The sequence below is a fragment of the Lactuca virosa genome, chromosome 1 (assembly GCF_052849685.1).
Source record: "Lactuca virosa cultivar CGN04683 chromosome 1, Lactuca_virosa_CGN04683_v6, whole genome shotgun sequence".
Lineage (NCBI taxonomy): Eukaryota > Viridiplantae > Streptophyta > Magnoliopsida > Asterales > Asteraceae > Lactuca > Lactuca virosa.
In genome coordinates, this window is record NC_136426.1 from 209,566,845 (window position 1) to 209,638,933 (window position 72,089).

A 72,089-nucleotide genomic window follows, 5' to 3' on the forward strand; every position below is an offset into this window, starting at 1 on the left:
GAGTCGAGCTTCGCTACCAATCTCATTTTGGGGGTATGCCTTAGAGACTGCCGCCCATATCCTTAATCTAGTTCCCACAAAGAAAGTTGCCAAAACTCCTCATGAGATGTGGACTGGTAAAGTACCCAAACTAGACCACATTAAGATTTGGGGTTGCGAGGCTTTCATGAGACGCGAGACTCATGATAAGCTCGAACCTCGAAGTGAGAGGTGTATTTTCATCGGCTACCCACAGAAATCCTTTGGTTACCTCTTCTACAGACCTAGTGAGAATGTGGTCTTTGTAGCTAGGAGGGCTTTCTTTCGAGAGAGAGAGAGAGAGAGTTCATAAGCCAAGGAGACAGTGGGAGGCAAGTTGACCTTGAAGAAATTCAAGAGTCAAGTGGTGAAGGAACTTCAAACCCTAGCACTCAACTTGAGGAGGAAACTTCTGTTGAGCCAATTGACAAGTCTGTACCTCTGAGGCGTTCCACAAGGGTTAGGAATGCACCTGAGCATTACTATGGATTCCATATTACTGCAGAAGGTGATACACTTATCAGTGATGAGACACTGATAGGTCTGGATGAACCTAACAGTTACGCGGAAGCCATGGCAGGCCCTGAGTCAGCCAAGTGGAAAGAGGCAATGGACAGCGAGATACAGTCCATGTATGACAATCAAGTTTGGAACTTGGTTGAGAATGTACCAGGTCGTAAGCCTGTAGGGTGCAAATGGATCTTCAAGAAGAAGACCGACATGGATGGTAATGTACACACTTATAAGGCATGACTGGTTGCAAAGGGTTTCTCACAAACTCTGGGAGTTGATTATGATGATACCTTTTCTCCAGTGGCCAAGATTAAGTCTATTAGGGTTCTGTTAGCCATAGCCGCATTTCATGACTATGAAATATGGCAAATGGATGTCAAAACCGCTTTCCTTAATGGAGAGTTGGCTGAGGATGTTTACATGAGTCAGCCAGAGGGTTTTGTCAACACAGAGTACCCTAATAGAGTGTGTAAGCTTGAGAAATCCATTTATGGGTTAAAGCAAGCACCTCGCAGATGGAATCTTTGCTTTGATGAGAAAGTCAAGGAATTTGGCTTTTCTAGGAGTGAAGATGAATCTTGTGTATATGTCAAGGCTAGTGGGAGTATAGTTAGCTTTTTGGTATTGTATGTGGATGACATACTACTCATAGGAAATGACATCCCAACTCTGCAGGAAGTTAAGTCCTGGCTTGGGAAGTGTTTCTCTATGAAGGACCTAGGAGAAGCTGCCTATATTCTAGGGATAAGGATCTTGAGAGACCGGAGTAAAACACTAATTGGACTTAGTCAGAGTACTTACTTGGATAAGGTGTTGAAGAGATTCGGCATGCAAGACTCCAAGAAAGGAGAGTTACCCATCCAGAGTAACGCCAGATTGAGTAAGACACAAAGCCCTAGTACTGAGGCTGAGATAGCAGAAATTAGTCGAATACCTTATGCTTCGGCTGTAGGATCGATCATGTATGCTATGACGTGTACTCGACCTGATGTAGCCTTTTCTTTGAGCATGGTTAGCAGGTATCAGGGGAACCCTGGCAAGGCACACTGGACTGCGGTAAAGAATATCCTCAAGTACCTACGGAGGACTAAGGACTGGGTCCTTACCCTCGGTGGGAGTGAAGACTTGAGAGTTGTATGGTATAGTGATGCTAGCTTTCAGACTGATAGGGATAATTTCCGCTCTCAGTTAGGCTGGGTCTTTACCTTAAATGGAGGAGCAATTTCTTGGAAGAGTTCCAAGCAAGAGACAGTGGCTGATTCAACTTGCGAATCAGAGTATATAGCAGCTAGCGAGGCAGCAAAGGAGGCGATATGGCTGAAGAACTTCATTGGAGACCTTGGAGTTGTACCAGCTATTAAAGAGCCAATGGAAATTTTCTGTGATAGTGAAAGTGCAGTTGCCTTAGCCAAGGAACCAAGGGATCACGGGAGATCCAGACACATCGACAGAAAATACCATTTCATCAGACATCGAATAGAAGAAGGACTCCTCGTGGCAAAGAGGGTATCATCGGATGAGAATCCAGCAGATCCCCTCACGAAGGGACTGACTCGGGTTAAGCATCTCCAGCATGCTCGGAGCATAGGGCTGAAGGATGATATTAGATTTAGTAGTTAGATAACCTTGAAATTTGTAAAGTGTAATTGACATTAAATGATGAATAAAAGGTGTTTTATTTATGAGTAAAGTGTTGCTATCTCTTGTCGATGGTTTACTATATTTCTTTTGCATGTTTTGACTTCCAGAATAATTATGTTTGGTATATCATATTATTCGAACCTCCAGAGTCGGTCATATGTCAGAAGTAGGTATGAATCAAGACTGTCATGATTGGTTGCAGAGGTCTAAGTTGTTGGACATGGCTACAACACTCATGAGTGCTCATAAGTTCTGAGCATTGGACTCAACCCACGCTCACTGGAATCACTTCCTGGAATTTATCTCGAGTGATCGTGAGACGGTAATATCATATAAGTCTTCAAACCTAGAGATATGATTTGTTACTTATGAGTTGGTTATGCATTGATTGTACGTTAACGCATTGGTAAATCGATGTTATAAAACGTGCTTTTGTGTATAATTCAATGAGTGGTAGAACAAACATATGAGTCGAAGTTTATCTGTTCCTTCTTGGATTAGAAGCTGATATCTGGGCCCCTCGATGATTTTGTTTTGACCTATGTACCGGGCCCGGTCAGAACTAAGTTGATGTGTTCAATTAAGTTCTTTGTCAAACAAATCGGAAATCGGGAAACAAACTGCTAGACAATAAGTAAGACATTGTTCCATGTATTTGTCCGGCTGATATCTAGAACAGAGGATTATATGATCACTTATCTTAAATGGCGTATCATCATCTTCTCAGTTCCGAGAGACCTTGAAAGAGCTACGATTGCCGATCGGTTCCTGAAGTATTGCAGTTATAGTTATTAGACTTATCCAAGTGGGAGACTGTTGGATAAGGTGTCTAAGTCCATAACTATTTCTGGTATTTACTTGACCCGACCCGGCATGGTCCATTTGGGTTGCATGGCACCATGCAATTGGATAAACTAAAATGAGAGAAATAACACTTATGGTTTATTAATATATTATAAGTTCTAATATATTAATAATATTATTTAATTAGTTTGATCAAGAATTAATTTAGAATTAATTAAGTGATCAAAAGATAACTAATTAAATATATGGGTAGATTATGTAAATCTTCCATATCTTATATAGTGGGCTAAGAGGCTCCATGGATTATCAAGTTGGGTTCCACCCATAGGATGCTCCATGGATGCTCCATGGGAGTTACAAACCCATGGGTCATGGAAATGAAGAGTCATGACACATTAGGGTTTACATGGTGTAACCCTAGATGTGTCAACACTATATAAGAAACTCATTCTCCACCAAAATAGGCTACACTAAGAAACAAGAGGGCTAGAGCCGATTTTGCAAGTGTAAGATTCTCTCAAAGTTTACTCCTTTGCATTTGGTGTTGTGTGAAGCATTTGAGGCATCACACTTGGGGTGCTAGGCTCACAAGGTTTCAAGGATCATAATCAACAACAAGGTAAGTTATTCTATCTTTCATTTAAGTTAAAAATGTTCCCCATGTATGCTAGATAGGAATATAACCTTGGAATTCAACTTTGCATGATTATTAGACAAACATAGATCCAAGGTTATTAGGGTTGCATGTACACTTAGGAAGTGTTAGAATGCTCAAAACCCATCACAGTGAAGGTCGAGGCACCGAAAGCTCGCGAAAGAGCTTTCCAGTTGACAGCGGAGGAGGTCCGCGCAGCGCCCGACGTCGTGGCTGGTACGTATTCTTTCATTTATTTATGCTGAATTATGATGCGATGCTTATTTTATGATATGCGTAGGTACTTTTCTTGTGAATTATGTACATGCTTTGGTGTTATTTGACTCGGGTGCGAGTCGGTCATTTGTGTATTTAGCGTTTAGTCAGCACATCACTATCCGGCGAAAGGCGTTGAGTCAACCTCTACGAGTTTCTATAGCTGACGAGCAAGCGGTGTATGCTACGGATGTGATTCGAGGATGTGTACTCGAGACCTTCGGTGTTGAGTTCCCGATAGATCTGGTCCCGATTGCGATTGGGGACGTGTGTGTCATAGTGGACATGGATTGGTTGAGCCGATTTGGGGCTGTTATAGACTGCGAGCGACAGTTGGTGACGATACGAGACCCTAGTGGGGGAGTACTTACGGTGTACGGCGAGGGTACCCGATGTGCGTCAGCATTCTGTTCGGATGCCAGAGCGAGACAGAGTTTACAGCAGGGCTGCAGCGGGTTCGTAGCCTATGTGATGGATACACAAGTGGCCGCTGGGAGGCCAAGTTTGATTGATGAGGTTCCGATAGTGCGCGAGTTCCCGAATGTTTTTCCCGAGGAGTTGTTGGGTGTGCCTCCCGAGAGGCAGGTAGAGTTCCGCATCGATTTGGTTCCGAGGGCAGCGCCTATCGCCAAGGCGCCTTATCGCCTTGCGCCGCCAGAGATGTAGGAGTTGTCCTCGCAGCTTCAGGAGCTGCTGGGGAAGGGGTTTATTAGACCGAGTAGCTCACCATGGGGAGCGCCGATCCTTTTTGTTAAGAAAAAGGATGGTTCACACCGGATGTGCATTGATTACCGGGAGTTGAACAAGTTGACGGTCAAGAACCGTTATCCATTACCGAGGATCGACGACCTGTTCGATCAGTTGCAGGGGGTGTCTTGGTTCTCCAAGATTGACTTGAGGTCTGGGTATCATCAGATGAGAGTGCGAGATGAAGATATCCAGAAGACGGCATTCAGAACTCGTTACGGGCATTACGAGTTCGTGGTGATGCCTTTTGGGCTCACCAATGCACCGGCAGCATTCATGGATCTCATGAACATGGTGTGCAGGCTGATGTTGGATCGATCGGTGATCATGTTCATCGACGATATCTTGGTAAATTCGAGATCTAGAGAGCAACACGAGGAGCATCTGAGAGAGATCCTCGGGGTATTGAGGTCGGAGAGGCTTTATGCCAAATTTTCCAAGTGTGAGTTCTGGTTACGGGAGGTCCAGTTCTTGGGGAATCTCGTTAACCAGAATGGGATTTTGGTCGATCTGGCCAATATTGAGGTGGTTATGAGGTGGGAGGTGCCGAGATCACCCACTGAGATCAGGAGTTTTCTAGGATTGGCCGGCTACTATCGGAGATTTATCAAAGATTTCTCCAAGATCGTCGTGCCTCTCACCAGGTTGACCAGGAAGGGTGTTGCTTTTTCGTGGGGTCCGGAGCAGCAGACCTCGTTTGAGACACTTCGCCAGAGACTATGCGAGGCTCCGGTGTTAGCCCTCCTGGAAGGGATGGAGGATTTTGTGGTGTATTACGACGCATCGATATCGGGGTTGGGTGCAGTACTTATGCAGAGGGGTCATGTGATAGCATATGCATCGAGGCAGCTAAAGCCTCATGAGACGAGGTATCCCACCCACGATCTGGAGTTGGGGGCAGTGGTGTTCGCCCTCAAGATCTGGCATCACTATTTGTATGGGGTTCGGTGTACCATATACACTGACCACAAGAGCTTGAAGTATTTGATGGATCAGCCCAACCTGAATATGCGCCAGAGCAGATGGTTAGACGTGGTAAAGGATTATGATTGTGAGATCATGTACCACCCGGGAAAAGCTAATGTTGTAGCTGATGCCCTGAGCCGTAGGGCGGAGAGTGCCCCGATTCAAGACATTTGTATGCGGTTGACAGTGATGACTCTGGTGTTGGACACCATTCAGGAGGCCCAGGAAGAGGCCGTGATACCGGAGAACCGCAAGAGAGAGAGGGTGATCGGGCAGGTACCTGAGTTCGTTACCGATAGCCGCGGGCTTATGACCTTTCAGGGTCGGATTTGGGTGCCGTATGCAGGCGGGGCACGTTCCACTTTGATGGAGGAGGCGCACCGATCGAGGTTCTCGATCCATCCTGGGGCCACTAAGATGTATTTGGATCTGAAGAGAGATTATTGGTGGCCCTGTATGAAGAGGGATGTTGCATGGTTTGTTAAGAGGTGCTTGACCTGTCGCAGGGTTAAGGCTTAGCACCAACATCCGCACGGCAAGTTGCAGGCACTTAAGGTTCCCCAGTGGAAGTGGGAACAGATCTCCAAGGATTTCATGACCAAATTGCCGAGGACCGCGAGGGGCGTCGATGCGATTTAGGTGATCGTCGACCGGCTGACGAAGAGTGCTCACTTCCTTGCTATCAGTGAGAGCTCTTCTGCAGAGAGGCTGGCAGAGTTGTATGTGAGGGAGGTAGTATCACGACATGGAGTACCGATCTCAATTGTGTCGGATCGAGATGTACGTTTCACTTCCAGGTTCTGGAAGAAGTTCCACGAGGAGTTGGGCACGAGGCTGCATTTCAGTACTGCTTACCACCCACAGACGGACGGACAGAGTGAGCGGACGATTCAGACGCTCGAGAACATGCTTCGGGCATGTGTGTTGGACTTCGGAGGAAGTTGGGACACGTACTTACCGTTGGCTGAGTTTTCCTATAACAATAGCCACCATTCGAGTATTGGTATGCCTCCCTTCGAGTTGTTGTATGGGAGGAGGTGTCGGACTACCATTTGTTGGGGAGTCGTAGGGCAGCGCGTGATGGGAAGCACTGAGATAGTGCTTCAGACGACCGAGCAAATAAAGCAGGTCAGACAGAGGTTGTTGTCGGCTCAGAGTCGCCAGAAGAGTTATGCGGACAGACGACGATCCGAGCTTGAGTTCCAGGTGGGAGATTTCGTACTCCTGAAGGTGTCTCCTTGGAAAGGAGTGATTCGATTCAGGAAGAGGGGCAAGTTGGGGCCCCGGTACATTGGGCTGTTTAGGGTGACCGCGAGGGTGGGCAGGGTAGTGTATCGGTTGGAGCTACCTGCAGAATTGAGCCAGATTCATGATACCTTCCATGTGTCTCAGTTGAGGGAGTGTATAGCCGACGAGTCGGCGGTGGTACCGCTGGAGGATATTCAGGTGGATGCGAGCCTGAATTATGCTGAGATACCAATCGCGATCCGGGATCAGAAGATCAAGGTTCTGAGGAACAAGAAGGTGCCCCTGGTTCAGGTCCAGTGGCAACATCGGAGGGGGTCCGAGCTAACTTGGGAGCCGAAGTTGGAGATCCGGAAGTAGCAACCCGAATTGTTTGCCGACTGAGACTTCGGGGACGAAGTCTAATTCTAGTGGGGGAGAATTGTAACATCCGAATTCCCAGGTATTCTATGTTGTTAGTTATCTTTGGGTTAGAGAGAGGGACTCGACGAGTTGGCGCTCAGACTCGTCGAGTAGGATCGTGATCTGTTGACTAAATTAATGAACGGACTCGATGAGTCGGAAGGGGTGGACTCGACGAGTCCATGCTGTGAGTTGAAACCCTAAATCCCCGGACTTGTACCCTATTTAAAGGACCTTATGGCCCTTAGTTGCGGCTACTTTTGTCCTAGAGAGCACCATAGCATCTGTGAGCCTTGAGAGAGTGAGAGAAGAGCCATTGTTCACCATTTCTTGTGTGTTTTAGCAAGAAGGAAGGAGGTAGAACAAGCTAAGCGGGTTGAGGAGCTTGGATCCACTCTTATTTGATCAGAGGAAGCTATTAGAGGTAACAATCTGTGCCATTCTCGTGTTTATGATAATTCTAGTGGAATCTAGGGTTTCTTTATGTCTCTTTTAGTTTGAATCTGGAGTATGTGAGGTCCCAAGGCGAAATGGTTCATAGATCTGGACCTTAAGAGGTCCAGAGAGTCCTTACCACTCTGCTTTATGCCATACCTTTTGAGTTATGAGCCTTGGAGGCCATTTTAGAGGTCATTTCACCAAAAGAAGCTTTGGGTGTGTTGCATGTGTACCAAGATTCGACCTTTACGTGATTATCATGCTTGGGAAGGTCAGATCTATTGAGTAGAAAAACAGATCTGACCTTAAAAGGTCATTTGTGTATGAACATGGAAGCAACTCGCCGAGTTCATAAATGGACTCGACGAGTCGAGCCGGGGTTGCCCCACGATTCGTGACAGGTGGAACCCGTCGAGTGGAAAGATGACTCAACGAGCCAAGAGAGGCTAGAAGGATCCAGAGGATCCGCATGGACTCACCGAGTCGCCCATGTGCACTCGATGAGTCGGGTCAAAGTTTGACCATTGACTTTCGTTGACCTTAGGGTTTTGGTCAAGAGTGATTCGAGAGAGTTCAGGGAGGGGTAGAATGACCTTCTACCCAATCTTTAGAGATGAGACTATGAGAGGATATTGATCGGGAATGTTATTTGAATGATAGAAGGAGGCTAGGTCGGGACGTTGAGCACGAGAGTTATCCGACTTCATTGAGGTGAGTCTTCTCACTATATTGTACTTGGAAGGGTTCCTATGTGTGACCGGAAGGTCTTATATGCTATGAGATTTATGTACTATATGCTGATATGTGATGTGTATGTGTTATGTATGTTATGTATGATAAGGACCGGAAGGTCATGATGATATGGACCGGAAGGTCAGGAGGTTACAGACCGAAAGGTCTACCGGGATTCGGGATGGAAGTCCCCTGAGACACTTGGACCGGAAGGTCCCAGAGAGTTATGGCCTGGAAAGGCGTATGTGTTTGTATGTGGTATTTTGGGGAACTCACTAAGCATTTATGCTTACAGTTGTTGTGTTATGTGTTTCAGGTACTAGTGAGGATCGCGAGAAGGCGCCGGCATGATCCGTACACACTCATGGAGATTATGTTTTGAGATTCTGGGATTTGTTTATTATGATGACATTGGATACAGTTTGTTTTGATATTGTTTTGGATGATTAAAAATATGATTTAAAAATGAAAAATTGTTTTGAAAATTCACGTTGTTACAATCACACAATATAAGTTGCATGATTCCAAGTTTTTATCCAACTGAAACTTGGGTGATGAGAATCTTTCCTTATTTGGCAAATTCTCGACACTACCGCAAACAAAAGAATCAAATCTATTTTCCAATATTGCTATCAATGGAAACATATAAACAACAATTTTCACAAATGCCATTGTAAGGAAATTTAAAATAAAATAAAATCAAGATTTTTCTATTTTTATTGCAAATTGCGGAAAAACTTATCCTTACAATGCAAATACATATGAAAACTATGTTGTTATCTATTCCTAAGCAATCTATCATAACTCTTAAGCAGCAGCTCAAAATTCCGATCATCGAACCATGCGATCGAAATCCATTTCTTCATGATCATAATCAACTTACTCTTTCTTTAAGCTTCCTTTCTTTTCTTTGATTCTACAAAACATCAAAATGTAATTACATTACATCATGTATTAAGAATCTCCCAAAAAGGAACTTAATAGAGTTAGATAATGGACTTACCTGAAGTAGAGTCAAACTTTTTGACTTCACCATCTCTTAGATCTATCAGGTAGTCAAGGCATCTTTGCTTCCAATGTACATTTAATTGGCAATTTGAAACAAATGGTTTCTTTCACATTGACACATGAGACAATCCCAGAGTTGGCCTTTATCTTAAGTTCAAACTTTTTTGAATTTAGTCAATTTCTCTCCCTAGGAGAAGAAATCATTTCTGGAATGTCACTATTGTCCATGGAAACTTGGGAAGTAGATCTTGCAATCAAATTTTCTTTACCAGTGCTCCAAATAGGTAAGATCCATAAGGGTCATGTCGTGATCTGTCATCAGGGAGTGACTGAAGAACCGAGTCAACAACCAGCTTCCTCGAGACTTCGACATCCAACTCTCCCAGCCTATCAATATGTGACTTGATCTCTAAGACCCAAGCACATATAGACTTTACTTGCCAATAGGGATTGAGTGACCTTGAGCTTTTCAAGTCTTTGAACTTGTGGGTTAGGAAGAATAATTGTACTAATTGGAGGAGGTGGAGGAAGTGAAGTATGACTTCCAGTCCCATTAATGCACAACAAAGGGATTAATCTTTCACCTTGATTGTCATGTGGGATATCATCTTCATTAAGAAAGCATGTTCCTAAAGATTTAGGAAGACTATAGTTGTCTGAAATAGACATCTATAAGGGAGAAATTCAAGTTAGTTGATTTAAATCCTTAATATAACACCCAAATGAAATATTAAGGCTATGACCCAACACAATATTTTATAACTTGGAAGAGGAATGTCGTAATCCAAGCTACAAAATATTTAAAGGTAGGTAAATGACAATTTACCAATTTCCACCATGAAAAACGAAATTGAACATTAAGTCTTAATTGGATTGAAACTCCTAGATCCTTTGAGAATCATTGAAGTATTCAATGGCATGTTTAAATCTCAATTGTGCCCTTCAAGTTTGTGACTGGGATGCCGAGGATCAAACAAGGTGTGAATAACCATGCAAATTAACTTGGTACACTTAATGTTACAACCATCTAATCAATGTGCCGGTTAACCACACATGCTCCATTGATCTATGATTAACATCATGCTACCCTTTGCCACGCATTGTCAGTCCCAGATTAGTGTGTCGGTTAACCACACACGCTCCACTAACGACTTAACAAGGTGCAAAGTGCAATTTCATGGGTTTACACCATTTCACATTTTCCTAAGTAACTAATATTGGGAATTTATAAGTGTTTAGTTACTTAGTATTTATAATTATACTTTTAATAAAGGAAGAATTAGAGTCCTATCCTACCCGTTAGGCTAACGACCCTCCACCAGTCAAGGAAGCGGTGGGTGAGAGTGGACACCCATTAAACTGCCATTTTATAGGCAGTAACCTTATACCCCCCCTCCTCCCTTATAGATTGGCTTCGTCAATGGGGCCTACTAACGGTAAAACTGTCTTTAATCTTATAAATATAAATATATATATATATAAATATATATATATATATATATATATATATATATATATATATATATATTAAACCAATAATATTATAATAGTATAAGGGTTGAATTTTAAACTTTTAAAATTTTAGGGCTTGGAACTAAAGTATTCAAAAGTGAGACTTTACAAATTCCAAAACTTGAGGGCAAGTTTTGAACAATTCAAGAACTTTTGGAATCCATAACATATGAGTTTAGTGTAGGCTTTAATGAAAAAACTCTTGAAAATCCATAACTTGAGGACAAGTTATGGAGTTCATAAAAACATTTATGGAAAAAGTCTCTTCAAAAATCATAACATATGAGCTTAATGAAATCTTTTAAAAGAAAACTTTTCATTTTCCATAACTTGAGGACAAGTTGTGGAGTACATTAAAGGCCATAAAGATCATGAAATAAACTAACAAATATTTCAAGAAATTTCTATGATCTAGATTAAACTCATATGAACAAGACAATTCAAATCAAACAAATTTCATGTAATTAGCCTAACCATTAAACTAATACAAAACATGAAACTTTGATAATTATCTTTTGAATTGGATAAGCATGATCATTTCCACATCAAAAATAGGTTTATAAGTTGAAAACAGTTAAGGGTAATGATCATAGGCCAATTCCAACCAAGAAACTCGAAAATATGTTGTCAGGGGCAACAACTCGTCGAGTGCATGAACCAACTCGGCGAGTTGGATGATTTTATGTTTGGACTCGGCGAGTCTGTCAGTGGACTCAGCGAGTCCACTGTCCAGACAGTAGAAAAATCGATTTTTTAAGCATTTTGCATCAAGTATAATTGAAAACAAGCCTAGTCTCTGAAACCACTGTTAGGTTTTGAGCATTCTAACACTCCTATGGTGTACATGCAACCCTATATACCTTGGATCTATGTTTTTTCTATTATACATGCAAATAATTGATTTTCCAAGGTATCATCCTAACAAGCATAATATGAAGTATATACAATATAAAAATCTAGTAGAATGACATACTTTGTGTTGTAGCTTGATTCCTTGGACCTTAAAGAGCTTAGTGCCCCAAGTGTGACACCTCAAATGGTTCACACAACACCACCAACAATTGGAAGAAACTTGAGAGAATAATAATTGCTCCATAAAATCGGCTAGCCCTCTTGTGTATAACCTTAGTGTCGATTTCTTGAGCTATGGGGACTCTTATATAGTGTGGCTTAATTAGGGTTACACCATGCAAACCCTAATGTGCATGTATTTCCATATTCTTTATGCTCAATGGGTTTTAACCTCCATGGAGTATCCATGGGTCACCACATGGGTTTAGCCCAACATAAAGAAGTATGGATCATAAGCCCACTTTATAAGAATGAACGATTTACACAATCAATCCCCATATACTTAATTAGTCTCTTTTGATCACAAAATTAATTCCAAATTAATTTTTGATGAATACTAATTAAATAATATGATTTCATATTAATATATTAGAACATATAATATGTTAATAAATCATAAATATCCTCTTCTCGCAAGTCCATCCTTACAAATTGTTCGGGTGCCATGCAACTCAAATGGACCATGCTTAATCAGGTCAAGTACATACCAATTATAGTTATGGGCTTAGATACCTAATCCAACACTTGGACCAAAATATGGAGACTTAGGGTCCTGGCTAGGGTTTGGGATAATGGAGGCTGTAAATGAGGCCAGCTTATGGGGGTTAAAGTATTTAAATAAGGTGCAAAGTCCCGATTTTAGGGTTTCCCAAACGCAGTCCAACTCGTCGATTTGGTTTTCCAAAAACACGCGGCCTTGCTTTCCAACACGACGAGTTCTACCCCATGGACTCGATGAGTTGGCTTTCTAATTGAATGCTTTTCTTTCCTTAATCGGCCTTCTAGATTTTGAGTGTTACAGTTTTGGTCAAAAATCGACTAAGCGTATATAAACCAAAGTGTATGAGAGGTTGTGGTGTTGTAAGCGAAGTGATTAACGAAATTAGAACAAGATTACACAGGTGGTTTACAAGAAAATCCCTTGGTCCTTCGTAGGATCTCCGACACAAAACCTTGGGGGTGATAATGAGCGCTGCCTTGATGATTTTATTGATTGAAATGATTGATTATATAGAAAATGTAAAGAGTATATGTACAAATGTTATTGTTCTGCTAAGTCTCGTGTGTAGTGTAATGAATACAAGTGATTTATATAGTCATAGGCTAATAACTAGAACTCCTAAAATTCCGAGATCCTCCGAGATCAACTTATAGCTGTTTGTTGACTTGGTCCTCCGGGTCTTTTGCATGGTTGTGACAACTATTCGTTGAGAGTGTGACTTTGACTATTATTTCTGCATAGGTGAGAAAGAAAAAAGAATTTATGGCCATTATAAATAAAAAAATTATTAATTAGGATCCTGGAATATATTCGGGGTCCTGAGGTTCGAGGATCCTGATCTTTTGAGGATCCTGAGCCTTTGAGGATCGTTAGACTTGAGGATCTCAAAGTAGTTACGAGATCTTAACCCTAACATGGACTATATTGGAGTGGTGTGTTTCGAGATCAACCGATATGGAACCCATGGAATTTAGACATGTTTTTTTGGGCTTTTTCTCCTTCTATCAAGGGGTTTGCACATTGTCGACTGGTGATTAGCATTGATGGCACACAAATTAGTTTTGTACTAAAAACATTATTGGTTTTGTACCTAAAAAATTTTAAATTTTAACTACGAATTGGTTTTAATTTAAAATGTTGTTTATTGATATATATTAAAAAAATTATTTGTTGGTTTTTATAAGAAGTTAAAACTATACTTATTTGGTAAATACAAGCAAAATGTTACAAAAAAGTCAGATAAAAGAATTATAGTAAAAAACAGTAAAAAGAGTAGAAAAAATTTAAAGGCTAAAGTAAAAAAAATAAAAAAAAAATAATAATAATAAAAAAAAAGGTTAAAACTATAGTTATTTTGTAAATACTTTTAAAACCATTCTTATATGGTAAATATTTTTCTTTAAAAAAACATCTCAAAAACTCTTTTAATCAATGATATGTTAAAACATTTCTTCGTTCGAGACAAAAACTAAAACTTTTTGTTTAGACAAAAGTCATAAGTGATAAAGTCTAGTGTTGAAATGTTTTGATTTTTATTTTTGAATAAAAGAATTCTCATCGATTAATATTTTGTTCAAATTAACGGAATATTTAATTTTTATTAAATAAAATTTTAAAATTGGTCTCATGGTTTGTCAAAAACTATGAATACAATTCAAAAAGTTTTCGATTTGCATTAAAGGTTTAAAATAAAAAATTTATTGTGTTTTTATTTTGCCCTTTTAGTTACTTTTTTATATTTTCTTATTTTTAAAAGAACCTCTCTCTCTCTCTCTCTCTCTCTCTCCTCTCTCTCTCTCTCTCTCTCTCTCTCTCTCTCTCTCTCTCTCTCTCTCTCTCTCTCTCTCTCTCTCTCTCTCTCTCTCTCTCTCTCTCTCTCTCTCTCTCTCTCTCTCTCTCTGTGTGTGTGTGTTGTGATTTCATATGCCATTATAATGAGTTTGCAACTAATATAAGCAAAATCACATTTGAGCTTAATCACAGGCAATTTTGATGGTTAAATTTGAAATTATCTTAACTTTTGGCTATGAATTGCAAAGTATTTAACATTTTGGGTTGTTGTGTAATTTTTTAAATAGCAAACATTAAAATGATGATAAGAGGATTAATGTTAATTCCTTGAACAATACTAACTTTAATGGAAAACATTAATATGTTGATGTTATTTCAAGATTTTACGGTTTATGTAGTATAGGCTCATGTAATGTTGATGTTATTTCAAGATTTTACGGTTTATGTACTTTAGGCTCATGTGCCGAAACATAGGCCATTGTAATGAGTTCGCAGCTCATATAAGCAAAAATCACCAATGTTTTAGAAATCGGTTTTGTAGTTGAACCGGTATGGTAACCGGTTTCCGGTTCAACCGATTTAACCGATTCGACCATCGGTTCAACCGGTTTCTATAATTTTCATCTTTTTTCATATTTTTCTACACACACATAGACATCCACAATGTTTAAACATTTAAAATACACATGAATATAAGTTGAAAATCAATCCAACTACATTAAAAACACATAACCGTAAGTTTTACATCAATTCAAGTACATCAAAAATAAAATAAAGTATAATAAAGAAACAAAATATACTTTTAGATGAATACAAATGCATTAAAAAACTTTATAACATTTACTATGTGTTTTTATTCAAAGAAATTTAAATAAATATGAAAAAAAAATGATATATACATTAAAGTCCAAATAATTTCTTTGACAAGAAAGTCTTAAATTTTATTTTTTTAACAGTAAAGTCCTAATTACCGGTAATTTTTGACATATTTACCCCTTTTTCCGGTTAACCGGTAATTAGGACTTTATTGTCAAAAAAAAATTAGTTTAGAACTTTTTGTCAAATCGTAAATTAGGACTTTATTGTCAAAAAAATAAAGTTTAAGACTTTTTTTGTCAAATTCTTGAAAATATTTGGACTTTATTGTATAAACGAAAAAAATACAAATCGACAGTATATATTTCACTTGATAATAACATTTAAAATTTTAACTAGCCATTCACAACAACACTATATATTTCACAAAGCTTTTACCAAAAAATGTGATCAAACAACCCTCTAAATAGAAAACCAAACAACAATCCGAATCAGAAAATATAGAACTAGTTATTCAAAAAAAAAAAAAAAACCACTATGAAATTCGATAACATTTAACTCAAATATATGAACTGGTGACATAATTTTGCAATGTGCCTTGCACAACTAGCATCGGAGTGAGTCAAATCATTTTCAGACTTGGCTGCTAAAGATACGGTTGAATTACTTATGGCTTTAGCTAGAGACTTTCTAGGTGGATTAGGCTGTGGGAAACACTTGTTTATCCATGTATGTTTCTTTTCTCTTTCTTTTTTGACTCTATTGAACCCATCTGCAAGATAATAACACATACACTGAAATTAAATAACATTCAACTCAAATGAAACCAAAAAGGTATCAAATGTAACCAAAAGTTATCTTGCTGTGAAGCCACAAAGATGTACAGTAAACTAGAACTCCACTCCAAATGATCAGTTCACATTGATGTTTGGATTTGAAGACTGGATATATAATAGACAATTTGATAACAAAAGACTGATACAATATTGTGCAAGAAACTATAAAAATTAGAACATTGATATTGTACAGGGACGATCACAAAATAGAATCATATATGATTAAGCAATTATAAATCACTTCATGATTATGTAGGAAACGATTCCAAATCAGTTCACAGTTCCAAATTCGTGCTTTTGCAAACTAGATAAGAGATGCATTGATACAAGTTGCAATTGTACTGGGAACGATCAGAAAATTGAATCCATGATTAACCAAATCAAAATCATTTCATGATTTTAGAAGAAACGATTGTAAATTAGTTCACAATTCCAACTTAGTGCTTTTGCATATAAGATAAGAGACACACTAATACAGGGAAACGATTAAAATTAGAAACAAAATCGCAATTGTAACAAAAATTAGCGTGTACCTATGAAGCAAGCGTGAATCAGTTGATGAACGACGGCGGTGGAGTAAGCCGGAGGCTGCGGAGACGGTGAAGCAAGCCCAAGGCGGCGACATGGGTTATACGTAGGGAAGGGTTTTAGAGTAGAAGGGTAAAAAAATGTAAAATATTGAAAGGGTATAATTGTCCATTCGCATAAATTTGTTGTGTATCACAAAATCTTGTAAAAGGCTGAAATTCTAAAAATTTGGAAATTGATGATGGTCATGCGTAACTGAAGCTCTAACATATTATTGGGAGTTCTCATGTCCAAATTGCAAGAGTTAAATACTTGTGATTTTATGAATGACGATTATGAATTTCATGAAAATCAAGTCAACTACATTATTTTATGGTCAAGCATCTCAAGATGGGGATGAGCTTAGGTGCAAAGTTAAACATATATTCTTCAGGAAGCAATATATACGATTTCAGTATATGAATGTGAAAGTGAAATCACTAAAAAACCTATGAAACCTATTTATTTCAAAATTAAAAATACATTATTTAAGATTATAAAAAGATTACCATGAGCTCCAATCTCTGGCAAGTTTTCAGAAAATTATAAGCCCGAATCTTCATGATCATGTGCAATATTTAGAAGGAGAAAAGATAAATGGACTCTACAACAAAAATATAGACAAAAAATTCTTATGTTAAGTAGAAATACCTTGTGGTAGGTTACTAAAGCTTGAAGCAATCTATGTCATTTAACATTTAACAAAACATATCTAATCGATTACATTAAGGTTAATAAAAATGTGAGATTTATCATCATTAACGTTAAACACATTCATCTCACAGCTATTGTGCATTTAACTAGTCTTGCAATATGCCAATATCATCCTCAATTGCTTGCTCCAGAATTCATCAGTTCTTGTTTTTTCATTATGTTTGTCCTCGATTTATGTCAAAAACTATAACAATCGGACCTACCAAGCAAAAGTAGTGTTTCCATGAATGAATTCACAGTGGAGAATTTCCTTTTCCCAAAAATCTCAAGATCATTGAAGTGTTGTGAGTTGGGATCATATACCACAATTTCACTTTCTTCATAGCCATACATACTTGTCCATTTCCATTATAGGTGTGCCATTCTTCCTGAATCCTAGTGGCCAAATTAACGTATGTCGTGCAATAACAGTGAATAGCTTTGTAAACGATTTTTGAGCACCATTCTCCATCATCCATACACCACAATGCTGTTTCTCGTTGTTAAAAAAACTATCTTCAAGCACAACAAGAGAATCCCTTATCTTAGAAATGGAAAGCTTAACAGGAGGGTGGCGAGCTAAACTATCTGGGAGATCTATCACTTCAAAAATATCATTAGTCAAATCAAATGACATAATCAGATTAGACCTCCATTGTATCCAACTATCTCTTTCCATCTGATGCGAACCACACCAATACATAAACCTATCAACAACTACGCCATACCATCTAACTCTGACTGATTTTCTCCACACATAGCTGGATGGACTTCTCCATTCCCCTGAGCTTAACGTATAAACCATAACTCCCCTAGGGTTGCTAATTTCGCTCTTTTTTTCATCCATTGGACCTAGTAGTGGAATCATGACAATTTTGGGATCATTAGTAACAGGACAAACCCCAAAACCAAAAGTTGTTTGATCATGCACATGATATGTCACAGGCACAGCAATAGCAATTGATTTTCTGATTGAAGGATTCCAAAGTACAACCATCCGCTTTTCAAAGTTAGAATGAGATCTCTCTGGAGCATAATAATATCCATCCAAGCACAACAAACCATTACAGCTACCAACTAAGCATGGCCTTTTAAGTAGTTTAACGGAGAGGGGAAGAGTCGGACCAAACCTCTGTTGGGGGAAAGTGTCATCGTCGACAATAGAAACATATCGCGCCTCCTCTCCTACCACATACTTTATAAGCAGTTGTTGACACTGATCTTTGCGAACGGTGTGCGCAGCAATAAAATAAGCGCTCTCGATTAAACACCTCCATGCTTTGCAGACAGATCTAAACTGAATCAACGATTTCACAGGAAGCATTTTGAGGATTTCCTCTTGAACATGGAAAGGAATTTGGCTGGACATCTTGATATTGGGTGCCGATGGGTTATGACATATGAATATTTAGGGTTTTTATAAAACGAGGATTGGGTACGTCTTTATAAGATTTTCTAAATCAAATTTGATATTAACGTCCGGGTTATTTATCTATAGAACAAACTACACGAATGGTCCTTTAGGTTTTGGTTTTTTTCCTAAAGTAGTCCCCACGGTACTTTTTTTTCCTTCAAATAGTACCTACGGACGATAAGTTGCACCCGTTTGGTCCCCGAGTTGGGTGTCCGTCCATTCCAACGTTAAGCTGCCCCCATGTGACTTGCAAATGAGGGTATTTATGTCATTTTACCGTAAAGGACCTTTTCTGAACATTTAACTAAATAGTTTTAACCATTAAGGTGGCGGGGTTTAGTTTCAGACATTGAGTTTGACACTCTATCTCTTTCCTCAAGAAAACCTTTTGATCATCCGCTCTTCTTCAATCATGAGTTCTTATAGTCGTCCGGCAACATAGTTCAATTAATTCAAGTGTGTGTCGAGGAAAAAGGTGCTCACATTGTGGTCGTTACGTCCACGCTACACCCAACCACCTGAGCTACGTAAAGAATACGGTAAGCACAAACCTTGTAATGCCAGGTTTGACGAAATGTTGTACACATGTAATTTTGCTTTCCTCCATCAGTAACATTTTGTTCTTGAATTTTCACCTCAGGTTCTATTTCAAGCTTTTGCACATTCAAGATAAATCATGGGGGTTTGTTCACAAATACGGTATCTGGAAGGTCGTACATAGATGGGCTTGTGGATCACTTTGATTTTGTGGACAAGGATGTGTTTTCAGTCAATGATGGAGGTATAATGTTTTACCATTTCATGATCCCATAGACAGACTTGGATATTGGATTGTTACCCATTGGCACCAATCAGGATGTCATTCAGTTGGCTAGGTATGTGCATAATCATAAGAAAATTAATTTGTACATTGAGCATGGGAATACTAGAGTAGTGTTGGATAAGGTGTCTAAGTCCATAACTATTTCTGGTATGTACTTGACCCGGTTTGGCATGGTCCATTTGGGTTGCATGGCATAATGCACTTGGGTAGACTAAAATGAGAGAAAAAGGCACTTATGGTTTATTAATATATTATAAGTTCTAATATATTAATAATATTATTTAATTAGTATTGATCAAGAATTAATTTGGAATTAATTAAGTGATCAAAAGGAGACTAATTAAATATATGGGTTGATTGTGTAAATCATCCATTCTTGTATAGTGGGCTAATTATCCATGGTTTATCAAGTTGGGCTAAAACCCATAAGATGCTCCATGGATACTCCATGGTATTTTTTAACCCATGGATCCAAGAAATGAAGAGCCATGTCATTTAGGGTTTACATGGTGTAAACTTATGACACACTATAAAAGGAATATGATAGCAACCAAAATTGGCCACTAAGCAAGAACAAGAGGGCATAGCCGATTTTAGAAGTGTTCTATTTCTCTCAAGGTTATTCCAAGTGTATTTGGTGTTGTTTAAGACATTTGAGGCATCACACTTGGGGTGCTAGGCTCATAAGGTTTTTAAGAAATCCAAGCAACTAAAAGGTATGTCTTTCTTACTAACTTTTATGTTTAAAAGTTCCCCGTGTATGCTAGATAGGTTATGAACCTTGGAAATCAATTTTTCATGTATCATAGCAAAACATAGATGCAAGGTTTCTAGGGTTGCATGTACACCATAGGAGTGTTAGAATGCTTAAAACCCTTCAATGGTATCAGAACCTAGGCTTGTTTTCTTGATATTTGATGCAAACTTGCTGAAAAACTCGAAAAATTTGTTGTCTGGACAGTGGACTCGCCGAGTCCATGGGGGGACTCGACGAGTCCAAGGCAAAATTCATCCTACTCGTCGAGTAGGTGCTTGCACTCGACGAGTAGGAGGCTCTGACTGCAGTTTTTCGACTTTTGCTGCTAGAAATGGACTAGAAACATTACCCTAAACTGTTTTGGTGTTTTAAAATTTGTTTTAGATGGTGTAATGGTTATGCTAATCCATTTACATGTTCTTATGAGTTATTGTTAGATCATAGGAATTATTTGCTAAATTGTTTAATGATTAATTCTTGATCAATTATGTGTTTTAATGGAATCCATAATTTGTCCTCAAGTTATGGATTACCAAAAGTCACTCTTTTAAAGTCCATTAAAGAAACACATAGGTTACATAAAATGAAAAGTCACTCATTTTATTAAACCATTAACTCATAAGTTATGAAATGAAATGTTTTGTAAAGTTACAAAACTTGCCCTCAAGTTTTGGAACTTGTAAAGTCACTTTAAAAACTTTAGTTCCAACCCCTAGAATTTTAAAAGTTAAAATCCAACCCTTATACTTTATAATATTATAAGTTAATTATATATATATATATATATATATATATATATATATATATATATATGTATAAGAACAAGTAGTTTTACCGTTAGTAGGCCTCATTCACTAAGCCGGTCTATAAGGGGGGTAATAGGTTGTTGCCTATAAAATGACAGCTTAATGGGTGTCCACTCTCACCCACCGCTTCCTTGATCGGTGGAGGGTCGTTAGCCGAATGGGTAGGACAATGACTTTAAATCCTCATTAAAAGTATGATGATTATAAAGTAACTAAATGTTTCTATAAATTCTCAATCTTAGTTACTTTAGGAAAATGTGAATATGGTGCTAACTCATGAAAATTACACTTTGCACTTTGTCTAAGTCGTTAGTGGAGCGCGTGTGGTTAACCGGCACATTAACTTGGATTTAACAAAGTAGGCAAAGGGTGGCGTAAGGTTTATCATAGATCGGTGGAGCGCGTGTGGTTAACCGGCACATCGGTTAGGTGATTAACATTACGAGTACCAAGTAAATTTGCATGGTTATTCACACCTTGTTTTGTGATCCTCGGCATCCCAGTCACAAAACTTGAAGGGCACATTCGAGATTGAAACATGCCATTGAAAAAGTTCAATGAATCTCAAAAGAATCTAGGAGTTTCAAAACCAATTAAAAACCTAATAATTTATTTCGTTTTTCATGGTGGAAATTGGTTAATCGTCATTCACCTACCTTCAAATATGTTACAGCTTAGATTACGGCATCCCTCTTCTAAGTTATAATATATTGTGTTGGGTCCTAGCCTTAATATTACATTTGGGTGTTTTATTAAGGACTCTCTTTATATCTAATCAAAACTTGTCTTTCTTCTTTTTCAGATGTCTTCCAATAATGCTGCTTCTGGCTCAAACCCTACTAGCTCCTTCTCTCTCATGAACCTTTGTGGGAGAGTCATCTTCGATGGTTCCAACTTTATGGATTGGATCCGGAATATCAGGATGGTCACTCGCTACGAGGACAAGGAATATGTCCTCGATAAGGAGCTGAAGGAAATCGATGAATCCACTGCTACTCCCCAGGAGATCGCTGACTTTAGGACTCATGAGAAAGATGCCACCAAAGTGGCATGTATCATGATGGCTACTATAACAGCTAAACTCCAAAAGTCCTATGAGGACTGCTACCCTTTTGAGATGAACCAGGACTTGTTGGAAAGATATCATCAGAGTGATCGTCAAGAACGGTATGTAATAATCTCCTCCATGATAACAACCCGGATGAAGGATGGTGAACCCATCCCGGGCCACATGCAGAAAATGCAAAGGTGTGTGGACCGTTTGCTGAAATTCAATGTGAACTTCCCCAAGGAGTTGGCAATTGACATCATTTTGCACTCCTTACCCTCGTGTTATGATCAATTCCGCATGACATACCACATGAACAAGGAGGAAGTTACCCTCAGCAAGCTTCAAGGACTTCTGAAGACCGCCAAAAGTGGTCTTAAAGGTAAGTCAGTTGTTACCACTCCTACTCCTACTCCAAACTCCGCCCTTGTCTTGGCAATCGGGAAAGGTAAAGGAAAGAAGAGGAAGACCCCTTCGAAGGGTACCAAGGGAACGTCTCTTGATGGCTCCTCTTCAAGTGCAACCAAGAAAGGTTTCGTCACTCCTTCTTCTGACCTAAAAGAGGCTAAATGCTTCTATTGCCATGAAAAGTCACACTGGAAGCGGAACTGCCCAAAGTATCTGCAAGATGTGAAGGATGGGAAAGTAAAACCCAACCATGCAAGTATTTACACTATATTGTCTAATAACTCACCTTATTCTAACTCTTGGGTCCTTGATACAGGTTGTGGTATTCACATATGTTCTTATTTGCAGGGACTAAGAAGAAGTGAGAATGTGGAGCATGGGAAGATAAACTTGATCATGGGGAATAGGAAAGCTTCACCTGTCACCAAGATTGGAGTTTATTCTTTGTTGCTAAGTAGTGGTTTTACATTAGATTTGAATAAATGTTGTTACTCGCCTGAAATGGCAAGAAATATTATTTCCTTTCATGGTTTGTACAAACAAGGTTTTACCTTTTCGTTTGATAATGAATTTGGTGGTATTAATGCTTTCTTTAATAATGTTCTTTATTTTAAAGCATTACCTTGTAATGGTGTGTATGAAACTGTGTCGGTTGTAGATAACCTAGGAAATAATGTGTTGTGTATTGATTCTTCTAATAACTTGGATAAAGCATCATTATGGCATTGTCGTCTTGGACATGTAAGCAAGAAACGCATAGGCCAACTCCAAAAGGATGGAGTCTTAGAGTCATTTGATCTAAAGTCAGATGATAGTTGTGAATCGTGCTTACTTGGAAAAATGACAAAATCACCCTTCATTGGTTCTTATGCTAGGGGTGAGGGTTTGTTGGATCTCATACATACTGATGTGTGTGGACCCTTCAAGACTGCCACAAGGGATGCTAATCGTTATTGTGTGACTTTCACTGATGATTATAGTAGATATGGTTATGTCTACTTCATCAGAGACTTTTGAAAGGTTTAAAGAGTTTAAACAGGAAGTCAAGAATCAATTGGGTAGGAACATTAAGATGTTTTCGATCCGATCGTGGTGGTGAGTATCTTAGTACATAGTTCCTCGACTATCTTAGGGAATGTGGGATTGTCTCACAATTGAAACCTCCCAGGACACCACAGCTAAATGGTGTGGCTGAGAGGCGTAATCGAACCTTGTTGGACATGGTTCGTTCCATGATAAGTCGAGCTTCGCTACCAATCTCTTTTTGGGGGTATGCCTTAGAGACTGCCGCCCATATCCTTAATCTAGTCCCTACAAAGAAGGTTGCCAAAACACCTCATGAGATGTAAATTGGAAAAGTTCCCAATCTAGACCACATCAAGATTTGGGGTTGCGAGGCTTTTGTGAGACGCGAGACTCACGATAAGCTCGAACCTCGAAGTGAGAGGTGTATTTTCATCGGCTACCCACAGAAATCCTTTGGTTACCTCTTCTACAGACCCAGTAAGAATGTGGTCTTTGTAGAAAGGAGGGGTGTCTTTCGAGAGAGAGAGTTCATAAGCCAAGGAAACAGTGGGAGGCAAATTGACCTTGAATAAATTCAAGAGTCAAGTGGTGAAGGAACCTCAAATCCTAGCAGTCAACCTGAGGAGGAAACTCCTGTTGATCCAATTGACGAGTCTGTACCTTTGAGGCATTCCACGAGAGTTAGGAATGCACCTGAGCATTACTATGGTTTTCATATTACTGTGGAAGGTCATACACTTATCAGTGATGAGACACTGGTAAGTTGGATAAACCTAATAGCTACACGGAAGCCATGGCAGGCCTTGAGTCTGCTAAATGGAAAGAGGCAATTGACAGCGACATACAGTCCATGTATGACAATCAAGTTTCGAACTTGGTTGATAATGTACCATGTCGCAAGACAGTTGGGTGCAAATGGATCTTCAAGAAGAAGACCGACATGGATGGTAATGTACACACTTATAAGGCACGACTGGTTGCAAAGGGCTTTTCTCAAACTCCGGGAGTTGATTATGATGAGACATTTTCACCAGTAGCCAAGATTAAGTCTATTAGGGTTATGTTAGCCATTGCTGCATTTCATGATTATGAAATATGGCAAATGGATGTCAAAACCGCTTTCCTTAATGGAAAGTTGGCTGAGGATGTTTACATGAGTCAGCCAGAGGGTTTTGTTAGTACAGAGTACCCCAATAGAGTGTGTAAGCTTGAGAAATCCATCTATGGATTGAAACAAGCACCTCGCAGATGGAATCTTTGTTTCGATGAGAAGGTCAAAGAGTTTGGCTTTTCGAGGAGCGAAGATGAATCTTGTGTATATGTCAAGGCTAGTGGGAGTGTAGTTAGCTTTTTGGTATTGTATGTAGATGACATACTACTCATAGGAAATGACATCCCAACTCTGCAGGAAGTAAAGTCCTGGCTTGGGAGGTATTTCGCTATGAAGGACCTTGGAGAAGCTGCCTATATCCTAGGGCTAAGGATTTTGAGAGACCGGAGTAAAAGACTAATTGGACTTAGTCAGAGTACCTACTTGGATAAGGTGCTGAAAAGGTTCAGCATGCAGGATTCCAAGAAAGGAGAGTTACCGATCCAGAGTAACGCTAGACTGAGTAAGACTCAGAGCCCGAGTACAGAGATTGAGATAGCAGAAATGAGTCGAGTACCTTATGCTTCTGCTGTAGGCTCGATCATGTATGATATGACATGTACTCGTCCTGATGTGGCCTTTGCCTTGAGCATGGTCAACAGATATTAGGGGAACCCTGGCAAGGCTCACTGGACTGCGGTAAAGAATATGCTCAAGTACCTGCGGAGGACTAAGGACTGAGTCCTTACCCTCGGTGGGAGTGATGACTTGAGAGCAGTAGGGTATAGTGATGCTAGCTTCCAGACTGATAGGGATAGTTTCCGCTCTCAGTCAGGCTAGGTCTTTACCTTAAACGGAGGAGTAATTACTTGGAAATGTTCCAAGCAGGAGACAGTGGCTGATTCAACTTGCGAATCAGAGCATATAGCAGCAAGCGAGGCAGCAAAGGAGGCGATATGGCTGAAGAACTTCATTGGAGATCTTGGAGTAGTACCAGCTATAAAGGAGCCTATGGAAATTTTCTGTGATAGTGAAAGTGCAGTTGCCTTAGCCAAGGAACCAAGGGAGCATGGAAGATCCAGACACATCGACAGAAAATACCATTTCATCAGACATCGAATAGAAGAAGGACTCCTCGTGGCAAAGAGGGTATCATCGGATGAGAACCCAGCAGATCCCCTCACGAAGGGACTGGGTAGGGTTAAGCATCTTCAGCATGCGAGGCGCATAGGGCTAAAGGATGATATTAGTTTTGGAAATTAGATAGCTTTGAAATTCGTAAAGTGTAATTGACATTTGATGATAAATAAAAGTTGGTTTATTTATAAGTAAAGTATGGCTATCTTCTGTCAATCGTTTACTATCATTTCATTTTTGCATGTTTTGACTTCCAGAGTAATTATGTTATGTTATTTCATATTATTCAAGTTTCCACAGTCGGTCATATGTTGGAAGTAGATATGAATCAAGACTGTCATGAGGTTGGTTGTAGATGTCTAAGTTGTGGGACATAGCAAGAGTTGCTACAACACTTCATGAGTGCTCATAAGTTCTGAGTATTGGATTCAACCCACGCTCACTGGTATCACTTCATGGAATTTATCTCGAGTGATCGTGAGACGGTAATATCATATAAGTCTTCAAACCTAGAGATATGAGTTGTTGACTATGAGTTGGTTATACATTGATTGTACGAAAACGCATTGGTAGCTCGATGTTATAAAACGTGTCTTTGTGTATAATTCAACAAGTAGTAGATCAAGCATATGAGTCGAAGTTTTTCTGTTCCTTCTTGGATTAGAAGCGATATCTGGGCCCCTCGATGATTTTGTTTTGACCTATGTACCGGGCCCGGTCAGAACTAATTGATGTGTTCGATTAAGTTCTTTGTCAAACAAATCGGAAATCAGGAAACAAACTGCTAGACAATAAGTAAGACATTGTTCCATGTATTTGTCCAGCTGATATCTAGAACAGAGGATCATATGATCACTTATCTCTAATGGCGTATCATCATCATCTCAGTTCCGAGAGACCTTGAAAGAGCTACGATTGCTGATCGGTTCCTGAAGTCATACTTGCAGTTATAGTTATTAGACTTATCCAAGTGGGAGACTGTTGGATAAGGTGTCTAAGTCCATAACTATTTCTGGTATGTACTTGACCCGGTTTGGCATGGTCCATTTGGGTTGCATGGCATCATGCACTTGGGTAGACTAAAATGAGAGAAAAAGGCACTTATGGTTTATTAATATATTATAAGTTCTACTATATTAATAATATTATTTAATTAGTATTGATCAAGAATTAATTTGGAATTAATTAAGTGATCAAAAGGAGACTAATTAAATATATGGGTTGATTGTGTAAATCATTCATTCTTGTATAGTGGGCTAATGATCCATGGTTTATCAAGTTGGGCTAAAACCCATAAGATGCTCCATAGATACTCCATGGTATTTTTGAACCCATGGATCCAAGAAATGAAGAGCCATGTCATTTAGGGTTTACATGGTGTAACCCTACTTATGACACACTATAAAAGGAATATGATAGCAACCAAAATCGGCCTCTAAGAAAGAACAAGAGGGCATAGCCGATTTGAGAAGTGTTCTATTTCTCTCAAGGATATTCCAAGTGTATTTGGTGTTGTGTGAGACATTTGAGGCATCACACTTGGGGTGCTAGGCTCACAAGGTTCTCAAGGAATCCAAGCAACTAAAAGGTATGTCTTTCTTACTAACTTTTATGTTTAAAACTTCCCCATGTATGCTATATAGGTTATGAACCTTGGAAATCAAATTTGCATGTATCATAGCAAAACATAGATCCAAGGTTTCTAGGGTTGCATGTACACCATAGGAGTGTTAGAATGCTCAAAATCCTTCAAGTAGTCCCTTGCTTTAAGTCCCTATTGAAGGTTCGTATTGAGGAAGTTGAAGGGGATCATTATCCTGAAATGAATAGGGTTAGAATGAAAAGGAAATCAGTTGGGTCATGTAGTAAAAAGTTGGATTTGAATGAGCCCACATATTTGTCAAAGTTGATTGTACCCTATGAACATGTGATCACAAAAAATACTCAACTGATCGAGAGAGTGATCCCTTTAGGGGGTACAGTTTGAAAATAACCAAGGTAAAAGAGTTGTTAACACAGGGGATGATCACCAACCAAAAGGGGATATTGATCCAGTGGATGATTATGAGGTAATGGGGGATGTAGACGCAGAATATGGTGGGGAAAAAATCTATATGATGTTGAGTTTCTTAAGGATGAATACAGTGGAGGTAAGGAAAGTGTTAGTGAGGGTGCTTGGAGTGAGGGTAGTATGAGTGAGGGTAATAGGACAGATGATGATAGTGAGGATGAAGACTGCTTTGTGGATTTAGAAAATATTGTAGATGATGTGGATGTTGATATGAAAGATTTTCATATACATGTTGATGAAGATGTTGAGTGGGTACAAAAACTGACCAAAGAAGCAAGTGGTAGTGGTGTTGACTTTACTAAAGGTGAAGATTTGGAGGTCATAGACCCAAAATCATTTAATTTACCTATTGTAGGTGAAGATAACAACAAAGAGAGGATGTTGAGAGACATAGGAAAAACAAAAGCTTGTTCTAAGGGTGTAGTTCATCCAAAGGCTTTCACATTGGAACAGGAGTTAAAAACAAAGAAAGATGTGAAAGACTATATAAACAAACATGCAGTAGAAACCAAAAGGGATTTACATTTTGAAAAAAATAAGAAAAAAATGATTAGGCTAAGTGTAGAGGAGTGGCCCAGATATGAGTGGTGGGCCATGGAAAAAGTCAAGGACTCGATTCAAGGACAAAATAGTAAATACGAAAGAGGGTAAATGTCCTTAGGTTGTACTAGTGTCTAGACCCAAAGAAACAGATGACTGGGTGGGGAACACCCTAGTTAATGAACATCGGTGTGTGCAATCAAGAACCATTAAAGTTTCCAACTACAAATTCATTGCAACAAACATTGTGAAGCAAATTGAGAGTAATCCAACCATTCCAGTCAATGCACTTCAAGAAGATATCATGCAGAGATTCGAGATGAACATGTCAAGAATGAAGGTACATCGGGCAAAGGCATTGGCTCAGAAGCATGTTTTTGGGGATTTTTAGAAACAATATGCTATCTTGAGGGACTATGGACTAGAGTTGATGGAAAAAAACCCAGGTACTAATGTCAATATCGATTGTCATACTAATCAAATTATAAATTCTAATACAAGGAAGTTTAGGAGAATTTACATTTGTTTAGGAGCATTGAAGAAAGGATTTAAGGCTAATCTAAGGGATTTCATAGGGTTGGATGCTACTTTCATGAAAGGTCCCTATCCTGGTCAAATTTTGACTGTTGTAGGGGTAGATTCCAATAATAGGATATATCCCCTTGCATATGCACTTGTTGAAAATAAAACCACAGATTCATGGACATGGTTTTTGGAACAACTTGGCGATGATCTTGAACTTTATGCTACTTCAAACTTCACTTTCATCTCAGATAGGCAGAAGGTACATATACTTCAATTTAATTTGATATTGATGTTATTTAGTCAACTAACTATTGAAATATGTAACTAGGGCATCATTCCTGCAATTGCAAAACTATACCCTCAAGCTGAGCATAGGTTCTATCTGAGGCATATTTATGATAATATGAAAAGACAGTGGAAGGATAAAGAGCTCAAAGATTTTGTGTGGGCGTATGCAACTGCTACTATTATAAGGCGTTTTCAGGAAAGCATTAGAAGAGCTTAAAATATTCAATGTTGAAGCTCATGATTGGCTTATACAGATTCCTCCAGCTCATTGGGCAAGATCTCATTTCTCAGGTTAACACTTCATCTTTCAATGATGTTTACATTTACTAGTCACTGTTAGGTTTTGTTCTCATTTTGTATTATATCACTAAACAGGGAAGGCACATACTAACATCTTGTTGAATAACCTGTGTGAGGTTGTGAATGGAAAAATACAAGGTGGTAGGGATAAACCTATCATTTATTGTTTGGAGTATGTTAGAGAGTATTTGTTGAAGAGAATTTGCAATGTACAAAGAGAGATTGATAGATCTCATGATCCTCTTACACAAACTGCCACTACTCTTCTTGATGAAATGAAATGATAAGCACAAAAGCACAGGTGTAACATCCCGAATTTCCAGGTATCATATTTAACTAATTTATATTCATAATGACAGAGCAACTCGATGAGTTGGATACCCAACTCATCGAGTGGAGACGGATTGGCCACGTGGGTTTAGTGACCAACTCGACGAGTCAGAGAGACCAACTCGACAATTTGGAGCTGTTTGGAGAAACCCTAATTCTACAAGCTTGTGTCATATTTAAAGGACCTTAAGCCCTCATTTCAGCCACCTTTGACACCCTACTACCCTGAGTGAAACCCTAATCGAACTATAGCTTGGTGTGTGAGAAGAGAAGCTAATATTGTGAGATTTGGTGCATTCTTGGAGGAAAGATTGAGGAGAAAAGGACCTTGGACGAGAAGAAGCTTTTGGATCTGGTGTTCTTTCATCCCTAGCTTCTGTTTGAAGGTAAAAGGTCACTATCTTGTTCATTGTTTTGGTTAGAACCCGTTTTTGGGGAAATTATAGTCTTTTCCCATCCTTCTTGGAGCTCTAGAGTGTAATGAACTTTTCATGGAGTTGAGACTCCAGATCTGGACATATTGAAGTCCCATGATCCCAAAGATCCAAGCTTTATCAAGCTTTGTGCAAGTCTCCAAGCATGAAACCCTTTTTGGAGTTCATTTTGGCATTTTGAGCCTTATATGCCATGCATGAACGTAAAGCTAGCAGCTTTACGTGATAAGTGAGTCTTAGAAGGTTAGATCCAGAGTATGGGACATCATTTTTGCCTAAAATCATCTGAATGAGAAAGTGGACTGAAGGGACTCGACGAGTCAGTGAACAGACTCGACGAGTCCGTTAGGGTTTGTCCCGATGGTCTGGACGCGTTACAAACTCTACGAGTTTATGAGACAACTCGACGAGTTGAGAGGGTTTTAACCGTCCTTAGATTCCGAGTGGACTCGACGAGTTGAGGAGATAACTCGACAAGTAGGTGAGGCTTTCCTGGTCTTTTAGACACATGCATGAACTTGACGAGTTGATGAGACAACTCGACGAGTTTGGTTAAAATTTCCCGACTTTTCGGAGAACAGGAGGAACTCGACGAGTCACCTAGATGAACTCGACAAGTCTAGTCAACAAGGAATGTTGACTTGAGCGTTGATTTACGTTGACTTTTAGGGTTTGGCAAACTGTGGACTTTGGAATACCATGAAGGGGTAAAATGGTCTTTTCACCCTTTGGAACTTAGAGGAAGAGTTAGCCTAGCGTGATCGGAGTGGTTATTACAAATTGTTTATTAGAGACAATTATATCATGTAGGCAAAGTCTAGACTGTTGGTGTGGTGCTATATCTACTTGGTTACTTACGAGGTGAGTCTTCTCACTATACTTACCAGGTGTAGTAACTCTGTGGGACCGGAGGGTCTTGTATGCTATTATTGAGTAATATGATATCCTGTTTTATGTCTTTATGATTTATGCTGTGTATTATTCTGAGCTTCATTGAGTTAGGACCGGAGGCTCCAACCCGAGTTGTGGGACCGGAGGGTCTCCACTAAGACACATTGACTGGAGGGTCTTTATCGAGATATAGCCATGAGAGGCTAATGAGATATGTGTGTAACACCGTAAATTTTCAGAACAAATTTTTCATTTAAAATCACATAATTCTCATAATGCATTTCACAAAAATCTCATTTATTAAGTTTACAATTCAAAACTCCATAATTGTTTGGTTAAAATCCAGGACCCTCAAAAACGTAACTCTTTCACTGGTGTGTACAATCTAGTCGGTGCCTTCCCGTGATCCTGAGAACAACCTGAAACACATAACACATAACACGGTAAGCACGAAGCTTAGTGAGTTCCCCAAAATACCACATACAACACATTAGCCACTCGAGGCTATAACTCTGTAAGACCCTCCGTTCTATGTATCTCATTGGAACCCTCCAGTCCCATGGCTCGTTCGACCCTCTGGTCCGGTCTCAATGAGGACCCTCCGGTCTCACAGCTCGTTGGACCCTCCGGTCCGGTCTTAGTGAGGACCCTCCGGTCTCATAGCTCGTTGGACCCTTCGGTCCGGTCTCAGTAACACATAACATAGCATATATATCACACAGACAAAATGCATAACTCAAGTAAGCACATAAGACCCTCTGATCACACATAGTTACCACTCTAGGTAAAGTATAGTGAGAAGACTCACCTGGAAAGCAGCAACTAAATAACCTCGCACCCAAATCTCGAACTAGCCTCCGCCTATCACAAGGAATGAATATCTCTAATTAATACTCTTTTACACGACCCTAATAATTGAAGGCCTTTCTTTCTCTCTCTAACACTTGAATTGGGTAAAAGACCATTTTACCCCTCCATGGTCTCCATTACTCATGTTGACCAAACCCTAGAGTCAACAGAAGTCAAACTCGAGTCAACAGTCCATGTTTGACCTGACTCGTCGAGTGCACTCTTGCGACTCGTCGAGTCCCCTCGTATCCTCAGAAGTCTCAAGAAAGTCTAGCTCAACTCGTCGAGTTGACCCCCAACTCGCCGAGTTATCGTGCAATTAAACCCATCGGGACAAACCCTCACCGACTCGTCGAGTCACGTCATGGACTCGGCGAGTCCCTTCGATCAGATTTCTCATTCAGACGATTTAAGGCAGATCTATCACTCCAAACACTAGATCTACCATTCTAAGGGTCGATTGTCACGTAAAGCTGCAAGCTTTACGTTCAAACATGGCATATAAGGCACATAATGCCAAAACATGCACCAACAACGGCTAGATGCACAAGAGCTTGCCTCCAGCTCAATAAAGCTCGGGTCTTTGGACTCACAAGGTCCCTTATAGTCCAGATCTGAGGTTCTAACCTCAAGCCATGCACAAATCACTCCATGACACAAGGTAGATGGAAGAAAACCCTAAAAATTCCCCCTAAACAAGATCTCATAAGGAAAATGATCAAGCAAGCATCTTTTTACCTTCAACAGAAGCAAAACTCTGAAGAATCTCTAGATCCAAAAGCCTCCTCTTGATCCAAGCTATGATGCTCTCCACTTCTTCCTCCAAAAGGCTACAACATGCCCAAAATTATGTCTCATCTCTCTCTTTTAGCTCAAGAGGCAATCTAGGGTTTCTCTCAGTGAAGGTGAGCCAAAAATGAGGCTATAAGCTCCCTTATATAGGCCCCAACCCTAGAGAATTAGCGTTTCACTGCCCAACACCTACTCGGCGAGTCAGCCCTCTAACTCGTCGAATCCACTTATTAATTCCAGCACGGCAACTCGACCCTACTCGGCGATTTGGACTCCCAACTTGTCGATTCACTCCATAAACTTCAAAATTTAACCATACAATAATATACCTGGAATTCTGGATGTTACAATTCTCCCCCACTTGAATTAGATTTCGCCCTCAAAATCGCTCCTCAACCACACATAGATCGAACCCAATAACCAGAAGAGCACCACTGAAAGGATCCCATACCACACTGATATATTTCTCCATGGACACCTGGATCCAAACAGGAACTCCCAAATCCGGAATAAAACCGACCCCTCTGCCGCTACGTTATCCCTTCTGACTTTCCAGAATCTGGAACTCTTGTGGCCTGTCCCACTTCCAGACCGCCCTCTCAAGATATCATAATGTTATTCACTCCTCGAATAACAGACCCCGATAACTCACTGCCCCTCTGATTCTCACAAGACAAGGTCCAGCGATCGGCTACCACTCACTCATACCAGACATACTAACGATCCAAATCACACTCCAAGGAACGAAAGGGTTCACATCCCACCAGGGACCCTCAACAATGAACCTATCAGAACCTATCCGAACAATGAACTCTCAACACCCTGTCCTCAGACACAAGAAAATAGTCATGCTCGCTCAGAAGTGTCCTCTGAAATCTAAAATCATAAGTCCCAGCTTCCTCTCTAATATTTCTTTCAACACTGAGTACCAGGTCAACTCCTAACCCCACAGTTGAACCTACAATGGTTACTCATTGCATGCCCCAAAACATCTCACTGACTTCCTTCTCACAACAACTATCTCGGCCCATTGTGACGCACAAGTCATGAAATTCGCCTTACCCCAAACGGATACCACAATCCCAACTAAAATCGTCTCACCCTCGACGTCTATCGTCTATTACTCATTAGCTACATGCTCCTCGCGGTCCTCCCCATACAAACGATCTGACCCACTCTGGTCTAAGACATCAGATAACACCCGATACGAATGAAACCCATCTCTGAATCCGGAACCACATTCGCCTGCTCCATTCACCACCCAGGCCAAACTCAACTCAAGCGTCTGGTCCGACACAGAATTGGAACCACTCGTCCCAATAAGGCACTCAACTCATGACCCATGACTCGTAACCCACGCGTACACCACTTCTCCAATTTCCTTCGGTGGCGGTGACCACAACTCAACTCAGAATATAATGATTCTTGACAAATATGGAGACCCCAGTCTCGGCCCTGGTTCGACCACCAGGATCCTACAGACTCGAATGAGGAGGCTACTCAAGCCTAGGAACTTACCTGAGTCAAGCCCTGACTAGTGAATACTACGGCTCCCCGTAGATTCACAACGCTTCTGGCTCGCTGCTTGGTGAATACTATGGCTCCCCGCAGTATCATTACACCCTCTCGCTGACTGGTGAGTGCTACGGCTCCCCACAACATCACAACACCCTCTCGCTGACTGGTGAGTACTACGGCTCCCCGCAGCATCACAACACCCTCTCGCTGACTGGTGAGTACTACGGCTCCCCACAGCATCACAACACCCTCTCGCTGACTGGTGAGTACTACGGCTCCCCGCAGTATCACCACACCCTCTCACTGACTGGTGAGTACTACGGCTCCCCGCAACATCACAACACCCTTTCACTGACTGGTGAGTACTACGGCTCCCCGCAGTATCACCACACCCTTTCACTGACTGGTGAGTACTACGGCTCCCCGCAGCATCACAACACCCTCTCACTGACTGGTGAGTACTATGGCTCCCTACAGTATCACCACACCCTCTCACTGACTGGTGAGTACTACGGCTCCCCGCAATATCACCATACCCTCTCTTATTTCCCCACAATCTCATCCTCACGTCGACACCACACTACGTTCACTAACTCATGCTCCGCGGACCAACATAGATAGGTGCGCACACTTACCCAAATTATGCATCACTATTTCCGACGACAACCGTCATAACAAAACACCTTCCTCGCTGCAATCCACAATCTTAAATAATCTCACTTGATGTCAATTAGCCGAAGGGTTCCCATTGGAACCGTAGATACTTGATACACCACTTGCCGTCTCAAACTCAAGACTCAAAATAATCTGAAATTCAGGGCATTATACTCGGATACCTCGGTACACCATCACAGAACCTCACAATGTCTTGCCTCAGCCACTGATCTCTTACTTACAGCGTCATACTCAGATATATACACACATCCTTTCAGAAGCTCACAACTGATCCTCCTCTCACACAACTCGCAACTTCGGAGTACCCCAACTCTCAATTAGAACACAGAGGAATCGTCAATGACTCAGAACACGTTGACGACCATCCGAAACTCTCTCCCATGCAAGAATACACATACCGACCCGGAAGTTGGCTGCCCGACCATCTCCTACCCTTCCCAAAGAGCATATAACAATCCATACATTGAACCAGAAATTCTCAACCGCCGAAACTATCCTTACGAGCCTCCCACCTTGAATTTGCCATTACAACCCCGAGGAATTCCTAGCCACCACAAGATCTCCGACCAACGGCCACCTGTCGTGGGGACACTCATCCTTACCTGATCATGTACAATATGAACTATCTCATTTTGCACCTCACCTCGACCCGCAATGACCCTGGTTTCAAGTATCCGTACCGCAGATCACTATGTCCAGTCCACTAACCGCCTTTGAACAAATCCCTTATTCTCTCAATAAAGACCCGGTTCTCCCCCACTCAGGGCTCGAACCATCACCATTTTGGTACACCAACAATCTATTCCACAGACTGTTTCACCAGGTACATCACACTTACTCTTGGAAAGTACCACATACACTCGATGATCTTTCCAATAGAGACCAAGCAACCCCAAACATCCCGAATCTCAGATAAAATCCTCGAAGACTTTCCATTGTGTCATCCAAAATTTCATACTGACACACTACCGGTCATCTCAATTGTCCCGTAGTAGTCATGACTCTCAATATGAGAATAATGAATTCTCACACTCCTCATCTTCGACTTCCCAACCAACGTCCCATTAGGATAATTATCATGAGAGCAGAAGCCTCACTCCCACACTCGATATCCATCATAGCCAATGAGAGCCACCGCACCAATATACTCCTCTTGACCACCTGACGCTACTGCTAACATATACCCTACTATACTCAAATAGGGTATATCCTTGTCCTTGACCATCTCAGTCATCACTGATGACCCTCTCATACTATAATACTACCTTATGGTAGACATACTGCCCAGATACTCCGAAGAAAGATTGTAGCCAATGCTACCCCACAGGGTTTACCCCCAAGCTTAGAAACAGAAACTCTCAATATCTTTCCTGTTTCCCACAGGAAACGGAAAGAGCACCACTCAGGTCACAGAAGGTGACATCTCCACTATCGGCCGATTGCTCAACTCAGACTGTAGTCCTCCATAAAGCACCATCCCTACTCATCCCTGAGTCTTGCGACTCCAACTGGCATCTCACCAAAAAAATCCCTCAGAACTAACTCGATTTTCCCCTCAAGGTATGCTCCGTTGAAACTCGTTCAACATGGCCCTCTGGCCCCATACTCTATCGCATCCGATCTCAGTCTAATCAATCACGATGGGATAACTGGAAAAAGGCACAAGCACTATCTGCTACGAATCATAGTACTCAACCCATGTTATCTCTTCTCAATCTGCCTCAAATCATGGTACTCGAACCATGACATCACCTCTCGATCTGCTACAAATCATGGTACTCGAACCATGACATCACCTCTCGATCTGCTACAAATCATCGTACTCGAACCATGACATCACCTCTCGATCTGCTACTTAAAACCTCCGGAATGCTCCCTGTATCAAGTATGGGTCCTCTGATTTCAGTAGTACGGGCCCATACTACCTGCCACATCTACCCATACTTTCTACACGGACCATCCCAGAGTTCCTAAGTAGCTGCTCAACCTTCTCGATCACCAATCTCGTCACGCGTGTTCGCTCCCCAGCGAAATGCTCTACTCTGTCAGCGTACTCATCTGACTAGGGTCACCCCCTAGGCTCTTCCTAGGTTCTCACACTTCTCTGCCATCAGCTGCTGAAGAACTCCTTATGATGCCAGCCATCTACCTCCTGAATATCGTCATATTCTCTTGGTAGCTGACTCCCATCATCGAGAGTTCCACAAATCACGAAGCAAGCAGCATTCGGGCATCGAATAATCTCCACCAGCACGAAAAACCACTCTAGGTTACAACTCTATTTGATCTACTCACACTCAACAGGTGTCACCGAACTCAAGCAACTCTACCCCACACGGGCATCTAACTACTCTCTCAATAGGCTCTTCCTATGCTTATCTAGGTATCTCTCCTAGATTACTCCTCTACTCGAAGCTCTTGATAGGTTTTATACAAACAATCCTATGTGTGCATGCAACCCTAATTGGATCTATGTTTTCACGATAAGACATACAACTATATGAACACAAAATAAACTATGGCATGCTTCTATAATTTTCGAAAATCATATAGAAGTGTAGTAGACATACCTTTGTTATTATATTGCAATAACAACTAGTTTCCTTAATCTCTTGAACTCTTGAAAGCAAGCACCACAATTGTAGTGCCTCTAATGGTTCACAAACACCTTGAAGCAAGAAGGCAATTATGAGAGAGAGAGAGGGAGGACACTAATTTTCGGCCCTAGGGTTTCTCTTTGAATCAAGTGGCCGAAAATTGAAGCATAGGGCATCTATTTATACTGTAGGGTGCTAGGGTTTCAGTCTAAACCCTAATGGATAGCTTAGCCACCAAGCAGCCCAAGGAACCTTCTGGAATGAGGCCCTTGGACGAAAATATGATGATCCCTCATCATAATTTCGTTCCTCCTTATTCCATTGGGTTTCCCAACCCAAAACTCAACTATCACACATTTGACAGTTTATACCCCTTTATTTAATTAATCTCTTTTAGTCACCAAATTAATTCCTAATTAATTTATGACTAATACTAATTAAATAAATATGATTTCTCCTTTAATATATCATTCTTATAATATATTAATAAACCATAATATCTTCTCTCTCATATCAAATTACATTGTCAAGTTGCTTTGGTGAAGGCAACCCAAAAGGACCATGCACACTCGGATCAAGTACATACCAAATATAGTTACGGACTTAGACACTAAGCCAACAGTCTCCCACTTGGATAAGTCTAGTAACTATATCTCACATATGACTTCCGTATCCGATTAGCAATCGTAGCTTTTAATAGCCGCTGTCAACTCTGACCAATAATCTGTCCTTCAGATAAGGGATCGTATAATCCTCTGTTCTAGATATCATGCTAACAATACTTATTGTCCAGCATTTTGTTTCTCGATCTCTGATTTGTTCGACATAGAACTCAGTTGAACACATCAACTTCATCCTGACCGGGCCCGGCACATAAGTCAAACCAAATCATCAAGTGGCCAAGATATCGCTTTTATTCTCATAGAATAAAAGGAACAGAAAACGTCGACTTATATGCTTTTATCATTTACTAGCTAAGCCACACACAATAATGCATTTTATAACATCAAGTTACTGATGCGTTTTTGCATTATCAATGTATAATCAACTAGCAAACAATAACCATATCTCTAGGTTTAAAGATTATATGATATTATCATCTTGCGATCACTTGTGATAACATTCATGAAGCGATGCCAGCAAGTGCGGGTCTATTCCAATGCTCAATACAAATTTCATAAGCACTCATAAACTTTGCAGCAAACCTTTGCTATGTCTAAAACTTTTCAGACAATCTACAAACAAATTTATGACAATCTTCCTTCATATCTACTTCCAACATATGAGCGATTGTGGACTGTTCGAATAATCTTATTATTCAGGAAGTCAAAACATGCAAAATTGAAACAATAGATAAATAATCAACACAAGATCGAAACTTTCTTATAAATAACACACCTTTATTTAATCATCAAATGTTGAATATAAGATCATCCATTACAAGTTTCCTACCTATCTAATCTAAACTAATATCGTCCTTTAGCCCTACGCTCCTAGCGTGCTGCAAATGCTTAACCCTACTCAGTCCCTTCGTAAGGGGATCTGCTGGGTTATCTTCCGACGATACCCTATTCACAACGAGGAGTCCCTCTTCTACCCGATGTCTAATAAAATGGTATTTCCTGTCGATATGTCGAGATCTACCATGATCCCTTGGTTCCTTGGTTAAGGCAACCGCTCCTTCATTATCACAGAAAATTTCCATGGGCTCCTTTATGGATGGCACAACTCCAAGGTCTCCAATGAAGTTCTTCAACCATATAGCCTCCTTTGATGCCTCGCTCGCCGCAATGTACTCTGATTCGCACGTTGAATCAGCTTGCTTGGAACTTTTCCAAGTCACTGCTCCTGCATTCAGGGTAAAGACCCAGCCCGACTGTGATCGGTAATTATCCCGATCTGTCTGGAAACTAGCGTCACTGTACCCTCGCACCCTTAAGTCATCACTCCCACCGAGGACTAGAAACCATTCCTTGGTCCTTCGTAGGTACTTAAGAATATTCTTGACAGCAATCCAATGTGCCCTACCAGGGTTCCCTTGATATCTGCTGACCATGCTCAAAGCGAAAGCCACATCAGGGCGAGTACAAGTCATAACATACATAATCGAGCCAACTGCGGAAGCGTAAGGTACTCGGCTCATATCATCTATCTCTGCCTCTGTACTCGGGCTCTGAGTCTTACTCAGTTTGGTATTGCATTGGATTGGTAACTCCCCTTTCTTGGAATTTTCCATACTAAAACGTTTTAGTACCTTTTCCAAGTATGTATCCTGACTGAGTCCTATCAGTCTCTTGCTTCTGTCTCTCACTATCCTTATTCCCAGAATATATGCAGCCTCTCCGAGGTCCTTCATAGCGAAACACTTCCCAAGCCAGGACTTGACCTCCTGCAATGTTGGGATGTCGTTTCCTATGAGTAGTATGTCATCGACATACAATACGAGGAAGCTCACTATACTCCCACTGGCCTTGACATATACACATGACTCATCTTCATTTCGCAAAAAACCAAACTCTTTGACCTTCTCGTCAAAACAAAGATTCCATCTGCGAGATGCTTGCTTTAATCCATAAATGGATTTCTCAAGCTTGCACACTCTATTTGGATGCTTCGCATTGACAAAACCCTCTGGCTGATTCATGTAAACATCCTCAGCCAGCTTCCCATTTAGGAAAGCGGTTTTTACGTCCATCTGCCAGATTTCATAATCATGAAACGCAGCTATTGCAAGCATTACCCTAATAGACTTTATTTTCGCAACTGGTGAGAAGGTCTCATCATAGTCAACTCCAGGAGTTTGAGTAAAGCCCTTCGCGACCAATCGCGCTTTATAAGTATGCACTTTCCCATCCATGTCTGTCTTCTTCTTGAAAATCCACTTGCACCCGACTGTCTTACGACCTGGTACATTATCCACCAAATTCCAAACTTGGTTGTCATACATGGACTGAATCTCGTTGTCCATTGCCTCTTTCCATTTAGCAGACTCTGGGCCTGCCATGGCTTCCTTGTAGTTGTTAGGTTCGTCCAGATTTACTAGTGTACTATCACTAATAAATGTATCCCCGTCAGTAGTAATATGAAAACCATAAAACTGGGGTGGAACAACAACTCTACTTGAACGTCTAAGAGGTAAGGACTGGTCAATTGGTTCAACAGGAGTTTCCTCCTCATCTTGAACGCCAGTGTCAGAGGTTCCTTCTTCTCCTGACTCTTGAAGCTCTTCAAGGTCAATCTGACTCCCACTGTCTCCTCGGCTTATGAGTTCTCTTTCTCTGAAAACCCTCTCCTAGCAACAAAGACAACATTTTCATTTGGTCTATAGAAGAGATAACCAAAAGACTTCTGCGGATAGCCAATGAAGTAACACTTCTCACTACGAGGTTCTAGCTTGTCGTGAGTCTCTCGTCTTACGAAAGCTTCACAACCCCAAACCTTGATATGTGCTAACGAGGGAGCTTTCCCTGTCCACATCTCGTGAGGTGTTTTGGTAACCTTCTTGGTGGGAACTAAGTTAAGGATATGGGTGGCAGTCTCCAAGGCATACCCCCAGAATGAGATTGGTAACGAAGCACGACTCATCATAGAGCGAACCATGTCCAACAAGGTTCGATTACGTCTCTCAGCCACACCATTCAATTGTGGCGTTCTAGGAGGCGTCAATTGTGAAACTATTCCACACTCTTTCAGATAGTCGTGAAACTCAAGACTTAGGTACTCTCCCCCTCGATCAGATCGAAGCATCTTGATTTTCCTGCCCAACTGATTCTCTACTTCATTCTTGAACTCTTTGAACTTTTCAAAGGTTTCTGACTTCTGCTTGATTAAGTAGATATATCCATATCTGCTATAATCATCTGTAAAAGTCACGTAGAAGCGACAAGCGTCCCTTGTGGTGGATCTAAAGGGTCCACATACATCTGTATGTATGAGATCCAATACACCCTCACCCCTTTCACATGTGCCAGTAAAGGGTGACTTGGTCATCTTCCCAAGCAAACAAGACTCACACATGTCATCGTCCCTAAGGTCGAATGACTCCAATACTCCATCCTTTTGGAGTTGGGCTATGCGTTTCTTGTTAACATGGCCAAGGCGACAATGCCACAAGCATGCTTTGTCCAAACTTGTGGACGAATCGATATTCAAAACATCATTTCCTAAATTGTCAATAACTAACACAGATTCATAAATCCCATTACAAGGTAATGCATTGAAATAAAAGACACCATTCAAATAAGCATTAATAGAACCATTACTATTATCAAATGAATATCTGAAACCTTGTCTAAACAAACCATGAAAAGAAATGATGTTCCTTGCCATATCTGGCGAATAGCAACAATTATTTAAATCTAGTCCTAACCCATTACTCAACACTAAGGAATAAACTCTGATCTTGGTTACTGGTGAAGACTTCTTGTTTCCCATGATCAAGCTTATCCTTCCATGCTCCACTTCCCTACTTCTTTTTAGGCCCTGCATATCAGAACAAATGTGGTAACCACACCCTGTATCAAGAACCCATGAAGTAGCAAATGATGAGTTATTAGATTTAATTAAATACATACCTGCAAATGTGGGCTTTATCTTCCCATCCTTAATATCTTGCAGATATTTAGGGCAGCTTCGTTTCCAGTGGCCCTTCTGGTGGCAATAGAAGCACTCTGTTTCCTTGGGGTCAGAAGAGGGCTTAACAGAACCTGCTTTGGTCCCACTAGAAGAGGAACCATCTTGGGTCTTACCCTTATGGTGGCTCTTGGAAGGAGCCTTCCTCTTCTTTCCCTTTCCTTGGCCAATTGCCAACACAGGAGCAGTTACAGTAGAGGATGATGCAATAGATTTGTCCTTGAGGTTGCTCTCAGCTGTCCTCAGGAGCCCTTGAAGCTTACTTAGGGTGACCTCTTCCTTATTCATGTGGTAGGTCATTCTGAACTGGTTGTAGCAGGAAGGCAAGGAGTGGAGGATGATGTCGATAGCCAAATCCTCATCAAACTTAACATTAAGTTTGAGAAGACGATCAACATATCTTTGCATTCTTTGCAAATGAGCAGTTAGGGATTCTCCACTCCCCATCTTAGCGGTGATCATGTTAGTGATGATCTCATAGCGCTCTTGCCTCGCGCTCTGGTGGTACCTGTCCAGCAAATCTTGGTGCATCTCATATGGATACATGTCCTCATAGGACTTTTGGAGTTCGGGGTTCATGGTGGCCAACATGATGCAATGAACTTTCGTTGCATCACGCTCGTGGGCCTCAAAGGCGGCCATCTCTTCAGGAGTAGCTTCTTCTGGGTTGATCTTTTCTAGCTTCTCGTCGAGGACATATTCTTTGTCCTCGTAACGAGTTATCATGCGAATGTATCTCATCCACTCGTTGAAGTTCGAGCCATCAAATGTCACTTTCTGACATAGGTTCATCAACGAGAATGACCCAGAAGTGTTGTTGTTTGCGTTTGCGTTTGACATCTGAAATAGACAGGAAAAAAGTTTGATTAGAATGAATCCCCAATTAAACACCCAAATGAGAAATTAGGGCTAGGATCCAACAACATTATTTACAACTTAGAAAAGGGATGCCGTAATCTAAAAGTAGATAATTTGAAGGTAAGTGAATGACGATTCACTAATTTTCACCATGAAAAACGAAAGAGGTTAAGTTTTAAATGTATTTGAAAATTCCTAGATTTCTTTTGAGATTCATTGAACATTTCAATGGCATGTTTAAATCTCGATATGCACTTCAAATTTGCGACTGGGATGCCGAGGATCACAAACAAGTTTGTGAATAACCATACGAATCAACGTGGTGCACTCAATGTTTTCATCACCTAATCAATGTGCTGGTTAGCCACGCACGCTCCATTGATCTATGATAAGACATCGAGCCACCCTTTGTCACCAATGTCAATCCCAAATTAGTGTGTTGGTTAACCACGCACGCTCCACTAACGTTTGACAGGGGTACAAAGTGTAATTCCATGGAATAGCATCATTTTCACATTTTACCCTAAAGTAACTAAGAGTGGGAATTTGTAAAACAATGTAGTTACTTTAATATTTCCATTATACTTATAATGAGGAATTAAGTGCCATATCCTATCCGTTCGGCTAACGACCCTCCACCAGTCAAGCAAGCGGTAGATGTGAGTGTACATCCATTAAGCGCCATTTTATAGGCAGCAACCCTATACCCACCTTATAGACTGGCTTCGTGAATGAGGCCTACTAGCGATAAGACTAGCTTATTCTTATACATATATATAATAATTAATCTTATAATATCATAATTGTATAAGGGTGTATTTTAAAACATTTCAAAATACTAGTGTCTTAATTGTATTTAAAATTTTCGAAAATTAAACCTTTTAATTTAAAATTTTAAACATCAACAAAACTTTGATTTAATAATTATCAAAATTAAACAATTAATTTAAACTATTAAATCATGAAGGATTATCATAAAATTAAACTATTAATTTACCTAATCCTTTTTATCCCCTAGATTTTGAAATTTATGGAAAGGATAATTCAAGATCTTCAATTATCTAGTTCAAACAATTAAATTGATAATCACAAAGATAGCAATATCCAAATCCCTAAAATTTTGGGATCTTGTCTTGGGGGGCAAGGGATTTTCGAAATCCCTAGGGTTTCATAACCCTAATTTCGAAAATATGGAGGCTAGGCAAAAGGGTTTAAGAACCCTATCAAAATCGCCAACTAGGGTTTTGCAACCCTAATTGCGAAAATCACCAAGCCTTAGGGTTTACTTGCCATAAACCCTAATTTGTCAAGTTCATAATATGTATCAAATCCAATTGAAAACAAAAACCAAAGGCTCTGATACCACTGATAGGTTTTATACAAACAATCCTATGTGTGCATGCAACCCTAATTGGATCTATGTTTTCACTATAAGACATACAACTATATGAACACAAAATAAACCCTGGCATGCTTCTATAATTTTCGAAAATCATATAGAAGTGTAGTAGACATACCTTTGTTGTTATATTGCAATAACAACTAGTTTCCTTGATCTCTTGAACTCTTGAAAGCAAGCACCACAATTGTAGTGCCTCTAATGGCTCACAAACACCTTGAAGCAAGAAGGCAATTATGAGAGAGAGGGAGGACACTAATTTTCGGCCCTAGGGTTTCTCTTTGAATCAAGTGGCCAAAAATTGAAGCATAGGGCATCTATTTATACTGTAGGGTGCTAGGGTTTCAGTCTAAACCCTAATGGATAGCTTAGCCACCAAGCAGCCCAAGGAACCTTCTGGAATGAGGCCCTTGGACGAAAATATGATGATCCCTCATCATAATTTCGTTCCTCCTTATTCCATTGGGTTTCCCAGCCCAAAAATCAACTATCACACATTTGACAGTTTATACCCCTTTATTTAATTAATCTCTTTTAGTCACCAAATTAATTCCTAATTAATTTATGACTAATACTAATTAAATAAATATGATTTCTCCTTTAATATATCATTCTTATAATATATTAATAAACCATAATATCTTCTCTCTCATATCAAATTACCTTGTCAAGTTGCTTTGGTGAAGGCAACCCAAAAGGACCATGCACACTCGGATCAAGTACATACCAAATATAGTTACGGACTTAGACACTAATCTAACAGCTCTATCTCTGAAATATTCTTGCTAGATACTCTTACTCAACACATACTCGAAAGCACATCACAGATAACAACAACTCCTAGGCTAAGGCATCACAAATCAGACCACTCTAGTCCTAAAATATGAAATACCTAGCCTATCCTCTATCATGCATAATATCACAAAATATATCATAACACAAAAGTAGGGTATTTTAGGAAATCGCCGTTTGGGCTCTGGCTGATTATACACACTGCTCCTTCTCGTTTTCTCTTAGAAACTCTTGCTCGTTTTTAGAAAAATCATTTCCTTGAAATTTTTTCTCAAATCCTCAGTTTGAGTCCAGATTTACCCGAAGGTGCATCCGAATCCCTCAAACCAAGGCTCTGATACCAACTTGTAACACCGTAAATTTTCAGAACAAAATTTTCATTTAAAATCACATAATTCTCATAATGCATTTCTCAAAAATCTCATTATTAAGTTTACAATTCAAAACTCCATAATTGTTTGGTTAAATCCAGGACCCTCAAAAACATAACTCTTTCACTGGTGTGTACAATCAAGTCGGTGCCTTCCCGCGATCCTGAGAACAACCTGAAACACATAACACATAACACGGTAAGCACGAAGCTTAGTGAGTTCCCCAAAATACCACACTGTAACACCCAAAATTCCAGGTATATTATTGTATGGTTAAATTTTGAAGTTTATGGAGTGACTCGACGAGTTGGGAGTCCAACTCGCCGAGTAGGGTCGAGTTGCCGTGCTGGAATTAATGAGTGGACTCGACGAGTCAGAGGGCTGACTCGCCGAGTAGGTGCTTACCGTGTGGTATTTTGGGGAACTCACTAAGCTTCGTGCTTACCGTGTTATGTAATATGTGTTTCAGGTACTTTTCAGGATCGCGGGAAGGCGCCGGCTTGATTGTACACACGGGATAGAGTTGTGTTTTGAGGATCCTGGATTTTTATTCAAACAATTATGGAATTGTGTTTTTGATATTTGACACTTATGGTATTTTATGAAATGTTTTAATGGGAATTATGTGATTTCAAAATGAAAAAAAAAATGTTTGAAAATTTACGGTGTTACAACAGGTGTATTTTCAGTGGGGTTAAAACTCAAGTCACTACTCATTGGGGTGATCAGTTTATTGTGAAGTTAGATCAAAAAACATGCACATGTAGACATTAGGAAATTACAGGCATGTTATGCTCACATGCAATAAGTGCAATATAGGACAAGATTAAACATGGAGCAAAGAATGTTCCTGAGTTGGAGCATTGGGTCCACCCATGCTATTGGCTAGTTACATGGACAAAAGTGTACAAACACAAAATTGAAACAATAAATGGTAGATTTATCCCTACCACCTTGTATTTTTCCATTCACAACCTCACACAGGTTATTCAACAAGATGTTAGTATGTGCCCTCCCTGTTTAGTGATATAATACAAAATTAGAACAAAACCTAACAGTGACAAGTAAATGTAAACATCATTGAAAGATGAAGTGTTAACCTGAGAAATAAGATCTTGCCTAATGAGCTAGAGGAATCTATATCAGCCAATCATGAGCTTCAACATTAAATTTTTTAGCTCTTCTAATGCTTTCTGAATGCCTTACAGTAGTAGCAGTTGCACACGCCCACACAAAATCTTTGAGATCTTTATCCTTCCACTATCTTTTCATATTATCATAAAAATGCCTCAGACAGAACCTATGCTCAGCTTGAGGGTATAGTTTTGCAATTGCAGGAATGATGCCCTAGTTACATATTTCAATAGTTAGTTGACTAAATAACAACACTATCAAATTAACTTGAAGTATATGTACCTTCTGCCCATCAGAGATGAAAGTGAAGTTTGAATTAGCATAAAGTTCCAGATCATCACCAAGTTGTTCCAAAAACCATGTCCATGAATCTATGGTTTCATTTACAACAAATGCATACGCAAGAGGATATATCCCATTATTGGAATCTACCCCTACGGCAGTCAAATTTTGACCAGGATAAGGACCTTTTATGAAAGTACCATCCAACCCTATGAAATCCCCTAGATTAGCCTTAAATCTTTCCTTCAATGCTCCTAAACAAATGTAAATTCTCCTAAACGTCCTTGTATTAGAATTTTTATTTGGCTTAGTGTGACAATCGATCTTGACATTAGTACCTGGGTTTCTTTCCATCAACTCTAGTCCATAGTCCCTCAAGATAGCATATTGTTTCTAAAAATCCCCAAAAATTAACATGCTTCTGAACCAATTCCATGGCCTACCACTCATATCTGGTACCACTCCTCTACACTTAGCCCTAATCCTTGTTTTGTCATTTTTTTTCAAAATGTAAATCCCTTTTGGTTTCTACTGCATGTTTGTTTATATAGTCTTTCACATCTTTCTTTGTTGTTAACTTCTGTCCCAATGTGAAAGCCTTTGGATGAACTACACCCTCCTTCAGAACAAGCTTTTTTTCTTTTCTTATGTCTCTCAACATCCTCTCTCTCTCTCTGTTGTTATCTTCACCTATAATAGGTAAATTAAACGATTTTAGGTCTATGACCTCCAAATCTTCACCTTCAGTAAAGTCAACATCACTACCACTTGCTTCTTTGGTCGTTTTTTGAACCCACTCAACATCTTCATCAACATGTATATGAAAATATTTCATATCAACATCCACATCATCTACAATATTTTCTAAATCCACAAAGTAGTCTGCATCCTCACTATCATCATCTGTCCTATTACCCTCACTCCTACTACCCTCACTAACACTTTCCTTACCTCCATTGTATTCATCCTTAAAAAACTCAACATCATGTAGATTTTTCCCCACCATATTCTGCGTCTACATCCCCCATTACCTCATAATCATCTACTGGATTAATATCCCCTTTTGGTTGGTGATCATCCCATGTGTTAACAGCTCTTTTACCTTGGTTATCCTCAAACTGTACCCCCCTAAAGGGATCACTCTCTCGATCAGTTGAGTGTTTTTTGTTGATCACATGTTCATAGGGTACAATCAACTTTGACAAATATGTGGGCTCATTCAAATCCAACTTTTTACTACATAACCCAACTGATATCCTTTTCATTCTAACCCTACTCATTTCAGGAGAATGATCCCCTTCAAATTCCTCAATACGAACCTTCAATAGGGACTTAAAGAAAGGGACTACTCTAGTATTCCCATGCTCGATGTACAAATTAATTTCCTTATGATTATGCACATACCTAGCCAACTGAATGACTTCCTGACCGGTGCCAAGGGGTAACAATCCACTATCCAAGTTTGTCTCTGGGATCATGAAATGGTAAAACATTATACCTCCAACATTATACCTTAAAACTACCGTCATATCATCTAACTCATGGACTGAAAACACATTCATGTCCAAAAAATCAAAGTGATCCACAAGCCCATCTATGTATGACCTTCCAGATACCGTATTTGTGAACGAACCCCCATGATTTAGAATGTGCAAAAGCTTGAAATAGAACCTTGGGTGGTTGGGTGTAGCATGGACGTAACGACCACAATGTGAGCACCATTTTCCTCGACACACTCTTGAATTTGTTGAAATGTGTTGTCGGACGACGATAAGAACTCACGATTGAAGAAGAGGGGATAATCAAAAGGTTTTCTTAGGGAAAGAGATAGAGTGTCAAAGTCAATGTCTGAAACTAAACCCCGCCACCTTAATGGTTAAAGCTATTTAGTTAAATTTTCAGAATAGGTCCTTTAGGGTAAAATGACATAAATAGTCTCATGTGCAAGTCACATGGGGGCAGCTTAACGTTGGAAAGGACGGACATCCAACTCGGGGACCAAATGCGTGCAACTTATCGTCCGTAGGTACTATTTGAGGGGAAAAAAATACCGTAGGGACTACTTTAGGAAAAAAACTAAAACCTAAAGGACCATTCGTGTAATTTGTTCATTATTTTTCTTCCTTTGCAGGTGTGCGGGAAGAGTTGCCTTCTTTTGCGTTTTTCTAATGGTTCTTTCACTGCTAGTTTTATCACTACCACTAGGCGAATGCTCGTGCGTTGAGTGGGATATAAAAAAATATTTTATATTAAAAATAACTAAATCATTGTTATTAACAATTAAATAATAATTTCATAAAAAATATAAAAAATGATTTTTAGTATTGTTATTATGTTGAACTATATTATAAGAGATAATGTTGGAACTTGAAGTTGTTTTGCATATACAAAGTTATATGATTAAAATAGAAAAAAATTAATTTTTAAAAATAAATAAATCGTTATTGTTATCTATTAAATAATAATTTCATATTAAATTAAAACGTTTATATTAAATATTATCATTATGTAGAAAATACGATAATAGAGACATCATTCTATCTATCTTAAATTTTATCATTCTGTACAACATATGATAATATAGACAACTTTTTATCTTAAATAGTAAAAAAAATGTTTTGTATCATAAATATTACCATAATTATGTAGAACATATGATAATAGTGACGTCTTATATAAAGTTAAAACTTTAAATTGTATTACATACATGGTTGTAAAACTTGGCTAACACAACCAAATACTCGGCATGTTACTTAAACTCGGCCTCCAATGGAAGCGAGTTTGCCTAACTCAGCCAGAAGACACTCAGATCCTTTATTAAACTCGATCCAAATCTAAAAGATACGGTCCAAAATCATTTTCGAAATTCTGAAATTTAATTGGTCACTTGTCGACAAAGACAATCTCACCAAAGAATACACTCAACGTCCTACAAAGTTAGATGCAAGGAAGATCTCATGGCTTAGTTCCTTTGAAATATTTCACAACATTTCCTATTTATAGAGGAGAATATATTCTCTTGTTTACTCTCACGATCAATGTGGGATGAAAACGTTTTATTAAACTCATTTTTTATTTGCCAATAATTTCATTTTGTTAAATAAAATATTAAATAATAAAAATAAAACGTTATCCAGAAAATTTATTGTTCAATAGTTCCATTTTTCAGTAATCTCGTAAGTTGCTATAAAAAATTAAGTTTTTATTGAATAACTTTTTGTTAAATCCTAAAATCATAAATTCAGTTAGGTACTTAATATAGAAAGTCTGTTTATATGTATTTTCATGATTCAAAATGTCATTATAAAATGAATTCATTTATAAAATATAATCGAGTATATACTTCGTGCTTTTGAATCAAAGTGATTTTTCAAACAATTATAATTTTATGTTTAGGTAGATTTTTTTATATTTATATAACATTATGTAACTTATAATATTATTATAAACAATTTGAATAATCATGGGAGTTTCAAATGTATATGGTGAAAGGAAAATGCTTCATTTATCGGTCCAAATTGATCAAACTCGGACCAATTCAGCTTAATATACCAAATACATAACGTTTTTTCTATTGAAACCCGGTTTGTATATATTTTGTGTTTTTGAATCAAATTTATTTTTCCAACAATTATAATTTTATGTTTAGGTAACTTATTTATAATATTATTAGAAACAATTTGAAAAATCATGGGAGTTTCAAATGTATGTGCTGAAAGGAAAATGCTTCCTTTATCGGTCCAAATTGATCAAACTCAGACCGATTCAACTCAATATACCAAACTACATAACGGTTTTTCAACTGAAACTCTGTTTGAACCTAAAAAAATCTTGTTCAAAACCATTTTCGGGGTTCTAAAACTTAAATGGACAGTTGCCAATAAAGACAATTTCACCAAAGAATACCCTCAACATCCTAAAAAGGTAGGCATAAAGAAGTTATCATGGTTTGGTCCCTTTGAAACATTTCACAACATTTCCTATTTATAGAAGAGGAAACGTTCTCTTGTTTACTCTCACCATCGATGTGGGATGAAGACATTGTAATAAAACACGTTTTCTTGTTAATAAAACATTATTCAACTTATTTAGTAAAACACCATTTCTCTTGTTTACCCTTTCTTTATTGTTCAATAGTTCTATTTTTCTATAATCTCGTAAGTTACTATCCAAAAAAGTAAGTTTTTATTGAATAACTTTTTGTTCAATTCTAAAATCATAAATTCAGTTAGGTACTTAATATAGAAAGTTTGTTTATATGTATTTTCAAGATTCAAAAGTTGATTATAAAAAGAATTCATTTTATAAAATATAATCTGCGTATATATTTCGTGCTTTTGATCAAATCGAATTTTCAAACAATTATAATTTTATGTTTAGGTAGATGTTTTTTTATATTTATATAACATTATGTAACTTTTTTAAAATATCATTGGAAACAATTTGAAAAATCATGGGAGTTTCAAATGTATGTAGTGAAAGGAAAATGCTTCTTTTATGGTCCAAATAGATCAAACTCAGACCGATTCAACTAAATATACAAAACTACATTTTTTTTTCTAGTGAAACCCGGTTTATATATATTTCGTGCTTTTGAATCAAAGTGATTTTTCAAACAGTTATAATTTTAGGTTTAGGTAGATGCTTTTTTATATTTATATAAAATTATGTAACTTATTTATAATATTATTAGAAATAATTTGAAAAATCATGGGAGTTTCAAATGTTTGTTGTGAAAGGAAAATAATTCATTTATCGGTCCAAATTGATCCAGCTCCGGTTCAACTCAATATACCCAACTACATAATTTTTTTTTCTAACTGAAACACGGTTTAAACCTAAAAAAATTCGGTTCAAAACCATTTTTGGAATTCTAAAAGTTAACTGGACATTTGACAATATAGACAATCTCACCAAATAATACCTTCAAAATCCTACAAAGGTAGGCATGAGGAAGTTCTCATGGTTTGGTCCCTTTCAAACATTTCACAACCTTTCCTATTTATAGAAGAGGAAACATTCTCTTGTTTACTCTCACCATCGATGTGGGATGAAGACATTGTAATAAAACACCCTTTCTTGTTTATAGAACATTATTTAACTTATTTATAATATTATTGTAAAGAAATTGAAAAGTCATGAGAGTTTCAGATGAATGTAGTGAAAGGAAGTTAAAAAAGGGGGTTTCAAATGCATGAGATTCAAGAAAAAATGTTAGTTTTATAAGTATGTATGATTAGGTGAGTTCAAGTTTTTCTGTTAAATTCTTCATTAATAAATATTTTTTGACAATTAATTACAATAATGGAGAATATAATTTTGAATTACACTAGCGACTTTAAGATAAGAACCAGTGAAATTGATGGCAAACAATATCAAACTCCAAAATTAGGACACAACTGGTCAAGAACGATTCCTAGCAGTCACAACCGATATTATTTTTTTCCACTTTTAATATTACTTCTTAATATATAATTTACACGTTTGTATTTTCTATAAAATTTCAGCTTACTATTAGAGGAGCCATGGACATTTTGTTGGTGTATGATGTCATCATTGAGTCATCTTTCAGTAGTAAGGTTTTCTTCGTATTTCTTTGATATAGTAAGCAAGAGAAATGTTTTCTTAATTACTAACTTTTTACAAATTTGCCCTCTTTTATCATGGCAGGCATATGAAACTGGATCCGAAACATCGAACAACATGCCTCCGACAATGCGAACAAGATCTTGGTCGGAAACAAGGCTGATAGGATGAAAGCAAAAGGGTATATTAGTCTTTTTAGTCTTTTTATTATTCTTTACTTTCAAAATAATAAAAAGACGTTAGATGTTTTAATCTTTTATTGATAGGTCGTGCCAACCGCAAAAGGCCTTGGAGATGAGTATGGCATTAAATTCTCTAAAACCGTAAGTAAACCAAACCAATAATTCTTTAATAAAAAGTAAAAACAATTTATTATTATTATTATTATTATTATTATTATTATTATTATTATAGTACCAATAGCGTGTTTTATACATAGTGCAAAAACTAATCTAAAAGTGTTAATTTTTTGGAACATATTTTAGGTAAAACATAGTAAAGTACGTTCCTATTATGTATATTGGTTTAATGAAGGATAAATGTGTTGTTATTTCCTTCTCTATTTTATACTAATTATATATGTTTGTTGGAACATATTTTAGGTAAATGAATTGGAGAGCATGCTAGAAAGGGAAGTGAAGGAACAAGAGGAGATGCAATCCACTCGATATTAAAATGAGTGAACTTATAAAGAAATTTACTTGAAATGGTAAACCACACATTTATCTCATAATATTGAAATAATTTAACATTTTTAAGGGTTAACTGTGAGAAATAGCAACGTACTTTATCAAAGTTCTCAACTATGGTATTATAAAGTAGCAATCTACCTTCATAAAAGTTGTAATCGGGAATTATGGCAAAAGTACATTGCTATTATGAGTAAAAACTTAAAGTATGTTGTATAATCGTGAAAAAATCAAAAATGGTTTCTATTATAATTATTTGAAAGTATGTTGCTATTTCTCATCATTAACTCTTTTTTGTTCAAACTTCATGCGGAGGAATATTGTACTTAAAATCACATTTTTTACGCATTATCAGAATTGCTACTTGTTAATATCATTCATTTTTACTTTTTTATTCCCCTTTATTGTCAACATTGGAGGGCATTTATGGTATTTGACAATATATAAATATCTCTCTAGGTAACAACTCTCAATGATAAATGACAGGTGTAGAATCCACGAGCTAATCAGGAAGGATACTCTTCATCGGTTGTTGAGGTCATGTGAATTATAGATGAAACTTTTGATGCCTTTTTAAAATGTAGATTGCTACTATTTTCTTAATATTATCCATTAAATGTATGATGAATATCCAACTTTTTCACTTTTATATTTGATGGTTTTAAATTATAAATTTGTTGTATGTTTTAAGATTTTTCTATGTTGAATATGTAGTTATTTTTAATTTTTTCATGAATTTATAATTTTTTATAATGACAAAATCCGTCGCTAATCTGTCACAAAATCTGTCGGTAATCCGTTACTGAGTTATTCTGAGATTCCGTCGGTAATCCGTTAGTGAGTCATTGTGTCGGTAACCTGTTGCAAACACAATCCGTCGGTAATCCATTGCAAAAGGTATTTTCGTCGGTGATGCGTTACTAATTACCGACAGAAAAATTCGTCGCCAAAATTTGTTGTAGCCGTCGAAAATCCGTTACAAACAATTAGCGACAAGAACATACCAACGAATTTTGGTATGTTACAAATCCATCGGTCAAGAGTATTAGCGACGGATTACCAACGGCTTTGGCCGCCAGTAATGCGCTTTTTTGTAGTAGCGGTGATTAAGTCGTTTTTAGTAAAATGGCGAATTGTATGGGTTGAAATAGAGGGTCCTCCCATGTCTGTACATTTAATTCATTTAAAAAAGTGGCATTTTATAGGGTGAAGTGTTATTCCATGATAAGGAAGAAGACAATGACATTGCTACATGCAGAGTGTGTATTAAATCTTCATGCTTTGAATTCATTTTAGATCATGTAGTCGTCATTGTAGAAGGAATGGATTATACGGTTAGTATTAGGAGCTATATATTTGGGCCCTGAATATTAACAAGGTAATAGATTTATATGACGATCAAAATGAAGATGAATCAAGTGATGTAGAGTCTTCGGAAGGAAATAATGCTAATGGTGTTGATTCAGTTGGCCATGAGGAGGAGGCGAATGGTTTGTTTGTTGTTAGTATTGTAGACATGCTAGTGATAAAGAAGGGGTGCACTAGATAGGTAGGTGCACAAGGAAGGAATGGTCATTCTAATCTAGAAGAATGATAAATATTTGATGTTCACATTGCGACCAATCTAGCATCTTATATGAAAAAATTATCCACTTAAATGCATTCTAACGGTGTAATGAGAACACAGGAAAAAACAGTTTAGTAATCTATTAAATACAATTAAAAGTTTAGTGACCTGTTGAATACAATTAAAAGGTAAGTGACCTTATGATCAAATTGTGTATTATTGGTTCTCATTTTATGATATTAACATTGGGGCAAGTGTTTAGACCTCCAAACCGGTACCTGTTTACAAGAATAGGTTCGGTTATGAATTCCTTTGATAGTGCAAATGTCTAGTTTTTTTTTACTAGTTCGGTCAGACCAATTGGGATATTGGAACGGTTTTGACCGAAATTTTAAAAGCCTCGGTACATTGTAATATGTGAAATTTTTTAATAGATGAATTATCTCATTCGTTTGAAGTCGGATTGACATGAGTTCTTTTTTCGGCATGTAATTTAGAGTTTGTATTTGAGTTTAGGCTGTGATTTTATCCTTTTTTTTATTACATATTTAGTAAGTTACGGTCCCTTGAAGTCGGGATATCAAAGTTGAATGTTTTTCAGTTTTTCAGCTTTTATTTGTATTTTGTAATTTTTAAAAATTTTGAAGAGATGCATATCTCATTCATTTAAAAATGGATTGACATGAGATTTTTTTAACATACAATTTAGTCTTTGTACTTGAGTTTAGGCTGTAATTTCGTCATTTTTTGTTCCACGTTCAATGAGTTACAATGTCCCAAAGTTGGGATATCAAAACTGAAAGATTTTCAGTTTTTAATATAGGTGAATATACACTTTCTAATTTTGTTCCAATCAACTCGCCTTTTTTACCTATTTGATAGGTTACACCATGCTGATGTGGCATCCACATTGATGTTATTGCCATGTTAGCACCACATTGGTAAAAATGTGGTGAGTGGCTTGATTGGCACTAAATTAGAAATGGAATAGTTGGTTGCCATTTTCATGACCTTATCCTTAAATTTTACAGTCTATAATTTTTACAGAAATGCCCTTTTCGTCCTTGTCTTATTCTGGTGAGTCTCTCTACTTTATCTACTACCTTCAATATTTCATTATCTTTTTAGAATGCTAAATGCAATAGAACAAAATAAACAAATCAAAGAAAAGTCAGTTACTTTTTTTCTTGCATTTAACCTGAAAACTAATGTTGTATATTATTATACATGATAAATATCCTTTCTGATATATAAACATAATAACAACACACATTCACGAGTTCACTCTAACTACAGCCATAACCAAATGGAGCAATGTGTTATATTCAATAATCTACACAACAATTCCCATAATTGTGATTGGAATTCTTGATAAAGATCTTGGAAGGGCTCATTGATTTATTTTCACAAACACTTGGAGTGCATAAACCGATAGACCAACTAAAATTCGTTTGTTTCTACAGGAATTCAGTCAACATTAGTGCACACTTTTTGCTTACTCTTCTTATTCTCTCGTTTCAGGTAAATCGTCCCATTATAATTTCAGATTATTCAGCTCCCTAATCCTTCAAACAAGATCTCGTTGATTTCAACGGATTCTTGAGGACCGGGTAAGACAAAAAGATTGTTTGTTCAAGTGGATTGGTAGGCGTCGAGTGTGATCAAGGTCAAGTCATCGCTATATAGCTTCCATGGAAGGGACTACGAGGCATAAAGATGCGCTCAGGAAGAAATAATACAAGTAGGAAGAACGGCAATCCTTATTTAATCACATTAATTATAATTAAAATTGTTTAATCTATTATTTTGAAAGGGTATTTTAGTAATATCATATTTTATTTGAATTTTAAATAAGTTTCAAATATTAAATTAGTTTATTTTCAATTAAAATTTGATTTTGGATATATATATATATATATATATATATATATATATATATATATATATATATATATATATATATATATACTCCCTCCGTCCCAAAATTATATTCTATCTTTCATTTTTGGTTTGTCTCAAAATAATAGTCGACTTCTAAAAATTAATAACATTTTTACCAAAATACCCCCTCATTATTACTTAACCAACTAAACATTTAATGGAACATTAAATGCAAAGTAAGGTCAAAACTGTCATTTTATTGTATAAAGTTAGTGATAATTAATGTTTCCTTAATCTATGTGTTTTTTGTGTGTGGACAATAATTTGGGATGACAAAATATCTAATATATATATATATATATATATATATATATATATATATATATATATATATATATATATATATATAGTTTTAGAATGACAAAATACCTAATTTAAAATTTTATAAGCATATTGACGTAATACTTAAACTTTAGAAGGATATATATGGAAAAGTAAATTATACGGATGGTCCTTTAGCTTTACAGTTTTTTCTTGATATGGTCCTTATGAAACTTTTTTCTCTGAGATAGTCCGTACAGAGCAAACATTGCACACAAAAGGTCATTATGACTAACTTTGTTAAAATATGCTATTAAGTATATGTGAAAAGACGAATATGCCCTTTGTTTTTATTTTTTTATATTCATTTTAATATGTTATTAATTAATCTTAAATAAAAAAATGGGGCCCTCTCTCTCTCTTTCTCTCTCTCTCTCTATCTCTCTCTCTCTCCCTATCTCTCTCTCTCTCTCATTATACCACTCCTTCTCTCTACCCTCACCTCTCTCCCCTTCCCGTTTTTCTTCACCACCGACCAAGGAAGTGGCTGCTAGCCACCGGAACTGCCCCTTCCTTCCTCTTTCTGTCGCAATCTAGCTCCACAAACACCCCTTACGACTGTTGATGTCCCCCTCGTTCTCCGCAGCCCTACGGAAAGGCTTGGTCGCTGGAAAAATGAGCCAGAAGAAAGGAGGTTGTTGCCTCCGATCTAGACCTCTCCACCTCCTTCTCCATTCGAGTAACATCACCCCCAAACACCCTATGTTTCTGTTCTACTCTGCTCGATCCCTGCCTCCCTTTCCCTTGCGTTATATTTTCAGACAAAGAAAGAAGAACTAATGACAGAGTTGCCGGAGCAGCCCCTCGTCAGCACCGTCGTTGATGCGAAAACCACCGGCTGCCACATTTTCCTCTTCATACTCTAATCGACATAACAACTCGTGACTATTCCTTCGATTTTCTCAGTGGCACCTTTACCCTTCGATCCAACTGCTTCCTTTTCCCCTCGATTGGTGGTCGCCGACGATGAGAAAAGAGCCACAAAGCTTCGTTAGAGGTCGGCTTCCCCTCCTCGCGATTTGCTTGACCACCGGAACTTCCCGATCGCTGCTTTCCATTCGTGTTGCTTTTTCTACTTCTTCGACCAGACAATAAACGGGGAGCATTTCCCTATCATTTGTGTTGCTGGATCTCTAGTGTATCTACCATCGATGACAGAGCTAAGGATGAAGAGAGAGAGAGAGAGAGAGAGAGAGAGAGAGAGAGAAAATGACCATTTGTGTACAAAGAACAAAGGGTATTTTCTTCATTTACAATTACTTAACAGAATCTGTGAACAGTGCTAGTCATAAGGGCCTTTTGTGTGCAAGGTTTGCTCCTTAGGGACCATCTAAGGGAGAAAAGTCTCGTAGGGACCATAGGGAAAAACTGTAAAGCTAAAAGACCATCCGTGTAATTTATTCTATATGAAATATTCCCTAATATACTATTTCAATGACTTGTACCATACACAACTAATGTTGTAGCAATCCAACACATATAAGAACCGAAAAAACCATAATCAGAACCGGAATCGGTATCGATATGCCTCACAAACTTTTCAAACACCTCTTATAACCTTCGTCAGGATCATTGTTGGAGGTGAATGCATGAAAACACATATTTTCATAATGTTATCCCATGTAATCCTTGAAGCAAGTAGGTGTACCGGTGTGGATATTTCCATGATTATATGGATATATTCATGTGCACCATCAGGCAGGGGCGGAACTAGTAGGTGTACTGGTGTGGTACCGGTAATACCTATTTTTTCTGTCCGCAGTGGAAAATTTTTTGATTTGTCGATTTTTTTTACCTATTTGTTCTACATCGATAACACCTATTTCAACCTCGGCAACACCTATTATGTATTCTTGCGTCTGCCCCTGCCATCATGCTACTATTTATACCGATGGTGGTGGCCGAAGAAGAATCAACTGAAGCAACACTAAATGAGGAAGAATTGTAAGTTTGTTGTACGTGGTTTGGAGTTTTCAGATGTGTGCGTTTTTTAAATGAAAGATTGGTATTTCACTCTCTTAAGTAACTAGCGGCATATTTGTCAATCTATATATATAGATTTTCAGTTGTAGCATCAAAAACTACAGTGACAATAAGTTCCCTTACATATAAGAGCATATTTTAGTCTTTTTACCCCGGGCATGGGAAACCAATGGACCAGCCATGCACGTAAGACGTAAAAAGACTATCTTTTTTTCCACAAAGAATGCCAACATTAGCACATAAAATAAGCTATATTAGGTAACAATTATATTTTTTTGAAAAAAAGTTGTGGACTTGTGGTATCTTATGTTTTGATAGTAACTTTTTAATTCATGGATATCTTTTTGAACATTTTAAGTAGTTTGTCACCATTTTTTTATGACATCCACCATACTTTTTATTCTATGGATTTGTTACCCTTTTTTACGACATCCACCATACTTTTTACAAATTAGTTGCTTTATCAACCACATGCACATAGTTGTATCAATTGAGCACATTCATAATATCTATCACATAACTAAGCAATGTCTTAAGAAATCTTATTAGCATTTGTAGCAATTAAACATTAGAGTTTGTTATTCATAAATCATAATTGATAGTAGGAGAACTATGAGGGTCATTAGGGTGAGAAAGTAGATGAGAGTCTTCACGGCTGCTATGATTCCTAGCCTTCGGAAAACGTTCAAAATAACAAAACATAAATAGATTTTTGCATACACATTGAGCAACTCGATACCTACAAATTTGGAAAACATGTATGGTTTTTCATATGTTAGTAATTAATTTTTAAAACAACATAAAAATTCTAATTAACTCCTAAATTCCATTATAGTCTCGTCTCATACGAGACTTGACCCCCTTTGCCATTTGGATTGATGGTCATCATGTCAACAACAACAGATACTATATTGTTAGGGCTCTAGTTAACGATCATTTAAATGGTCCATAAATCTACCCTGAACAAACATGTTTTCTAATTAGTGCTTTCATTCACCCTTATAGCAAAAATAAATAAATAAATAAAATAATCCCTTAAATATTAGAAAGTAATATTAGGGGTTTTTATATTATTTACTCAGATGTGGTCATTGTCAAGAAAGAAAAATCCGTTTCTATGAATTTGTACTTAAAACTTTTTTAATCAAGGAGAAGAGAATTAAAAGACATTACCTGCAATGACCAGAAACACAAAAAATGTGTAGAATGTGTAGAGAATCAAGAACATCAACATGTTGATGTTCAGATGATAGATTATATGCAGTGAGGGGGTAGCTATATAGAACACGACATGAGAGGTATTTAATTATAATTGCATTTATTGTTGAAGTTAATAAGATAGGTAACAAACCAAAAGTCAAACATTAAATTTTGCATGCCCATGGTTTTATAGAAATAATAATTTAAACTCAAAGTAATAAAACTTTGGATATAGAATTGTTAGTGTACATTTATGTTATTATTGTATCTTCAGAGAGTCGTTTTTGTAAATATTCATAATTAGAGGCATTTTCTGTATTTTATACTAATTAGCTACAAAACCTTTATTTTGATCCGATAAACCTACCATCAACATCCCTACTTTAGTCTAACCAAAAACAAATCTAATCTTTAGTTAAGTAATCCTCAAACAAATCAACACCAATTAACATTGTAGAAACAACTACAAGATCCTCTATTACCTCCCATGAAAGGGATTGCAAAAGTATAGGAAATTCCAAACTTCTGCTAGATATCAACAAACAGTTAAAAGATCCAAACGCAAATAAGAAAAAATTTCTTGACATGATTGTTAATGGATCCCAAAATTAGCAAGAACAATCTTTTCAAATTTGAATATATCGTTCACAAGATCTAGTATCATACTGATGGACTTGTTCCAAATGGTATTTATTTTAACTAACAAGTCATGCCATTTCTAAGCTTTTGATTCCAAACTCTAATTACTAGATGAAATTTTGGAGGTACCACCCAGAAAACACGATTATAATTTAACCAAATCCTACATGTAATTACAACATCCACAGCCAAGGCTATCAAAACGATGAACACACCTACACAAATGAGAAAGTGGCCAAAACTAATTGCATCTGAAACTGAAAGTAATTTTGATCACCAACCTCATTTAAGACAACTAAATGCACAACTAGAACAAAAAGAGTGTTTAGCTAGGCCGAGCTTTCCTTCCTGGGAATCTTACCACTGAAACCAAGTGACATAAGCTTTGCTCATCAACATTGTAGGCATTAAAAGTACAAAAAAAATCCCTCATAGATTTTGTAGCTCCAAACAAAAACCTAATCCAGCTTAATTATTTGCAAATAGACTGAGCATTACTTATGAAATTATAATTCTGATTCAGGGAATAAAACACCCGAAAGTACTTCACCAGAACTGAGATGTCTAACATTCTAGCTTCAGCAGTTGAGAAATTTTGTCACATGCAGGGGGGCACATCACCAGGCAATTTAGAATTATTACAATCGAATATTAAAACATGTTCATTATGAGTGTTTAGCTTACTGATCATGAGCAGATAACGTCATTCAAAAAGAATCATATGTGAAAAATCGTGTTTACAAATTAGAAAATAGAAAGGAAGTAAGGAGTAATGTTTGACCAATTTCATATGTGTGTGTGTGGAGGCTTGTTTAAGCTCGTTTAGGCTCGCGAGCCCACTAAATTGTTCACGAGCCGAGCTCGAGCTTCCTCAAAATTAAACGAGCCGAGCTCGAGCTTGGTCAGACTCGGGCTCGGCTCGGCTCGTTTACACCCCTTTACAGCAAGGAAAGGGAAGGCAACAACACATGAAGGAGACGGCGAGAAATTTGATCATTCTTTTACGACCAATGCAATGATGATATAATTTTGAGTATTATTCACAGTAAAAATCACCATAATAACCTGGACCATGTAGGCTTTAATGAAGCAGGCTCATTCCGTTAATTAAAATCTCAAATTATCAAACCCACGAGATGGGCAGAATTCACTGCCGCTCGGATTACACCAAGTTTTCAGCCCATCCATGCTTTTATATGTGCAAATTGCGATGTCACTATTGTAATTACCTTTCTAGTTTCTATAACAATGCAATTATATGCTCCACTACTTCTTTAAAGGTAGTCATTAATCATTATAGATACATCAATGACTGTTTTATAATTCATGATATGAATATTAATTAAACTAACCCTCTGACATTTTTAATAAAAATGACTTTTTTCCGGTTTTAAAAATAATCATTTTCTTATGAAGTTTCGAAATTATTTATCGTATATATTTCTCATTTACTATGTTTGTGTACCTTTTTGTCAGATTTTAATAGTAAACAATTTTTTTTTCGATGTTTCGAAATTATTTATCATATTCTGGACTTGTTCTTGAAATTCTTGAGTTTTTTTTCGAACTCCAAAATTCCAGTCCGAAATCCGGAATGTCGGTATGAAATGTAATTTTTTGTCATTATGGAATGCCCATGCCGGACTAGTTGGTTATTTTGCCAAAAAAAATTAGGTTATTTTCTTTAAATTTACATCGCTTATGGTTAGTTTAATTAATATATTTTTATAATATATATATATATATATATATATATATATATATATATATATATATATAATGATGATAAATTACATCACTTGGACGGCTTATGACAAACTTATTCTAAAAGGGGTTAATGCCATAACAATCCAACAAACTGTGTGTTTTGCACATGTTTGGTTCATAATTGTTTTTTCTTGCATTGTAGATCACTAAATTTTCAAATTTTATGCAAAGAAGACATTTTCTTAATACGAATGGGTAATCCAGTTAACCTACTTATGTGGCATGCCACATGGAATTTTGGTCAAACATAAGTGGTCCATGTTGCATTGACATATCGTCCATGTGGTCTTTTCCTATTAAAAAGTTTTAAAATAATATCTATCAAGATTTTAAAATTTTATAAAATTATTAAAATGGAGAACATGGTAGAAATCAATATCTTTATGAAAAAACAATGCTTTTGAAACTGGACCAACCGGTCCAACCAGGAAGTCACAACGTGGGTTCAGTCGAACACAAAAAGTCACTTGTTGACAAACCAATTATACTTGGGTGGTTAAGTAAAAACATTTTAAAATGAGAAATTAAATATCCTTCTACTTTTTCTTCCTACCATCTTCCTACACACTTAACATTTTGACATTTGTCATATTTAATAGAATTACTAAATTTTTTATTACACTTGTCATCATCTAAAAGTCGTAAGAAGATGAGTAGAAAGAAAAAGTAGGATAATATTTAAATTCTCTTAAAAATTATTACTAAACTCTAATAGCGACGACGTCGACATTGATTGCCATTCCACGGTTACGATTTGGGAGGGGTTATATTAGGTGTTTGGGTTCCCGTTTTCTTCTACTTAATTTGTTGTTTGATTGGGAAACTTATGTATTGAAAATACGGTACGATGACTGCTAATGAGTCAAAATGACACTTTGTCAAGAAAAAGAAACAGGTTGTAATCAATCATGCAAATAGTCCGAGTTCAGGATGATTAGGGTAAGTGTTTCAACCTAAATATTAGGCATTAGAGAAACTTTCTATGAAGTATTACATCCCTATTTTCCCAAGTTTGTGGACTTAAAATACCTTTCATACGACTTGTTAAAATTATAGGAAAGTTACTGATATCTACATTCCATCGTAAGTTATCCAAGCTTGGGAAGCATTTTGCTTTTGTTCGTTTTCTTCATGTGGATAACATGCATGAATCGAAAGAAAAATTTCCTCCATCTGGATTGGAAATTAGCATTTGTTTGCTCAATCGGAAATCGGAAGGTACTCTCATGGAGAGAATTCCAATCCAGTGTTGATATGGGGAGCGTTTTGCTTTTGTTCGCTTTCTTCATGTGGATAACAAGCATTAAATCGAAAGGAAAGTATATTCTATTTGAATTGGAAATTGGCATTTGTTTGCTCAATGGGAAGGTACTCTCATGGAGAGAATTCCAATCAAATGTTGATTTGGGGAGTAAGAAACTTTTGGTTCCTGTGGTTACCAAGATGAATGAAGGAAAAATGTCTTATGTGAATATGGTATTCCATATTCAAAGGGGGTGGTACCAAAACCTGATAGAGAAGTTAAAGGAGTCAATTTAGTTGATTTAGTTGATTCAGACTTTGTAACTAGTTTGGATTCAACTTGTGTGGTATTAGGAGATGTTCGTGATATTACGGGTATTGGAAATATTTTTCGTTTATTTATAAAAAGAAGGATTCAAAGTTATGGAGGTCGATTATATTGATGGCACATGGGTGTGTCTTGAATTTCGATAAAGGATAGGTTGTTCAAATTTTAAGCAAAATGGAGTGAAGAAACAAGTGTTCAAGGAACTAAGGCCGGTGATTAAGTCATTTGTGGACAAATACCGAATGGTCTGGGTTGAGATAGATGGTCTTCCATTGTCTGGACATTTAATGTATTTAAAAAAAAAAAGTGGCATCTTTATAGTCGGAAGTGTTATTCCATGAAAAGGAAGAAGACAATGACATTGCTACATGGAGAGTGTGTATTAAGTCCTCATGCTTTGAATTCATTTTAGATCATGTAGTCGTCATGGTAGAAGGAATGGATTATATGGTTAGTATTGGGAGCTATATATTTGGGCCCTGAATATTAACAAGGGAATGGATGAATATGAGGATCAAAATGAAGACGAATCAAGTGATGTAGAGTCTTCAGAAGGAGATAATGCTAATGTTGTTGATTCATTTGGCGATGAGGAGGAGGTGAATGGTCTGTTTGTTGCCACATATTGCAGACATGCTAGTGATAAAGAACGGGTGCACTAGAGAAGTAGGTGCACAAGGAAGGAATGGTCATTTTAATCTAGAAGAATGATCAAAATTCGATGTTGATATTGCAACCAATATAGCATCTCATATGACAAAATTATCCGGTTAAATGCATTCTAATGGTGTAATGTGAACACACGAAAAAAATTAGTAATTTTGTAAATACATTTAAAAGTTTAGTAACCTATTAAATACAATTAAAAGGTAAGTGGCCAAAAGAGAAAATTGTGTATTATTTGTTCTCATTTTATGATATTAACATTGGGGTAAGTGTTTGGACTTCCAAACCCGTGTCGGTTTACAACAATAGGTCCGGTTATAGATTCCTTTGGTAGTGCAAATGTCCAGTTTTTTTAGTAGTTCGGTCAGATTGGGATATTGGAATGGTTTGGACTAGAACAATGTTGGGGTTGAAACACACTTTTATTCAGAACTAGAACAAAAGAGAAGAGCTTACAAGCTCAATATTACAAGAAAAAGAAACAACCCTCTAATACTCACTCTAAGTATTACACAGTACACTCTCTGTTTTGTGGTGTCTTACAACTGAGGTTAGAGCCTCTATTTATACTTAAACAAGCCTACAATTACTACTGCTACCATTTATTGTGTTCATTATGTGAACATACGAAGTTGCCATTTGAGTTCTTATTGTCAACATAGATAGAGGCGCAGCTACTGATGTCAGGTTCACACCAAGTCTGGTTTACACTCACATTCTCCCCCTTAAACCGAACTTGGCTAGAGATTCGTCACGCCGATCATGTTTCGCATTTCACTATGTTTCACGTATGCTAAAGCCTTTGTAAAGATGTCCGCCCGTTGATCCTTCGAGTTGACATATTCCACTATAATTTGCCCACGTTCAACACATTCTCGTATGAAGTGATAACGAATGTCAATGTGTTTGCTTCGACCATGAAACACAGGATTTTTCATCAATGTGATTGCTGACTTGTTATCGACATATAAGGTGATAGGCATAATATGATGTCCCGTGAGCTCCTTCACGAGATTAGCAAGCCAAATGGCTTGACATGCTGCTGTTGTAGCTGCCATGAACTCGGCTTCACACGTGGACAAAGCAACAGTCTTTTGCTTTTGGGATTGCCAAGTTATCGCATTCCTTCCCAGATAGAAAATCATTCCACTTGTGCTCTTGCTATCAACAGGGTCACCTCCAAGATCACTATCGGTAAAACCAACCAAATCTTCAATTTCACGACCTCTTACATAGTTGATTCCATAATCAACGGTTCCTTTTACGTATCGCAAGACGTGTTTCACAACTTGGAAATGCAAAGTGGTCGGTTCCTCCATGAAACGACTTGCAATTCCAACCGAAAATGACAGGTCTGGTCGAGTGTGAGTCAAGTACCTCAAACAACCTACCACTCGCCTATATTCAGTTGGATCAACTTTTTCACCATCTTCATCCTTCTTAACCTTCAACTTAGGTTCCATTGGTGACGTTGTCGGATTGCAATCCAGCAACCCAAATTGCTCTAAAATCTTCTTTGCATAAGCCGTTTGTCGCAAAGATATTCCCCACTTCTTTTGCGAAACTTCGATTCCAAGGTAGTAAGAAAGTAATCCCAAGTCACTCATTTCGAATTCTTTCTTCATTTGTTCTTTGAATTCGACAACATCATTAGTGTTCGACCCGGTAATGATCAAGTCATCAACATAGACACCAACAATAAGAATTTTGTCTTTTGAGTTCCTTTTGTAAACAGTTGGGTCTTGTGAACTTTTTGTAAAACCAAGCCTTTTTAAGCTTTTATCCAAACGAATGTTCCAAGCTCGAGGAGCTTGTCGTAGACCATAAAGAGCTTTATAAAGCTTGAACACCTTGTGACTGTTTGCTTTATCAACATATCCTTCTGGTTGGGTGACATAAACCTCCTCTTTGAGATCTCCATTGAGAAAAGCCGATTTGACATCGAGATGGTGGACAACCCACCCATGTTGAGCTGCTAAGGCAAGAATGAGCCTTACGGTGTCAAGTCGTGCTACCGGTGCAAAAACTTCATCAAAGTCGACTCCTTCCTTTTGTACAAATCCTTTTGCTACACGTCGAGCTTTATGCTTCACCACTTTTCCCAAGTTGTCTTTCTTCACTTTAAACACCCATTTCAAACCGATTGCTTTGTGTCCGGATGGCAAATCGGTAAGTTGCCATGTCTTGTTCTTCTCGATTGCATCCAACTCTGTTTGCATAGCCTCCTGCCATGCCTTAGAGGTTACCGCCTCTTTAAAATTCAAGGGTTGATCCGCTGCAATCATCAACAATTCTCCGGGTTCAAGGAACACATTTTCGGTCTCAGAATAAATATCGGTTAACGGACGCAATCCCCTTGGCCCAATCTCACTAGAAGGGCTTTCCATATGGGGCGAGGTTGAAGAAAACGGGGCTGAGACAGGAGTATGTGGAGCTGGTTCAGGCTCGTCAAATTCAGCATATGGTTGTCCAACTTGGATAGCATCGATTCCTGGGCTGTTTGGTTGTTCCGGATTGATTTCGGGGTCATTTTGAGGTGTTTCGAGGTGTATTTGGGGTTGTGGTTCAATTATGGTAAAGGTTTTGAGGTGTTTCGAGGTGTATTTGGGGTTGTGGTTCAATTATGGTAAAGGTCTTAGGAGTCGCCATCTCTTCTTCTTTGTTTTTGTACCAATTCCATTCTTCTTTTTCGTAAAAAACAACATCGCGACTAACTCGCAACTTTCGGTCTTGTGGATCAAACAAACGGTTGCCTTTAGTTCCATCTTCCACACCTAAATACACCATCTTCTTACTTCGATCATCAAGCTTCTTCAAGTGACCACCTACAAGTTTAGCAAAAGCAACACAACCAAAAACTTTTAGATGTTCAAGGTTGGGCTTTTTGCCAAACCACGTTTCATAAGGCGTCTTGTCGGGAAGTACTTTTGTTGGCAGGCGGTTGAGAAGATAAACTGCATGTCTAACCGCTTCTCCCCAAAACTCTCCCGGAACATTTCTACCTTTGAGCAGACTTCTTGCCATGTCCATAACGGTCCGATTTCGCCTTTCTACAACTCCGTTCTGTTGAGGCGAATATGGTGTCGTAAGATGCCTTTGAATACCATTTTCTTCACAAAATAATGAGAATTCTTTTGAAGTGAACTCTCCCCCTCGGTCCGTTCGAAGTTTCTTTATTTGATAACCCGAATTCTTTTCAACCATCAACTTGAACCGTTTGAAAGCGCTCAAGGCTTGAGACTTCTCCGATAGCATGTAAACCCACATCCACCGGCTAAAATCGTCTACTAAAAGGAGAAAATATTTACTCCCTCCAACAGACGTAGGTGTGATCGGACCACATAAGTCCGCATGAACAAGTTGTAGAGGTTTTTGAGCTCGAAAAACTGCATGATCCGGGAAAGGAATTCGGGTTTGTTTGGAAAGAACGCACCCTTCACATACTTGGTTTGGGTGCTCAATCTTTGGGACTCCGATTGCCATATTCTTTTCGGACAACTTCTTTAAGGCGAGAAAGTTAACATGACCGAGTCTAGAATGCCATATCCAAGCTGGTTCGTCTTTTGTTGCTAAAAGACAAGTCGGTCTACCGGTCCTTAAAGGAGTTTTATATAACAGGTTTGGGGATCGTTTAACTCTCAAAAGTAGAGTTTTGTTTTTGTCAAACAATGTCAGATCCGACCCATCCATTATGACCCGACTCCCTTCCTCCGTCATTTGTCCAAGACTAATAATATTGTTTTTTAGACTTGGAATGAAATATACCTCATTAAGGAGTCTTTGGTCGCCATTTTTGCTATCGAATAAAATCGACCCTTTTCCCAAAATAGCGACGGTCGAACCATCCCCAAATTTCACATGGCCCGTAACGTGCTCATCTAGTTCGCGAAACTTTGAGCGGTCTCCAGTCATGTGATTGCTAGCACCGTTGTCGAGATACCATACCTTAGACTCGACTCGACTTTCTCCCGATGCAAGAAGATTAACACAAATCTTCTCTCTTAGAGACACTTTTTGTGTGCATATTCTTGTGAGGTTGCCATCATTAAAATAGGCTCTTCTTCGTTGGCTTGAGTGAGGTTTGCCTCCTCACCTCGATTCTTGTTTGGACACTCCGAAGCATAATGACCAAATTGTTCACAAGTAAAGCATTTGATTTTACTTTTATCCTTTCGAGAAGGATTATGGTCATTCCGATTTGTATTGTACTCGCGACCACCTCCTTGGCCACGTCCACGACCTCGGCCTCGTCCCCGGCCTCGGTTACCATGTCCTCCTCGTCCTCTTGAAGTGTTTGACGAGTTTCTCTCGCCAGTTTGCTTCGAACGAGATGCCCACTCGGCATGTGTAAGCAATAGAGAAGGTCCTTCTTCTTTTTCTCCATAGCTTCGAAGTCTCTCTTCATGGGTCTTAAGACGACCCACAACTTCTTCCACCGTCATATTCTTCAAATCTCCGAATTGCTCGATCGATGTTACGATTTGTATAAATCGTATCGGTACGGCTCGCAAAAACTTCTTCACAACCGTAATTTCTTCAATCTTTTCACCAAGAGATCGAATACCGGTTACGATAGTATTCAATCTCATGGAAAAATCATCTACCGATTCACTGTCTTTCATCCGGATTACCTCGAAGTCACTTCTCAAGGTTTGAGCTTTAGCCTCCTTGACCCGATCGGCTCCCATGTGCATCATCTTGAGCGTTTCCCATGCTTCTTTAGCTGTGTCCTTCTCAGCTAACATCAGAAGTACGTCCTCTGGAATTGCTTGATAAATAGCCGCAAGAGCCATCCGATCTTTACGTTCGTCCGTTTCTGCATTTTTAATTACATCCCATACTCCTTGTGCTTGTAAATTCACTCGCATTTTTATGGCCCACACCGCGTAGTTCATCTTCGTGACCATTGGATAGTGTAACGTAACGCTACCGTCTTTCCCGGTCCTTTGAAAACTTTCAACTCCGGCTTGAGAAGATGACAAGGTTGGTGTAGTCATTCTTGGCATATACTTGGGCATACACGAGTAAGAATATATTTTTTTTTTTGAAGTACGGGGACCAATATGAACTTTTCAGAAGTTCAGGGGGCAAACAGAACTTTTACAGAAGTAAAACAGGGGCTAAATTGAAATTTTTCTGAAAAACGGGACCAAAATTGCAATTTTTCTGAAAAACAGGGGCTAAATTGCACTTTCCGGAAGAACAGGGGCTAAACTGCAATTTCCAGAACTTTGGTCAGCTGCTGATGTCACTGCTACAGTGCTGCTACAGTACCGTCTTCTCCGGCGAACCCTGGTTTTTCCGGCGACTTTTCCGGCAGATTTGACCAACTTTGACCGGTGATTTGGAGGCCTTCCGGTGGTCAAAAAATTCAAAAAAAATATATTTTCGGAATCCTCAGAACGAGACCTTTCCAATGGTGTACTCCGAAATTGTTTTTGAGACAAAAAAATTTCGACCAAAAAACAGAGAATGCTTCCCCCGGAGCTTAACCAAGCTCTGATACCACTTGTTGGGGTTGAAACACACTTTTATTCAGAACTAGAACAAAAGAGAAGAGCTTACACGCTCAATATTACAAGAAAAAGAAACAACCCTCTAATACTCACTCTAAGTATTACACAGTACACTCTCTGTTTTGTGGTGTCTTACAACTGAGGTTAGAGCCTCTATTTATACTTAAACAAGCCTACAATTACTACTGCTACCATTTATTGTGTTCATTATGTGAACATACGAAGTTGTCATTTGAGTTCTTATTGTCAACATAGATAGAGGCGCAGCTACTGATGTCAGGTTCACACCAAGTCTGGTTTACACTCACAAACAATACATTGTAATCTGTGAAATTTTCAAAAGATGTGTTGTATTATTCGTTTGAAGTCGGATTGACATGAGATATTTTTCAACATGTAGTTTAGAGTTTGTATTTGAGTTTAGGCTGTGATTTTCTCTTTTTTTTGTTACATATTTAATAAGTTATGGTCCCCTGAAGTCGGGATATCAAAGTTGAGAGTTTTTCAGCTTTTCAACTTTTATTTGTATTTTGTAATCTATGAAATTTTTAAAAGATACATATCTCATCCGTTTAAAAACGGATTGACATGATATTTTTTTAACATGTAGTTTAAAGTTTGTACTTGCATTTAGGATGTAATTCATCATTTTTTGTTCCTCATTAAATGAATTACAATGCCCTAAAATCAGGATATCAAAGCTAAAAGATTTTCAGCTTTTATTATACTGCTTCAACAACTTGTACTATACGCAACTAAATTTGTACCAGTCCAACGTGTATAAGAACCGAAAAAACCAGAATCAGAACCGGAATTGGTGGTATTGGTATGCTCACAAACTTTTCAAACACCTCTTATAACCTTCGTGAGAATCATTGTTGGAGGTGAATGCATGAAAACACATATTTTCATTATGTTATCACATGTAAGCCTTGAAGCAAGTGATTTGCATGCTTGTGTGTAACGTTTATTTATGGATGAAACAAAGTTATAAACTGTCTTATTGAGTTTGATCTGATCTAATTCATGTCAAACAATGAAGGTCATTCTATTCTATCATTCATGTCCTACATAACAAATGAGGCCTACAAGATATGAGGAAATCACCAAAAAACCAAGATGCTAAAAGTATAAGAATTATTACAATTACAGCCCAAACGTATTTTATAAAAACTATGCTCTCGATTTTCAACAAAATTATGTCCTTTAGCTACACTACTAGAAACATGGGTTTTTGCGACGGATGAATCCGTCGCTATTCCGTCACTAAAGGTCTTTTGCGACGGATCTGTGACAGAGTTACTCCATAGCCAAATAAAACGTGGCTAATGACTTAGCTAGAGATTTAGCGACGGAAAAGTTTTTCCTTGCGACGACAATATCCATCGCAAATTGGTCCCATAATACCGTTATTTAGGACTCAACAACAAAAATCTTCCGTCGCTAATCCCTTGCAAACCTCTAAATCTGTCTTTTTATATTCCGTCACTGATCACTAGCAAATTTTAGATGTGATTTTTTTTTGTTTCCGTCAATGATCCCTCGCAAATTTATAATATTAATTTTTTTATTATAAAAAATACTAAAAACATCAAATAATTATACAATCCCAAACTAAACAATAACAAATTAATACCAAAGGAAT

General features: G+C 38.2%; 1 protein-coding gene across 1 annotated transcript; it reads right to left on the minus strand.

Moving 5' to 3' along the window:
• Positions 1-17,179: 17,179 nt before the first annotated feature.
• Positions 17,180-18,653, minus strand: LOC145164358 (F-box protein CPR1-like). Its single transcript, XM_079083081.1, has one exon. It carries the CDS (start codon positions 18,579-18,581, stop codon positions 17,553-17,555), a length of 1,029 nt encoding a protein of 342 aa, XP_078939207.1. The 5' UTR covers positions 18,582-18,653; the 3' UTR covers positions 17,180-17,552.
• Positions 18,654-72,089: the final 53,436 nt, after the last annotated feature.

Coding starts and splice junctions, on each gene's coding strand:
- LOC145164358 (XM_079083081.1), bottom strand. CDS start 18,581: ATGTCCAGCCAAATTCCTTTCCATGTTCAAGAGGAAATCCTCAAAATG.